A 71,425-nucleotide genomic window follows, 5' to 3' on the forward strand; every position below is an offset into this window, starting at 1 on the left:
GTCTTCACCCTTGATCTCTAGGTTGGACCACTCGGTCTCATTACTAAAGTTCCATGGCAGGTAATCTAAGTATATACCAGTGATATCATGAGAATAAATTAAGACTGCTTATCTAAAATTAAATGGATGAAGTTCTCTTGATGGGATGACGAAATAAATGTGTATGAAATATTTACAGACATATATATTAGTAAAATAAAGCTAGATTTGGCAAGGTAAGAATAGGGCTTCATTTTGGGTTGAGTATAGTCATCGGTGGATTTGTTGCGTCAAAAATTGAAGGACCTAAATTTAAAATTCACTTTACTAAATTTTATCATGGTGGTTCTAAATTCTAGATTTCACAAATTTCTACAATGTAAATGCTCACATTTATCCAAGGTGATGTGGTGAAAAAAAGTTCCAATTTTACCTATGGGAGAGTCATGGCAGTTGAGATGAATTTATTGAATCATTTGGTTGAGTTGAGTAGATTGGACCGCAAGGATAGCATATTTAGGTTAACAATAATCAAGGCGATAAAAATAATAATAATTACTATTTTTCATCACATATAGTAAAGAAGAGAATATTTACATATACACTCCTAGAAATAGGTGGTATTTCATATTTATCCTTCAAAAACTACTCTCTTCTATATATCCCTCGGTCCATCTTATTTTTGCAACGATAGAGCTAACTCTCACTAGATTTTTGGATAACAGTTTTGACAAACATCCATTTTAAATGTAAAATAATTCTATCACCATTTTGCATTAATATTTTTAAAATTTATGCTAAAATAACTCTTTACAATATATATATATTTTTTTAAAGACAATAATGGAAAAAAAAAGTCTTAGAGTTCTTTTCCACTCATAGAGAGATACCATTGTAAAGATAGAATAAACTAATATATATATATATATAGAGAGAGAGAGAGAGAGAGAGTAGAGCCTTTGCCAGTGACGCCAAATTCACAGCTTGATAATTTATTGGCAGCAATACTTTTTCAACTTTTAAAATAATTTATTTTATTATTTCAATCTTCTTTTTTCAAGTTTCTTTGAATAAAACAAAATTCTCCGTTTGCACCTTCCAATTTTGTATATTAATTATAAATCCTTTTACCGCACCAATCACACAAGTTTTGATCTTTAATAAGGTACAATTTATATTTAAAATAAAGTTTTTTTATGTATACCGGATTTAGGTCTTTTACTAGTTAGTCCTGGTAAAGTCCCCATACGGCGTATTTTTTTGAAACGAGGTCCTCGATAACGAGACATAAAGACTCTTCTAAATATATGAAATTGCATAAATACCCTCATCAAATTACTATTTGTATATATATATATTTCTTCTTTTTTGTATATGTACACGTACCATCTAATGCCATTAAAAAATAATCGGCTTAAACTAAAATAACCGAAATACCCTTATGGGTGGATATGCAAAAAAAAAAAAGATATAAGGGTATACACATAAATAGCAACTTTATAGGGTATTCATGCACTTTTTCATATTTAGAAGAGTATAGATTTAAACAATTTATTTAAAAAAATCAATTTTTGGTAAAGTCCTGCTAAGTCTTTTATGATTCAGTTGATCGATAAGTCAAAAAAAAAGATTAAGCCATATTATCAATTTTTTTTTTAAGATCATGACTCGATCAAGTTGGAATATTACATAATTATTTTGGTAATACTATTCTCCCTTTAATTTTGATATAACTATCATTATTGAATATATGACATCTATATATTCTTGATTATTTTTAAAAGATTAAAGCATTTCAAATTTAAATTAATTATAGTTGCTTAGACCAGTAAAATATTTTTTAGTGATTTGTAAATATTGAGTTGTTGTTTATTTTTAAGGCGAGATTTTCGTAAAAGTAACATGATTCATTCTATAATAGTTGATATTAACATGAGATCATGTAATATGATACTATTAATCTTTTTTTGCCACCTTTTTTTTTTAAGAATACTTGAATTATCTTTACTAAATTTTCATCATTTTAATTAGATTTTTTTAAGTATATACCCTTCTAAATATGCATAATTGCATAAATATCTTTGCTAAGTTGCTATTTATATGTGTATCCTTATAAAATTTTTCTTTTGCACGTCTATCTTAAGGGTGTTTCAGTCATTTTAAATTTAAATCATTTATTTTTTAACGATGTTAGATGGTATGCGTGCGCGCGCGTGTGTATATATATATAAGTATTTTATAAGGATATACATGTAAATAATAATTTTACGAAGATATTCATATAATTTTATATATGTTAAAGGGTATACTTGCAACAAAAAAATCTTAAAATAATTATCTTGCATGCACCGCCATCTCAATTTTTTTAATTTTTTCAATATGCACCATGGTCTTAGTGCGCATCGTCAAGACTAATAATTTGCACATGAATCATTCCCATTATTTAATGAGCTTATATGTCTCTAGTGATTGTATATCAAGTATGTCCATTTCAACAAGTATAATGACAAGGAAGACTTTTCAATATGAGTGGTATTATTAGTGAAAGACTCATTTCTAATTCACATTTGCAACTAAAAAAAGTTTAAAAAAATCACTATTTTACAATCAAGTCCATATGGGAGGCAATTATGGAATTTGATATTCTGGGATGGGTTTGGTTGAGCTAAAACCAGAACAACTCAAACTCAGCCCGGTGCAATGTTCCTGAAAAAGAATCACAGCGCGCGAACTGTAAAAAAAGCCCTCTCCCGGACCTTCCACAGATGACAAAAACCTGTTTTGCCTCCATTTTTTTATACTTTTAAACAAATATTGTATTCATTTTTTATAATAAGAATTCACGAGTGTTACAATGGAAAGGGAAAAAAAGGTGTGTTTTTTTACTCCTCTCTCCTCTAATTCGTTGGGCTTTTGTGGATTGAGGCGTCGCCCACCCTGTGGTTTTCCTTCGCTCTCACGATCACATCCCCCCTTCCCACGATTCTCTCTCTCTCGAAAAAGAAAGGAAAAAAAAAGGGAGATACCGAGAGAAAACCAAAACAAAACTCGATTTCTCACCTCCTGTTCCTATCTTTTTTTGGATTTCGATCCGGGAGTTCGTCTCCAGAGCTTCTCCTCAGAAGATCGCTAGCTTTTTCGATTCCATTTGGCCTCCATTTTGATGTAAAAATCATTTTTTTTGGGCTGTGAATGGAAGAAAAGGTACTGGGGAGGAGACGGTGAGCACGGCGGAGAGGCGAGAGGAGGAAGAAGGATGCTATATTTGAAGCAGCCGAGGGGGAATCTGGGGGTCTGGCGGCCGGCGACGGCGTCGTGATCTCGGGGGGATTTGGATGTGCGAGTGATCTGGCCCGAGCCTACGGCTCGGGATCCGGACGGGATGGCAGACGGGGAACGGGCTCGGATTGCCGACAAGCCCGATGCCGGGAGCTGCTATCTCCAGAAATTTAGGCTCTACGAGACTCGATCGGTGAGGACTTTTCCTAAAATGGTCCTCTTTTCCTTCTGTCGTACCTCCACTCTGGTTGCTTTTGATTTTTCCGGCCGTTCAATGTCCTAAAGATGCGGACTCTTTTTTTCCCCTTGCTGCTTGAATGCCCTTCTTTTTTTTTCCAGAAATATTTTAACTCTGTATTCGTCATTGATATGTACATAATCTAGAAAATCTTTTTTTTTTGAAAATTTTGATTTTTGGGGAAAAATTGAGTTTTGTAAATGTCCGGCACATCTGAGTCTGAGCACAATTGAATTTTTATACGAGAGAAATATTGCTAGTATGCTTTTCAAAATCGTTGCAATAAATGTATTATCAGTACCTTATACTTTTAAGGAGAGGTATATATACACCCTACTATCATGCTATTATTTTGTCGTGTCAACAAAATTTTAAAAAATTGCTTCATATATATCAAAGTAGATGTCCGAGATTCTCCAATTTAGTTTCACAAAAAACGGATTTTTAAACAAATCTTTTAAAATACTAAAGGTTTGCTATGAGTTTCTTTAGCGAATTATGAAATGACTTACAAGTCTTATTTTCGGAGTTGTTTATGATAATTATTTGCTGCACTTGAGATTTATGTATATTGCCTTTTGACAGTTGCAGTGTCATTGAAATAATTTCAGAAGTTTGTCATATCGGTAGTCATTTTGTTGTTTATATGTTTATTTGGGAGAAGATTGGTCAGACATGCACTTGTTTGAAAAAAATAGGTTTTTCAAACGAGTGTTCAAAATAGTATAGTTTACTATTAATTGTCATAAATTTTGTTACTGAATCATGAAATGCCCTGAATCATAAATTTTTGATAATTAATTGCTGCCATGGAGATTTACATATATTGCTTTTTGGTGGTCATGGTGCCATTGAGATTTAGTTTTGGAAGTTTGTTATGTGAGTGCTCATTTTGTCATTTATATGTTTACTTCGGAGAAGATTAGACAGACATGCACTTGTTTGAAAAAAAATAGATTTTCCAAATAAGTATTCTAAAATAGTGTGGGTTTACTATTAATTTCATAAATTTCATTACTGCATTTATGAAATGCCTTAAAAACCCTATTTTGGAGGTCCCTTTGATAATTATTTGCTGCATATATGCTTTTTGGTCGTTGCAATGCGGTTGAAATAGTTTCAGGAATCCGTTATGTTAGTAGTTGTTTTGTCTTTTTTATGTTTTTGTTTAGGAGAGGATTAGTCAGACATGTAAGCTATATCTCTACTAACAATGTATCCATCAGATTAAGCTGGACTTGAGATTCTACTGCTATGCTACACTATTGCATTTTGGTTGCTTTAATTAAGGTAGTTCACAAGAAAATTTAATATTTCTTGAGCTGCAACAAATTTCATTTATTATTGTCATTTGTATATACTCGTGAACTAAGGTACGCCGTCTCGGTACCGGGCCCCGTACCAGTGCCACCTTATTACTATGTCAAAATGCTTGGTACAGAGGCCGGTTTGGCGTACTGAGTGTTGGTATGCCCTCCATACCGCATACCGGTACTAAACTGATACGGTACGATACGTCTTATACTGTCTAGTTCGGTATGGTGACTTACCTTGTTATGAACCTTAAGACATATACGTTGTCTAGCAACAAAATTTTTGATGCTAGAGTTATAAAGATAAAGAAGATTTCTAGGAGGTGATTATTCTTTTTGCATTCCCATATTTATTTTGTCGATATCGTATGCTAATTGTTAACCACGTTATATTTGCTTTAAAAAGATTGACTTTATCATTGCTCTCTTATGTCATAGAAATTTTACATGATCGGAAGAGACAAAAGTAGAACATTGTGGAAAGTGTTGAAGATCGATAGATTGGAGTCTTCACAGCTGAACATCCGTGAGGACTCCACCACATACTCGGAAAGTGAATGTCAGGACCTATTGAGGCGAGTACATGAAGGAAACAGAGCCACTGGTGGACTAAGATTTGTCACCAATTGCTATGGCATTGTTGGTTAGTTCCTTATATTTTATCCCTTTACAATGCATGCATGTGTATCTGTGTGTTGTATCTCTTATGATTTTTTTTTGATGAAGCACTTTTTCCTTTTCAGGTTTTATTAAATTCCTAGGGCCATATTACATGTTGCTTATTACCAAAAGAAGGCCAATTGGTGTCATATGTGGCCATACAGTGTATGCTGTCACCAAGAGTGAAATGATTGCACTTCCAAATTCTACTGTACGACCCGATATGGATAATTCTAAGATTGAGAACAGGTCATTTTATCTGTTCTGCATTTATTTCAATGAACAATGTGCTCGATACTTTCTGTGGAGAGTGATCATTGCCATTTTTATACTAAAGCTTGTTGTTTTTCTGTATTTAAAAAGAATAATGTGATGGTAATTTTATTGGTTGATGTTTTTGGTACTAATATAGACTCCAGGAACTTGTTTCTTATTTACTAAGAAATAAGAGACTCCAACCTTTTACTTTCCATTTTAAAACCCTACGTTTATTAATCATCCTTGAGTTATACCCTTCTCTAAATGAGTCAACATTCTTCAAATTTGGCTTGTGTTGTAATAGTGTCCCTTATTGCAATTAAGAATCTGCTGTTGTTATTATGGAAACTTTTCAATGAAATGGTTTATAACAGTTAACATTTCTCCTTCTATCTACATGTTGTTAAAGTAACTTACTTGGGCCTAAAATGCTGGATTGCTCATGGCCATGTATTGAGGCAAGATGTTGGATTAACATGTTTATTTGATACAGGAAATATCAAAGTTATGAAATTCAGGCTTTCTTCTAATTCTTATTGTTGTAGAACCATCATTTTTTCCATTGCAGATGCTTTCCTGTCGTTCTTTTGATTAAATTTTCTTTGTTGACAATCATATTTGTTTTTGTTGATGATGCAGATACAAGAAGCTCCTATCTGCAGTGGATCTCACAAAAGATTTCTTTTTCAGCTACTCATACCATATTATGTGTAGCCTTCAAAAGAACTTATATGATAGTCAGACAGGGCAGATATTATATGAAACAATGTTTGTTTGGAATGAGTTTTTGACACGCGGAATACGATGCCATCTCAAAAATACTCGTTGGACAGTTGCGCTGGTCTATGGGTTCTTTAAGCAAGTAAGATTTGGTGAAATGATTTTACTATGCTTAGAGGAAATATTGAATAACTGATTATTTTCTTTTTGTAAAAGAAAACCTCTTGATGTATCTTATAATGTTCTTCATCAGAACAGGGTAGATGTATAATATGTGTGAACAAAGTCATTCACAGTAGTAACAGATCATGGAATCATTATAATTTTTGAGTCATGCTGAATATATGAAATGATAATATATCGTGCAAAACCATGTTTAGTCACATGAAAATTGAGGAAGCACAAGTTTTTCTATTAATTAACCATGTCAGATGAATGCCGAGCGGTGCCGTTGTTGTGTAGTTAAATAGCTGAAAATAAATACCTGGATTCGAATGGGGCATAAATGCTCTGTTTTACAAATCAAATTAATTTAGGTCAATATATGTGACATATTGATAGTACTATATGTCAACAAATAAATACACATCCAATGTACTGTATTATTCTTGGAGATAAGATGTATGTGAAATTTACATATTACATAAATTTTGACGTTGAAGAGGTAGAAAATACTAGGCAGGGACTTTGAGTTACCTCCAAAACTTCGTAGAGACTGCATGACCTATGAAATGTTCTTGGGAGTTGTGGATTATCGAGAAAAAGAAAAGAAGTGGGGAAACAAATTGAAAAAAGCCTCAAAACAGTGTCAAATAGAAGTTGATTGCTAGCCTTTTCCCTTGTCATTGTCCAGATAAAAATCAACTCAAATTTCCTCCGAAAGATTAAAATAACATGCGTAGTTCTTATGCTTGTCAATGGTTGATATAATGTCATGCATGTTGATTAAAATACCAACAAGGTCTTCTCCAGATATATTAAGGAAATCCTTTTTGTGTTGTAGCTACTTTTTTTATTATGTTAAACTGTCAAGTAGATCCACGTTCAATATTCAACAGGATTTTTGTTTCTTCAATGCAAAACTTGATTAGTCTGTGTTATTTGGGCAATGCATGTTGATGCTGATGGACATCTTTATTGTTCTATATTAAAGATATTTAACTCTCCAGCTAATGTGACCTAGAAATAATTAGATTAAACAAATAAGGGGATATTATATTAAACAAATAAGAGGAAAAGATGCTGAAATCTTAATATGATTGGATGTAAAACCGGGGAACAGGGTCTATCCACAGCCGTTAATCACCTAAAACAACATATAATGTATATATAGCAAGCTTAATTCAAGAACACAGGGATTTGTGTCCTCAACTTATATTGAATGATGAGGGTTGTAGATATCATTAAATGGTGCTGGTTCCACGTGTTAGGCATCATGGACATAACAATGAAATTGTCCGCAATGCATTTTCTGACGCTCTTTCTCGCTTTACTGCTAAAGGTTATCATATGCTCCGAGGCTTTGTGATTTTTATTGATAACAACCGGTACCAAAATAACCATTTGAGATTGTGGATTTTACAATCCTTCTCACCAGTTTGAAATATGAATTGAATTATCATTTTCTAAGGTTATTCTGCCTCCAAATGCATCATTCAAACCCGTATTCTATGGAGATTGGTGTTTAAAAAGATCTGAGGGAGAGAGGGCAAAATAGCTCTTCTCCAATGAAAACATGGATTTTACTAAGTTCAACTGTTACACGCGCGCGCACACACACTGCTAATTGACTAGCCATAAAAAAATGACTAACTAATTGACTATCTGTAAGAAATTCACTAGCTATAAAAAATTAGAAGAAGTTTTCTGTGTTGACTGATGTTTAGTCTTTTAATCCTTTTATAAGAACTGGAAATTGAAACTGTTAGAAAATTAGAGCAACTGGAAGTACTAAAGAAGCATGAGCAAACTACTATTATACTTGATGGGTCTTCTTAAAGATCGTCAATGTTTGATTTCTAAGTAATTGATATCTAGACTCCTAGAGGGAAATAGGATGGATTCATGATAGTAATTCCTGTAATATGAGAGTAAGCGAGCTCGGAAGGCTCTAGAAGCTGTTGTTTTGACCAAGTAGAAACATCTTGCAGTTAAGGTACTCATTTGCATGGATGTAGGAAGCATGTGGGCAAAGCAGATCTTGTATTTTGACGTGACTCAGGGAAAGGATTTGAACTGCTCGACCTTTGTTCTTTGCATGGATTCTTAAAGGAGTTGAAGTAGTTTTCTATAGGATATTATGTCTTTTGGTTATAGTCTTGGGATTTGACACCAAGTTACTTATGGTCAACCTGCAACTTACAAGGGATATGTTCGTAATTTTAAGTATTTTTTGGTTGCACGGTATGCCGAACTGACCCGCACCGGACCGATCCAGTGGCTTACTGGTACGGTTCCGCTATGAAAACTGGTTCGCGCCGGAGTTGGAGAAGAAAAGGAGAAACAGCGAGCGAGCGGGGGGACAGAGGGAGCAACAGCTGCCGCGGCCGCAGAAAAAAATTTGAAAATTTTTAAGTGAAGTCGGCAAATTACTTGCCGATTGTACTTAAAAATTTTCAAATTTTTAAAATTTGAAATTTTTAAATGAAGTCGGCAAATGTTCTGCCGACTTTTATTAAAAAATTTTAAATTTTTTTCCGCGGCTGTGGCCTCGCCTCCGCCGCACCCCTGTGGCCTCCGCCACGCCTCCGCAGCTCTCCGCGGGAGTCTGCGGCCTCTCTTTCTCCCTCCCTCCCCCGCTCGCTTGTTGTTTCTCTTCTCTTTCTTCGGCTTCGACTAGGCTCTCTCGGTACGGGCCCAGTACCGAGATGGTACCAAACATGCTAAACCGGTTTGGTCGCCGACCGGTATGGCTTCCGGTATCGGTTCAGCATATCTTGCCTGGTTGCCTTACTATTTTATGTCAGTCTACTTATTTTGCTTCTATTGTGTTTCTTTAACATAGTTCACAACCTTAGAAGTTTATAAATAAGAGCTCACACATTTTGATTTTTAATTTTCTTTTAATTATTTCCCTGAGGTTCCACTTTTTTACTTTATGCTTATGGGTTCTGCATTGAGCTGACTCATGAGGTATATTCAGCCATTCAGGCCCATTGGAAATTGCTTGGCAGTAGTTCTGCATCAGTAATTCATTTCCTAACCTCTATTCATGAACTCAAGTCTCCTTGTTGAGGTGATGGTCAAAAGATGTTAATAACACCAAGATATTGCATTTTCATGTGTCCATGTGGAATGTGTTTATAAATATGTGTCACTATATCCATATTCCTTATATTACAGAGTTAAATTTTTGAGGCTTTTGCTTTAGTTCTTGGTCAACTTGTTATGTTTTACTATTAGATCTTATTTTGCTAGAGAATATTGACAGCTTTGTCTTGTAAATTCAGGCCAAACTCTCAATATCTGGAAAGAATTTCAGGTTGACACTCATTGCTAGGCGTTCACGACATTATGCTGGCACCAGGTTATTATCTGCTATGTGTTCAGATTAGTTTTGTCATTTGTTCAATTTCTGACATGGGCCTGGTTAAGTTGACTCAAGTGTTTATATGAGGCCGGTTTATTATCACATACTCTAAGTACTATTTTCATTGTTATCCATAGATCCACAGTCTTTGTTAACCATCTAACATTTATGTTCCATTTGACCAGGTACCTCAAGCGTGGTGTTAATGAGAAAGGTAGAGTGGCAAATGATGTTGAGACAGAACAAATAGTGTTTGAAGACACTCCTGGAGGAATTCCAACTGAAATCTGTTCTGTTGTCCAGAATAGGGGTTCCATACCCCTTTTTTGGTCCCAGGAAACCTCGCGACTGAACCTTAAGCCTGATATTATCTGTAAGTTTTGAATATGCTGCAGTAAGGTGTCCAAGATAAGATTATGATATCCTATCTGATTTGTTCTTACCTTTTTTTAGTGCACAAAAAGGACAAAAATTATGAAGCTACTCGGCTTCATTTCGAGAATTTGGTAAAAAGATATGGAAACCCAATCATTATTTTGAACCTGATCAAGGTAGGCCTCAAGCTAAATGTTTGTAATAATTTCTTACTTTGTAAGATACATGCATTTCAATATGGACCTAATTGTCAAACCCTTATGCCCCCCCGCACCCCCACCCCCACCCGGCAACAAAAAAGAAGAAACTCAATGGTTCTTTCTTTTTTCTTTCGTCACAGTCATGCGAGAAGAGACCTCGAGAATCTATACTTCGAGCAGAATTTGCTAATGCAATTGATGCTATAAATAAAGATCTTGCAGAGGAAAATCGTTTGAGATTCTTACATTGGGATCTTCATAAACATTCTCGGAGGTATCTGTCATCTTCCATTTATCATTTTGTTTAAGATTATAACATAGAACTGGATTCGTTTAAAGAAAATGACTATTTTAAAGATATTGTTTTAACCTAGATTTTTTTTTTAGCAGCAAAGCTACAAATGTGCTTGTGTTGTTGGGAAAAGTGGCAGCTTATGCCTTGAATTTAACAGGCTTCTTTTGCTGTCAAGTGACACCAGCTTTAAGGCTTGAGGGTGCTCTAAAATTGCCTATACCTTTGTGAGTATTTTATTCTTATATGTTTTCTCTTTTTCCGTGATACCTTCTGTCATGCACTATATATATATATATATAACATCTTTCTTTTCAATGAAATTCCGATAATGACTTTGGTTCTTGTTACGTAAAAAGTAGATATGTTATCTATGGTTTAAATTTTTCAATTGAATTTATTCTAATAATAAGCCCTAAATCACACATTGTCCATATTTGAAGAAAAAGAATATCTGTGGACCATAAAGTTTCTCCTTAGATCCCTTAAAACCCTACTTCTCCAGTTTCGTCACCAAAATCAAGGCCAAATTTTGAAATTGCAATCATTTTTCTTGATCCACACTCATTCTCTAATGCCACATTTGGATCTTGGAATAAAGGCTGGGTGGAAAACAAATTCTGTCTTTGGCCCCAATCCTGCATTTGGTTTGTGCATCAAGTAATGGAATTACATGTCGAAATCGCCATTTAGTTACATAAATGAGATGTAATTACACTCTTAGATTGGAAGAATATTCATCTCCATTCCTATATTGTTCATGAAATTTTTGGTATGAATTAGTTAGCAGCATCTGTGGTACAAGTTGGGAATCACAGATATCTTGGGTTTGAATTGATTAGCAACAATTATGGTAAAAACTTGAAAGAACAATTTGATTAAGATTTGGATTTAAGAAAAGATATTAAATTTTGATTCCATTCCTTGGTCATTATAAAATACATCTGGCCAAATCAGATATTAGAATGGAATGACTGTTCTTTTCCTGTGGTTTCTCCTTCATTTTGTGCCCAGATAATGGAATAGGAATGCCAATTCCAATTCCTCATTTTCCATGCCAATTCCATTTTGATTAACTAATGATAGGACTCGGACACAACTAACAGGCATCTTCAATTCCTAATAGGCATCTTCTGAAAACGGATCGGATACGGATTGGATATTGATGTATCATATTTGTATCCATATTTTTCAATAAATATGGATACGGATTTTGATATTAAACGGATATCAAAATTAATATCTATTTTTGTTCTAAACGGATACGGATACGAATCCGATGTTAAACATATGCATAGTTGTTATAAATGGATATGGATACGAATCGGATAGTAAACATATCCATATTTTTTATCTGAATATGGATATAAATTGGATACTTTTTTGGATATTAATTAGATTTGAGCAAAATTCAATGATGAAAACTAGCGATGAAGACATGGTCATAAAAGAAAGATTCAATAAAAAAATAATTTTGGTAAACATCTATCCATAATATAAACTAACAATTTCTTGAAAGATATACCCTCCAAAGTTGTTCGTCACCGAAGTAGACATGATCTATGGTGCCTCCAAAGCGTCTCACGATTGTCGCTGTTTTGCAATCGTTGGGTGAAAACTAGAAAGTAGATGGGATCTTCAAGACCCAAGTTGCTTGAAGACGACGAAGAGGAAAGAGGGGACGAAACGGATGAATGAGAGGTTTGAGCCTTTCAGGCATGTGGGGTGATTTGAAGGATTTTATTCGAATCGAGTATTCTATATTTGGATTACTATCTTAAGTGACGGTTATTCAATATATGAGTTTTTTTTAGTTTAGGTTTGGTTAACTACTTAATTGGTTCCCTGATTTAACTTAACTTAAACTTCTTCTTTCACTTACTCTTGTTATATGGATATCCAAATTCGAAAAATTAGGTGTATTCGCGTCCGTATCTGTATTCGAGAGATTTTTGAATTGGCTATCCGGATCTGTATCCGAATTCGATCGGACCAAAAATACGGTATCCGAATCCGACCCGAGTCGGATACGGAAACGGATACGGTCGGATATAATCCGATCCACTTTCAGCCCTAATTCCTATCACATACATTGCTCTGATTGTCCACATGGTTACTTTCAACTTCAACAAAATGTGCAACCCCTTTTCCCAACCAAAGTCAACTTGGACAACAATTCTGCACCAATTTAGAGGGTTAATGTCAAGTTTAAAGCTGGTCGTGAAATCTTTCTAAACATTGTGAATTATTATTTGATTCGTAAAACCAACTTCATAAGATAAGATAGGGCTTGTTAATTAGGGATAAGTTTTAGCCAGCTCACTAATGAAGAGAATTTTTTCTCCATTTGTGATACACTTTTAGATGTTCTTCCCTTAAAATTATTTTGGTGTCGTATACATAAAGACATGCTGGCATGCTCTTATGGATATTGATCGATAATTTGAACTTAGTAGTCAATGTGGACATGCATCACTTCGAAAAATTATAAACAGTGCAGGGTGTATCTTTCGTACATGTTTACTTGTTTGATCATTTGTTATTTTTTATGGTCAATTCTCATGTTTTACAGGAAGGATGATATTGGTCACTGCTCATGTAATAACCACGATAGCAGCAGCAACAACAACAACAAAAACCATAACAGCAATGGTGCTGGTATCTCGGGAGGTGTATCCCAGGAAATTAATGCCTGTTGCTTTGATACCTCGGGACATTCAACAGCAGAGGATAGAGTTGGAAGTAGTGAAAACTGCTTGGTTAAGCGACCTATGTTTCAAAAAGGTGTCCTACGAACAAATTGCATAGACTGCTTGGATCGCACTAATGTTGCACAATATGCCTGTGGTTTAGCTGCTCTCGGGCATCAACTTCATGCCTTGGGCTTTATAGATGTTCCCAAAATTGATCTAGATGCTCCTCTGGCTGATGATTTAATGAACTTTTATGAGACAATGGGAGACACACTTGCTCTACAATATGGTGGTTCTGCTGCTCACCACAAGGTATAGTTGTAGAATGTTATTTATGGTTGCTTATTCTGTTACTCCTTCAAAAAGCTGTTCATGTCATTGGTTCCAGCTGGATGGTGGATACATGATAGTCTCAAAGGGAATGTTTCTAACCATATATTACATAGACATATATACATACATGTGTTGCATGTTCTCTCCCCTCTTTCTTTTTCTTTGGATATTTAAGTTACGAATTTTATTCAGAGGTTTGAGGGGAAGATATGACCTTGGATTTCTAGGTCACCAGTGCAATGATTTAGTGCTTTAGTGCTGGGATACGGAGATCTTTTTCCTTATTTTCAAATCTAACTGTATAAGAATATTAAGTTATATTCATTAAACCTGTTCAGGATTTATTTCTTGAGAAGTTGAGTGTATATCCTTTGGAAATGTGAAGATATTTAGATTCCCCATTTTTCAGTATGGGAAGTGATTATGAAAATTATGCAGAAATGAATCTTTGCAAGTTGATATTTGTCAGATGTTTACTCTGAATGATTTAGATTCTGGGCATACAAAAGATATATTGAACAAATCTATATTTTGTAATTTTCGTATTGCATAAGAGGGTCACAATTTTGATTTGAGTTTGAAAGATTTTGGAATCATAGATTGGTTGAGCCAGAGTGCCAGACAATGTTTTTAATGCAAGCAAAAGATCATTTATCTATGCTTCAAATAATCTGTCTGGCACAACTTTTTTCATCATTTTTATTTTCATCTTTTAATCACTCAAAGTTTCGAACTGTTAGCAATTGTACCTCATGTCATATGGTTGATGTCGGGCTTATGTTTTACCTATAGAAGCCAAAATTGTTGCAGAAATGGAGATTTACTTGAAAAGCAACTATTGATCGTCCGGAAATTTTTTGTGTGACCAAATGTATTAGCAAAACAATTAATACCTGAAAATGGAGCTTCTGTGAAGGTTGCTCCAGATGTCCTTTACATTGTGTTACAACACAGAATAATGCTTTATTGTTAAACTGAACAAAACACTTGAGTCTCTTCTAGCACACTAAATAGATGAGCAATCTTGTCTTGGAAGTGCTTGGGACTGGCTGCTTATGTATTATTTTTATTTTCCACAAGACTTTTTATATATGGATTTTATCCTGTTTGAAGAATTTTATTGATGTTTTGTTACCCAAATATATATATTGAAATAGCAATCTTACTTGTGCAACATTTAACTTATTTTTGACGGAAACACTAGTCCCAGATGCTGGAACAGGCCATTAGTGCCTTGACAGGATATCATGGTTCCAAGTTGAGCCTCCTTTTGGTTGCAACAATGCTAGAAATTGCATAGACTGCAGTATAACCTGATATTTCTTTTAAATATTGCAGTTTCTCAGAAAAAAAAATAATGTTGCTTCTGTTGTTGTGGTTTTCTTCGCATGACTCACTAAACTGGCCATATGCCAACAGGCTGAAAAATGTTGACTGGAGTGGTGTGTACCTTCTATAAGTTACTGAGAAAAAAATGATGTTGCCTTTATTGATGTGGTGTTCTTTGCATGACTCACTAAACCAGCCATATGCCAAAAGACTGAAAAATGTTGACAGGCAAGCGCTGTGTAGCTCCTATAAGTTCTCATCTTTGTCATAGGATTGTTGAAGTGGATCATTGGACCTGATGTTTAGATTAATGATTGGTCTTTGATGCCCTTCCAGATCTCAAAAGGTGTAAAAAGAACCAATTACTGCAGCTGTTGGAAAGTAGCTGGTGCTTTAATTTCTTGATTGTTTAGGAACATAATCAAACCGTTTCAGCTTGGTCCTTAAAAGACCTGTTATTGCTGTTTGTGCTTTTTACCATTAATAAAATCAAAGTTGACTATGTTTTGCCTTAGGTATACTGGTCCCTTTGCTTGTGATGCACTTTATCTCTTATTCTTTTGACAGGTAAGTCCTTAAAAAAGAAAATGCACCACCATTCAATTGCCCTCTACTGATTGCATTTGGTAATGCTTTCTAGATATTCTCTGAGAGAAGAGGTCAATGGAAGGCAGCAACTCAGTCTCAAGAGTTCTTTAGAACACTTCAAAGATATTACAGCAATGCCTATATGGATGCTGAAAAACAAGATGCAATAAACTTGTAGGTTCATGACAAAACTTTGTGCATTTGCCTTAATCTCATGGCTTTTTATTGCTTCGGCAATGAAATTTCGTTTCTCTGTGGACTGCAGTACATATAGTTGATTTGCTATCTAATGATGCAGATTCTTGGGCCACTTCCAACCTCAACAGGGTAAACCAGCACTGTGGGAGCTGGACTCTGATCAGCATTGCAATGTAGGGAAACATAGTTATGCTTTTGCTGAGGAAAATGGAAGGTACTGTTAATAATACAATTCTCATGATTTGGTGCATGATACAGAAATTATCTTGTTGCTTCTGTCAATTTACTATGAGAAAAAAAATCTTCCTTCTCTTTTTTTTTGTTTTGCTTTTTAATGGTGGCATCCAAAGGTTACAGAGTTATTAGTTAACTCCAGTGAGTGTTTTTTCTCTTCTAATTTTGATTTTTTTTGATGTGCTAGCATCTTCATAAGTCCAAAAATTCAATTAGATATTTTTCTTGCCTTTAAAGGCATACATTTGACAATCTTCCTGTGGTCAGAATGATGTTAACTTTGCTATAGTCATGGTCGGCGGAATCGTTCCGAACCGGACGGTTCCGTCCGTTTCGAGCCGTACCGGTGGCTCACCGGTACGGTTCGGACTGTAAAAATGGCACGCTGCTGGTGCGGGAGAAAGAGAAGAGAGAGAGAGAGAGCGGGGGTGGGAAGGAGAAGGAGAGGCGGCAGACGCTGGGGGAGGTGCAGCGGAGGCCGTGACAGCTGAGGCTATGATCAGACCTTTATTTTGTTCGAAACAGGGAAACCGGCCTCGGCTGCTACGACCTCCACTGGCGTCCGCCGCTTCTCCTTCTCCCTCCCTCCCCCGCTCGCTCTCTCTCTCTCTGGCTCCGGCAGCATGCTCTCCCTCTCGGTATGGGCTCGGCACGGCCCGTACCGAGTTGTCCCGCCGGAGAACCAGTACAGTGCCCGGTACCGGTTCCTCCGACCTTGGCTATAGTATAAAAATATTCATCTGATGGTCTGGGATGAAATAAACATGGGCTTGGAGATTGATGAGGCTGTTTGATATACAATCTAAGAAACATCTGAAATAATCCTTCGTAATCAAGCTTCTTCATAACTTAGTTAATTGACAATAGTGTTTTGTTGTCTTGAGTCATGAGTTGTAATCAAGCTTATCTATCAAAGTTGTGACACCAACACAACATAATTTTTATCTGCTACCTATATGCCTTGTGTCTTCAAAGTTTGAACCTTCTTGATGATTTTCTACTTTGTTGATAACATTCGCATATTGGATTAGAACTTCTATACTTCCATTGAATGCCAATTGCTCCCTGCAGCTACAGTTGTTTTTTTGAGAATATGGTGGTTATGCAGTTACAGTTTTTCCAGTATGAAAAAACCAATCTCAGGCTTGTATGTTCTTTTAGCTGATGTTTTGCATAGTGCTTGGTCTCTTTCATTCATGTTTATAGCTGACCTTTATATCTCTATTGAATTCATTTTTGAGGTAAGAAATTGCATATATTTTCTTAGCTGACATTCATATTTTCTTCCGTAGGTCATTTTTCAAACGATCCCTATCAGATGGCAACATTCTGCATGAAAGCAATGCACCCCTCAGCTGTAATGTAGGTAGGAACAAGCTCCCTAACTCAGCTTTGTCTGACAGAAACCATCGACTAGGAGATGCCAAGGATCTGTCTGATTCAACACCAGAAATTTCAACCTCTGAAAGCGATGTATCATATTCCAGGTCAGCTGCCATAGTTTTTGATATTTATTACATTGAGAAGCTCTTGCATTTCATTTAATTTTTGATGTCAGGGGGCATATTTTAACCAAACATGGTAGCAAATAAAACAGATGACATTTTGAGATCCTTTTTATTTCAAAAAAGAGAAAATATGAACAAGGACAACCTGTACAACTACTGTTATTGACACTAAACACATTAAAAATCGAGTTGATGCATATCTAAATATATAAGTGATTTATCCTTGTGTTGCTTTTCGTTGCTAAAAGAAACTACTCATCTCTAGAATGCCTAAATTTATTACACTGGTCTATGGCCTATAGATAAGGATAGATGTTATCCTTTTCTTTTCTTTTTCTTTTTTCGCGTCATTGTATGACTTCATCTCCAACATCATTGGGTGTATATATTGATAGTTTGTTCATTTATAGTTGGCAGACTAAATATTCTTCCCTATTTGCTGCAGGCACACTCCTACAATGTCTCGCAGACAGCTTTTTGCAGATAGTGAGCATAGTTATTTCTATGAAAATGGGGATTCAAATTTCCTGGACCTTGATTGGCTTTCATCTTCTGGGAATTCATGCGAGGAAGAAATTTATGAAAGGTGATCTTCTAGCTAGAATTTATCAAGTATGTGGTTGTAATTTCAATTTAGATATTATCTCTTGCAAACTTGTTGGGGGTATATCTGAGCTTCTTATAAATTTACTTTGTGCAAAAGCATGGATTGTTTGCTGCGCTTTTGTGGTACAGTATGAAGTAGAAGAGTTTATACAAACTATATATGTAATTTTTGATTTATGAACTCCTTCGTTTTAATTGATACTGTTTTATATTCTTTTGTAGGATTTTATGCTTGCTTAACTGCCGTTAAATATGTATTTTGTCTCTAGGTCTTCATTGTTTCATTCATTCCCCCAGCTTCCCAGATGTGTATTGTATATATGAGACAAGTTAAATTTCTCTTCATCCAACATATGCGTTCTTATGAGCTGTTTGTCCTATTGAACCTTTTTTCTTGTTACAGAAACTTCTGAAATTTGTTAACAGTGCTTTTATGTCCTTACAGGTCCACAGTGATGAACTTTTCAACTGAAAATCTTTCCACTGAAAATGTCATCAATGGCATAGCTTCTGAGACAACACTGCCTTTAAGTGAGTACGGGTCGGGCATAAAGGTCAGTGGTCCTATCCCACAGTTCTTCAATTTCATTTGTTCGCCTTCTGAACAAATGCACTTTGAGGCTTGCATGACTTAACCCAATGATCGAAGGCAAAAATAAATGATTACCGATAGAACTAACTACAGGTCCTGTTTGGATGGCCTTACACTTCATCCTCTGGATGCAGCCTACATGGAGTTTTAAGATGAGAAGGGGCAAGGCATGGGTAGATAGATAGATAGAGAGAGAGAGAGAGAGAGAACAGTGTTTGATCAGAAGCCTCTGGAGCTCACGATCCCAGTAAAATCAGGATGATATGTTTCTTCCAATAGGTGATTTAGGAAATCCATTTTTTTTGGGTGGGGGGATTATGCTCTCTGATGAATTACCATACTCTAGGTTCTTCTGTTGTTGCTTCCTTCTCACCACAAAACCAATGCATTCTTTATCCGACAACAAAAATTGGACCGGCCAAAGTGTCTTCCTATTTTTTTGTGTGTGTGTTTGGGGGGGGGTGGCTGCCCAACAAGAGAGAAGCCCGTCACAACAGCGCAAATCCATGACAACCGGTATCAGCATGGACCAGTGAAATTACATGTCATGAAGGTGTCTTTTAAGGTACCAAAATAAGTCAATTGTTACTACTTGTAGACCGCCTTTCACTTGTTCAGATGGTTGGCAGCCACTGGGCAGATAATATTGTGCATGGGGCCCTGCAACGATTTTCTTTTTCCTTCTTGGAAGTTGTGATTACATAAACCACGAGCCGGTGAGATTGGAGTGGCCATAATTTATATAGATCACAATTTCAGTGAATTAATTAGTCTACAACCAATGTGATGAATCTTAAGCATGAAAGTTTTTCTGACATTTGTTTATGTGAATATAAATATATGATTATTTCAAGCATGGCACAAGTTCTCAAGCATAAATAGTTTGACTTCATGTTTGAAACTTCTGAATTAGATGATTTCCGTGTTATTTGAAATTTGGGAACTTTTAGGAACTCTTGTGCAGTATCATCATAAATTCCTTTAGAATATGCATATTCTTTTTTTTCAAACAGAAGCAGATTTTTTTCTTTAAAAAAAAAAGCAGATTCAAGATTTCATTTAATTGTTTTTGTAGGATATTTAATTTTTCTTAAGAAAATGTGTAATTCGTTTCTGTAAGATATGGCAATTCAGCTAATTCTGGTATTATTACTTCTATCTAATGATCATTTGCTTTTTTTGCAGCGAAAGCAGACAACCGAGATGCAAATGGCATATGAAGCTGGCCAAAATTCTGATATTCTCAGTGAGTTTTCTGAGAGCTTCGTGCAGTGGGTTATTCATGGAGAGGCTCTATGTCATTGATGCAGAAAATTTTAGATAATTCATCGATGCCCCGTCTGACCTCAGGTCCAGGGATGTCGGTCCCCTCAAAATTTAACATCATTGAGAAAGAGGAGAAAAATTACATAATGGTGGGGACAGACATTCATTTGTAACATACCCCCTTCCCTAATACACCCCCCTTCTGCGCCTTGTACAATTGTGTTGATTTGGTTAAAGTGCTATCCTCGGTCATAGTCTGGTAGAAGTATGAGTAGTACATAGATATAATTCTTTTGAATCTCTGTTTCATTTGTTTTAACCTTAAGTTGCCATCATGTAAATATTCACTTACATTTGGCTCCCTTGAGCTCAACATTTACAGCAGCAATTTTTTCCTGTTCTCAATTTTTGTGTTGGTTGATGATTAGTGCAAAGTACCCTCTATTATACATAATAGCAGGTTTGATGCAAAAATAATGTTCTACTGGCGTGCTTTCCCCCTTCTGAAACCCAAGTCAATTACATTTTCCAACAATTGAGAGAATGAACTGAAGGCAGAGTCTGGAGTTCTAGGTTTCATAATTATGATGTAATGTTTACGTTTTGCTCTCATATCTGAGTGGAGATTAATTCACAATCCCTCCCCCCTCCAAAAAAAATAAAAATAAATCTGGACATGGGTCATCAAAATTGGGTCTATTCGCTCAACACAAAAACAATGTTCAACTCATTTAACCCGTTTATTTACGTAATGCCTCTTACCATGGCACCTAGCGTTTAATTTGATGTTCACACTTGATACCAGTCGACTCAGCACTTTAGCAAGGGAAAAAGAATAATTATAGAGCCTTTAGATCCCATCCGCCTTTAAATTTGAAGAAGCCATGGGAATGCTGAAACGTTCATCGCTGGAAACATCATTTCCCATGCCAACCATTTGCCTATGCTGCTAAACCATGTTAAAAAGCAAGCTTCTTGCTTCCCAATCTGCATTAGAAATGCATCGATTGAAGATAACCGTTGAAATAGACAAGCATCATTTTTTCTTGATTGTAAGCAAAAGAATAACACAATAAAACCTAACTTCTTTCTAAACCTTCGACGACATTTAATTCCAAAGAACAGTTTAACATAAAAGCAAAAATTAAGCCCCAGTCATAATGCCCATGAAGAACTCTTAGTCCACAGTCTGCAATAGAACTCATAGCAGCAACTCAAAATTAAACAAAAAAAAAGTCATGATCAATAATTTCTCTCTTCTTTTTCTGAGAAAAGATATGTATTCCATTTGAATCCTAGCTCTCCCATCCCGAGGGAGCAGCTGGAGGCTGGCCATCCCAACCAGTAGGGGCAGAAACAGGAGGAACATCCACAACAGGAGGAACATCCACAGTCGGAGGAGCAGCAGCAGCATCCCATCCATCACCAGCTACAGCACCTAAGCATAACAAGAGAACTTCATCAATACATATACACATTCGAACCATCACAAGAAGAATATAGCATTACCACCATCAAATATGTAACAAGAACAAAAGTTTTGAACCAAAATCTCCCTCCTTTGGTCTGTGGGAGGATTGTTAGTGGTACAAATAAATAGAAGAGCCTTTGATGAAAAGAAGGGTATCTGGTAACTAGTAATAATAAGTAGGTTGTTGTGGGAGGGGTCAGGTCCACTTAATGTCATGCCTCAAAGGTGTTTCCCCTGTTAGATATATGCAAGGGTGGACTTGGCATACCAGTGCAATAAATTTAATAACAATGGACCAACAAGTTTAACCTATCTCGCTAAAAGTATGATTGGGGATAAAATTTTCAGTTAAAATCATAAAAGCCAGGTTGATGTTCATGATCATTAGTGTTAATCCATCTAATCTTGATAGCACAGTCAGAAATAAAAGCTGGTGGATCGACAGCTAACAATGCTGGAAAGTAGATTCGCTATTTTACAGGAAAAGCAAACAACTAAAACAGGATAAAGAACCCTCTAATGAAACTGTCATCCAAAAATTAACTGATAAACCTTAAAAGATTAAGAAAAGGAACTAGATTCTGACCTTGAGTAGCAGTCCATTCAACTCCAGGCACTGGAGGAACAACAGGAGGTACAGCTCCTGTATCAGGAACCCACTGTTCAGTAGGCCATTGGTCACTTGGTACCATACCTGTATACTCAGCAACTGCACCATATTCAGGAGCCACAGGAGCCTCCTCTTCCTGCTCCTTGGCCTCCTCAGGATCCCTGTAGAAAAACAGGTCTACCTGCAAGCGTCATGGCATAGAATGTTACTTAATGGAGGCACATAATTGATAGAAGTACGAAGATGACTCTTCATTAGTTCACCAAAGACTGAATGAGAATAGCATCTATAATACAGAGAAAAATAAGGTCTTTCATAAAACCATGGAGCCAAAATGGCTAATGTTGGTCAAGGACTCAAGGAAGAGAGCTAAGTAAACAGGCAAACAATAATTAGTACAATACAGAACAAGAAGTGGGTTTAAGATAAAATTCACTGTATCCTACCATTACTTCCCATTTGTGCCCAGGAGCAATAGTACCACGCATTTGCAGAACCATCCTAGCCAGCAACCAGTAGAGGCAACCGATACTGAGCTTCCCCTTGTTATTAGCCGGAATTCCAATGTCAACATATCGCATCGGTGAATCCGTGTCACAGAAAGCAATAGTAGGAATGTTTCCGAGAGCAGATTCCTTAATTGGCTGCAAATTTTTTTTCAAAGCACAGATATATAAGAACAAATAACATTCACCCTTTTGTAGCTCACCTATGCTAATGATTGATTCACCTGGTGATCAGTTCTAGGATCAGTGAGAATGAGGAGACGGGGTTCGCTAAAGGATGTTTGAAGCTGATTGGTGAAAGTTCCAGGTGTGTGCCTTCCAGCAATAGCATGAGCACCAGTGTATTGTGCAAATTTCAGGACAGCTCTCTGTCCATAAGGTCTAGCAGATTGAACAATGATGTCTTGGGGGTTTTCAATGGCAACAATAACCCTAGCTGCTAGCTGAAGCTTTTCCCAAGTTTTACCAAGGTTGATGATGAAGATACCTGAACAACAAATGTAAATATAGGAAAAAAGACAAAGTTAGATAGCTTATGTTTTCCATGTATTGCTTATAGTATTAGAGAAAATTTTCTGCACTGTTAGTCATGAGGGGCAAAGTAAAAATCCACCAACATATAAACACCAAGTACAAAGGAAAAAAAGAGAGAGAAAAAAGGGAAATCATTAATTAGGAGGAATACCACTGCCATGCTATACAGGCACATTGTGCCAATAGCGGCAATCTGTAAAAAGTCATTATGGGTATCCCTGTTCACAAACAGGTTTACCCCAAAGTCAGCTTTAAGTGTCCAGAGATATCTACTGATTGTTTCAATTTCTATAATATTTAGTTGATTATTTGAAAGGATAATACTTTTCTTTTATTTTGCAAGCTAACCCATTCAACAGACCAGGACACATTTAATCAAAAGCTTGCAGGCTATGATCATGATGCCCATCTTGTCAGCATGGGTCAAAATTGTCAGATCTTAGACTAATATATAGTATATAGGATGAAAGGAAGGTACTGATATCTAGTGGTGTAACCACCAATTATGATTATATTCTTAATAATTTTTGTGAAATAAGCCAATAACATTTGTATTATATATGCTTGGCTTCTATCAAGTTTTGACAATACAAATCCTTCCACAAACAGGTTGCAATGTTCATACTCATCATCGTAGTTTATCCTGAGCTTCTTTTGATCGCACCCAGTTGGAACCTAAGGCTTCATCTCTAGGCGTACAAATAGCATTATTCATCCTTTCATAGCATTTCATTACAAAATTCCAATTTCTTAAGATTGTATATCTTGAAGCCAGAAATTTAGGCAACAAATAGGGGCAGAGGCTGTGATAAGTGTAGTTTGTAATATTGATTATATACATGTGCTGGAATAGAACAGACACTAAGAAGTTGAGGCAGCCTGATAATAATATATTCAAAAAATGATAAATACAAAGAGAACCTTAAAGAATAGTTATAACCTACCAAGTGCATCATTATAAGTCAAATAAAATGCAACAGTCAATGAGAGTATCAACTAGCCAACAAGATGCTAAACCATAAATCAGTCTCATTCTCCATATTAGGTATGACAAACCGAAAAGGAGAGTGCCCATCTTTTAAAACATGGAGACTAGTGGAATAGATCTGCACAACTTTTTCCAAACATTAACTCCTTATCAACAGAATTGAACATCCTTGATCAGCAGGCTATGGGGAATCAAAATCTCATGAAAGCAGGATAGCTCAACCTGCAGATTGACCATGTTCTACAGCAGTCACCTAAACTATCAATTTTCGCTTACAGATCAACATGTACATAGAAACAAGAGTTCCATCCCTTAAAGGGTATCAGAAGCATGTGCAAGTGTTGTAAATGCAACACACCGTTCAAAACATTATTAATTGGAAAATTTATATAAGACAACATGTTGATGATGGTCACCATTACATAACTTTGAACTTGCGGTGAAATTATTATTTCATCGAAAATGGATACACAGACCGCATCTCATGCATCTACTTTTTTTCACCTAATTGAATGCGGCAGCCTGATGATCGACAAAAAGTGGGTAGCGATCACCATACATCCACATGCAACTATTTTGGATATGAATACCATTCGTTATGGACTAGCATGCTTCAATGTGTAATTGGAGCATATATGAAGATGCTACATTTATTTTTTTTTCATGATGGGATCAGAGGACACTTTAAAGGAGCAGCGTAGGTTATTAATGAAATTACGAGAAACCATGCGACAGCATATGCACACATTCAACAGTCATTATCATCAAACCGGCGAAGTTTTCGAATCTGGAAAAAGATAATTCCAAAGTTTCATAAAGATTACAACCAAGGACTTGATTTACAATTCATGGATCATCTAAATAAAGGCCCAACAATTCGCACTGTTGTTTTGTGAGGTTTTACCAACGCATGCGCGATAACCAAAAAAGAGAACCAACCTCATCAAAAATCTTTCCTTTTACATAATCAACTTATCAAAATCATTACTTTCTACAAATTTAAGGCGATTCAAACCGACTGCTATCCAGAAAAATCATAAAAAAATTTAAAACTGCAAAAGAAAATTACGTAGATGACTGCTTGTTTCTTCGAATTAACAGTAAGATCCACAGATCTAATGCAACACTAGATGAAGAGAAAAAGCAAAGCAATCTCGGTCAGGTGGAGGGCTCCGTTACCGTCAGATCTTCTCTTAAAGACGTAACGCTCCATTTGGAAATCGCAGTTCTTGGTGCCTAGGTGCACGTCGGCAGCGAGCAACATCTGGATGTCCTGCTCCTTCTGCGAGAGAGCCCTCGTCGCCATGGCTTCAACTCCAGTGGCCTTGAGATCTAGGGGCTAGGGTTTCGGTTTGAGGAGGGGCCGAGAGGAAGCCGGGGTTGGGGTTTTTGTACTGCCGTGCCGCAAAACCCTAATGCCTATTTGGTGTAAAATGACCAAAAAGGATCCGGTCCACCCGGATCCGAACTCGATCTCCGTTTTGTTTGTTTTTTTTTTTTAATTTTTATTTACAGGCATACCCTACAAAATATACAAAATTATATGAATTTTTTTAAAATTATTATTTGTATATATACCTTCATAAAATATTATATATATATATATATATATATATATATATATGTACCTATATCATCTAATACTGTTAATAAATAAATAATTTTAAATTTAAGATAACAAAAATATTCTTACGGGTAGAAGCGTGAATATAGATTCGATAAAAAAATAATGAAAAATAGCAACTTTGCAAGAGTATTTGTGCAATTATGCATATTTAGGAGGGTATATACTTAAAAATAATAAAAAATAATCAAAATTTAGTAAAGAAAATTTAGTTGTTCTTAATAAAAGTAAGATGACGAAAAAAGATTAATAATATCATGTAATATAATCTCATATTAATATTAACTTTTATAGAATAAATTATGTTGCTTTTACAAAACTTTGGTCTAAAAAACAGACAACAACTCAACATTTACAATTTACTAAAAAATATTTTACTAATTTAAGCATCTATAATTAATTTAAATTCAATATGCTTTAATCTTTTAAAAATAATGAAGAATATATTGATGTCAAAGATTGAATAATAATAATTATATCAAAATCAAATGAAAAATAGTATTACCAAAATGGTTAGTTAATATTTCGACTTGACCGAGTTAAGATCCTGAAAAAAAAATGACAATGTGGCTCGATCTTTTTTTTTTACTCGTCAATCCAACTGAATCATAAAATACGCAGCAAGTTTCAGCTGAGTTTTGTTTTATTTTAAGAGAATTTTTTTGAATATATACTCTTCTAAATATTAAAAATTGTATGAATATCCTCGTAAAGTTGTTATTGCATATCTACTCATAAGGGTATTTTAGTCATTTAAATTTTAAGTCGTTTAATTTTTAATGACATTATATGTATACAGGTACATATAAAAAAATAAAAAAGGGGTACATGCAAATCATAATTTTATGAAGATATTCATATAATTTTGTATATGTAGAGAGGTATACATGCAAAAAAAAAAAAATCTTTTTTTCTTTTTTTTCTACATCAGATCAGGACATAGGCAGTTGGTTCAAACTACTTCTAATGTAAATGGCCGAGTTTGGTCCAATTATGGTGGGCTCAATCAAGCTCGAATTGGAAGTCAATTAGGTCTAGCTTGCAAGTTGAAACTAAAAATGCTTGCTAGGTGGTCTATGGCTCATGTTCGTCGCATCAGCTTCGACTAAGTATATCCAAGATAGATGAAGTTAAATTTTTGTATAAAAAAAAAGAGTAGATTCTTAAACAAGCTATGTAGTAAGAGGTAGCCCTCCTCCAAATAAAAAATAAATGGGGCATTCCGAGAATTGAACTCGGGACCTCTCGCACCCTAAGCGAGAATCATACCACTAGACCAAATGCCCGCGGCTGCAACGGCAGTCTCCTTATCATCTTTTCGACCTTAGTACCACTAGACCAAATTCCAGTAGTCTCCTTATTCTGGTATCTCCTTGACATGGACCACCTTTGCATGTGAATCATATTTTCATTAGAGCTTTCCAACTACGAAGAAACCTGGCTTCTGCCCGGGCAAGCCTCTCTAGGCGAGCTCAAGCTTCTGCTTAGTTTTTGTGAGGATCCGTGTGGACGTGTGTTTAGTCCCACATCCGTTATTCGCTGGGTAGATCTTGGATACTTATACAGAATCAAGGACCCAAATAATACCTTCTGGCTAGCCATTTTGGATGAGGTCCTAGGTTGTTACAAATGGTATCAGAGCGGACCCGGCCCATAACCTATGTGGATTAGAAGACATTGCAGCATGGATCTATTGGGGCTGACCACGGGCCAATTGTGGTATTTGTGATTAGATTTGAATAGATATGAATCCTTAGCCTGACGAGGACGTCAGGGCTTGAACGGAGGGAGTATGTGAGGATCCGTGCAAGCGTGTGTTTAGTCCCACATCGGTTATTCGCTGGGGAGATCTTGGATACTTATATAGGATCGAGGAACCCAAATAATATCTTCTGGCTAGCCATTTTGGATGAGATCCTGGGTTGCTACAGTTTTGCAAGCTAGAGTGCTTGGGCTTGGCCAGTTTCTGAGTTGAGCATTAAAATGGGGCTTGAGCTTAGCTTGTTTCCCAATCAGATGAGCTCAAAGAAGCCTGTTGTTAAGCTGAGACTAAGCTGTTTGTGAAGGGCTTGGTTCACTTACGGCCCTATTAATCCTCAAGATAACATATAGAGTGCACGATTTTAATAGCTTCAAGGTTTGAAGGAGAAGAGAATGAGTTTTGAAAGATTGGTGGTCTACTTGCATTCTTTTGGACTGTTTCTTCTTTCCTATATCATTGCCAAGGCAGGGATCACCTAAGATCATTGGGATAGAAGAAAGGAGGAGGGATCTGATAAATTTAAAACGTAAGATAGCAATGGCAGTGGTTAAATTCATTTAACATTTATTCACCTTCACTGGTCATAGCATAACAAGATACCAAGGTTATAAAAGCTTCTCTGCAAAGTCCTAAATCGTTGTGTCTAATGGTTCCTCACTTATGGCTAACCCAAAACTTTCTTTTCTTTTTTGGATTGAAAGGGAGGAGCTCAAACATCTATTTGACACCGAGATCATCCTCTAAATGTTGGAAATATCATCAAGTATAAATGATTTAAAATTAGTTTCAGAAACATTTCATAAAACATGTTTTATTTGAGGAGAGGAAAGATGACATTTTGACATAACGGGGGGATTGGATTTTAAAAATGCCAGTGCTTCTCTCGAGTTGAATCTGGTTCAATCCATATGAATTTCTTCACCTCTTTAAGCTTTAATGGAAAACAACATTCTTTTTTCAAAGACTTGTAGGATGTAACTTCTTTTTTGCCCTTTTTTTGGGCTAAATTTCCAGCTAACAACTACTAACAGAAACAAAATAATCAGACAAAGAAATAAAACTAGAAGTCCAGGAGATGAAGAAATGGAGGGATTCTACCTTCTATTTGGCTCCCTCTGTTAAAATATTTGCATAAGAGAAAAAAAAAGAAAAAAAATTATTTCTATGTTCTAGTATATTTGGTTACATAATCTATATAAGAAAAATAATATAGGCTGATTTAGAATAATGCTAATAAATAAAAATAGTTGTGATATTTAAAATTTCTCTAATAAAATAATACTAACGAGAAAAAAAAACTGGCCGATCATGCTAACAGAAAAAATATTATGGTTTGATATACATTGTTATATGATTCCTAAAATTATTCCAACATCCACCAACGGTTGCATCAAGCTATCACTAGTCTTTTTATTGTCGACTCTTTTACCAGCATTAGCCTTCAAAAACACCAAAATCGCACCCCTGAGGAGAGAATTCCTACGATTGGATGAATAAAAATTCCTCCCCGCTCCAGCATCGAACACATATAAAACAAGAAATTTGGATTCAAATCCATCACATTCCTTCAATTATTCCCAAATATATATAGGGCTCGTTTGGTTCGCAGGAAAAGGAGAGGGAAAAGTGTGGTCAACAGGAAAGTAATGAAATGCCTCTTGTTTGGTTGGAGTTTTCAAAGGAGAGAGATGGGAAAGTTGTATTCCCATGGGAATATGATTCCCACATTTCATGGGAAAGTCTTTCCCATGAGAAACATGGGAAAGTTACTTTCCCATGAGATGGGAATCACTCCTTTTTTATTTTTTCCCAAAAAGACCCTTCAGCATTAAAGAAGCATTAAAGAGGCATTAAAGACCTAATTTTTATTAAGAGCATAATAGGAATTATACTTAACTTTCCTAGGAAAGTGGATGGTCAACCAAACATAAGCACTTTGGAAATTTATCACTTTCCCATGGTTAACTAAACATGCCAAAAGTACTTTCCTAGGTATCCTCTTCGAATCATATTCTTAGGAGGGAAAATACTTCCCGCGAACCAAACGAGCCCATAGAGAGAGAGAGAGAGACTTACCCGGCGGCGGAGCGCGGAAAAGTCGGGCGGGTTCGTTTTCGGATCGAGTCGAAATTAGAGAATCGGGTCCGGTGAGCGTAACAACGGGTTTCTCTTAAACCTACCAGATCCGATGTAGAGGTCTATCTGGAATTCTTGTTTGCCGTGTCTTTTTGGGGTTCCTTCCCTCCGTCGATAAGAACCAAAAACCTCTCCTTTTCTCTCCATCCGTCCCTTGGACCTTCATCCAATATTGAATCTTTTGGAATTCGTTGATCATTTTTGGGCTTCCGAAGCATAAAAAAGGTTAGATTTTCGTAAAAATTCTTCCTTTCCTTTTTCTTTTTCTTTTTTTTCAAATGTAGTGTTGTCTCGATTATATATCTCTCTTTATCATGGATCCCCCCTCTAGTGTTTTAGGGGTTTCATGAATCCTAGGGCTATGTAGAGCTTGAATTTATATGTTATATATTGATACTCTTCATGTTTGGTTAGAGATCGTAAAAAACGAACAAGAAATTATGAAAGCTTGGAGCCTTTTTTGTGTTTTAGATTAGGGTCCTTTCCTCTGATAAAGGGGGGAAGCTGTTAGATGTATTAAAATTGCGTACTTTGTTGCAATTTTGATGTTTGGCTAGTTCTGCCTTATCTACGGGCTATTCTTATTATTTGGATTAATAGTTTTAATCTTCAGAAAACTGAGGATTGGGAAGATTTGGCATAGATGAAATATGTTATTTTGATGGGGGGTGGATGGGAAATGATTGTTGATGGAACTGAAATATGTTAGGAGAGAGAGAACCATGTAATTTAAATGTGTGACGATCCATGGTTAGCAGAGTTGACCATATACTTGAACTCCTGACATCATGGGATCCTTTAGATCTTGAAGTCACTTCTTTTCTGCCACAAGCATGTTCATATCGGACTAAAATAAATAACATTAAAATGACAAGTAATTATTTTATTTTAAGCTCAAATCTTTTTAGATAATATTTAGGAATAACTTAGTGCAGCGGTATAATATTACAAAGGCAAAATAAGTGAAAGAACTATGGGGAAATAATATTTCTTAAAAAATAAAAATGATACGTAAAAATAAAATTTAGTTATTATAATTTTTTTAAAAATCTCTTTTCTAGGTGATGATCAAGTGATTCCAAGCCTCTTAATAATATAGAAGACAACTGTGGTGCATTGATGCAGCTCTCTGTGCCTCATATCTAAGGTTTTTGATAGCAGCCAAGATCTCTCTGGTACTGTATGTAAAATATATCAGTCCTTTTCATCTTGGCCGATATAAACCAACATACCTCAAGAAATCAAGATATACAACATCAATATATCCACTGAGGCTTTCCCATTTTTTTACAGCATTAAAATATTTAAATATTAAAATTAAATCCAATGCCTTAAAATAGTAATCAATTTCGTTTTAAAATATCAACTGATATTCTGATATGTCACTTCTCATGCCTCAGTGAGATCTCGGAATATAAGGGAGCATCGATGGGTTTAATTATGTAAGAAAATTATCAGCTTTAGGGAAAAAAGAAGGGAGAGAAGCAGTATTCAGGGGTTTGGAAGAGTGGAGGCATGAGTGTTACAATTCAGAAAAGGAGAGGTGGGATTTGAACCTTTTTTTTTTGTTTCGGGAGGGGAGGGGGGGGAGGGGGGTGCGCGCGGTGGGGGGAGATGGTAAAAGATAATCAGGAGTGGGTTACATACTACAGAGGTAGTACCCCAAAATTCTGCTATCTCTTAACTTAGCACCAACTAAATATGTGGTGGCTTCAAGTTGACACCTGTCTGCTAAAATTTACAAAAATATGATACGAGGAATAATTTGAGGGGCATCTGTTATCTACTGGAGCCTTCTCACTCCAAAATGAATGCAGTTCATGGGGGGCTAGCATCATGATGGCGCTACCTTGGTATCATGTAAACCTTACCCAATATAATCATGGGATTAGATGATATTTCCATATTCAGCAGATGTTATTTTTTCTTATTGGTGGCCATAATAGGGTACCTTGGGACCAAAAATTGATAGAAGGAATATTCCTAAAGTCCAAACGTTTTTTTTAAAAGTATAAGTTTAACTTCACTTTTCTCTTTTTTCAGCATTTTATTATGATTTTGTCTGTGGACACTTAAAATTGCACATTGTTGAGTTGGATGCGACGGTTACATATCTCAGTATTGAAATAAAAATACTTCCATTTTCTTGGGTAAAAGTCACTGAATCTTGTATTGTTTTCCTATTATTTTATCACAAGAAAGTTTTGGTGATAGATTCTTGCGTATTTTTTCAAACCTTGAATTACCTATGCACTTCTTTCTACTTATTCTATTGAATTATCATAATTTGGTTGAAGAATCTTCATCTTAACTGAATCTGTACTCCAGTAATTCTTTTGATTTTCATTCTCGACTTCTGGAAGCATATTATGTCAGTATGTTGCAGCATAACTGTTTCTGGTGCTTAATATGTTTGGTGCTGCTTAGAAGTTTGTGAATTTTTTTACATTCACTGGCTGCTATAAGTTTTTTCCTTCCTTGTAATGGCATTTATTCTTTCAGTCCATATAGGTGTTCATTTTAATTATTTGATAAAAATGAATTGTTTTCTGTGAAGGATCAAAAGTGATAGATACACCAATAAGGACATTTATTCTGGCCGGGGTTTTGTTGTTTAAAACTTGTGCAGTATCATGTCATATTGTCATTCTTCACTGAGCTTAGACCAAATAAGGGGACTCTTGAGTCCTAGTCTATCTTCGCATACTTGCATTAATGAATAAATATTATGGTATAACCTGTAGGAGGAGATCAGTCTGTTGAAACTTGAAAGCCTTAAAGTATCAAATAGATGGATGGCAGCATCTAAAGAAATACTTTCATATCCTTCATTCGCTAAGCTTGATAAAAAAAGCCATTATGAGGAAGACTTCCAATCTGATTTCTGGAGTGCCCCCGAGAAAAAGGCTTGCTCATCAGGGCAAAGATCCTTAAGACAAGGAGCTCGTTATCAGTTAAGGGATGAGAATGACTTTCTCGATGGATATGAGTCAGGTGAAGAGTCTTGCATTTCTCCACTGCCCAAAGCACACCCTGAAGTGAACTTGAAAAATGTCTTGAGTGGGATAGTTGCAATTATCACTGGCAGGATCAAAGGACTTGGCATTGTTCAACCACATCAAATTTCTAGTCCAACATTTTTGGGATCTGAAAGCAATGGAGACAGTTTCTTACATCCGTCAGTGTACATACCGAGTGCACCACCATTGCTTGAGGCAGAAGCCATCAACTATAGTGCTTATAGGGAGGTACTAGAAGCAGAACCTCCAGAGTGGCTTCCAGATAGTTATACTACAGTGTGCATGCAGTGCACTTCTCCTTTCACTGCCCTTACCCGTGGAAGGCATCACTGCCGATTTTGTGGGGGTGTTTTCTGTAGAGCATGCACGAAAGGGAGATGTTTGTTACCTGTCAAGTTCCGAGAGCGAGATCCTCAGAGAGTGTGTGATGCCTGTTATGATAGGTTGGATCCCTTGCAAGGAATATTGATTAACTCTAATAGTAATGCCATGCAATCAGCAAAACACGATGTTATGGATTGGACATCCACGAGAGGGTGGTTAAATTTGCCTGTGGGTTTATCAATGGAACATGAGATATATAAAGCAGCAAACACTTTGAGGAGTTATAGCCAGGTACATTTTTCTGCTTCCATTCTTTCTTTTATCATTTTATTTAGGTTTACAAAGGGAACTGATCTTTGGTTAAATCTCAATCTGGATATCATCATTTTGATATCTGCCTGACGGAATTTTGAAGTACAGGTTGCCAGATTGAATCCTGAGAAGTCTATTCCTCTGGCTGTCCTAAAAGGAGCAAAAGGACTTGCTATGCTGACAGTTGCCAAGGCTGGTGCGCTTCTTACTTACAAATTAGGTACAGGTCTAGTAGTTGCTCGAAGGTCTGATGGGTCATGGTCTGCACCATCTGCCATACTCTCTGTTGGTCTAGGATGGGGTGCGCAGGTAGGCATGGGATAAGATATACTTGTTATCTTTCTTCCACTTCTCTTTTCCAGTATATTATTCTCAATGGTGTTTATGATCTGCTTCCATATCAATGCATATTGCTGATAAGGTTGTCACAAGATAAAATAGTGGTTAATTTTTTTTAATTAATAAAGCTTCATTTTAGGAAGTTCTGAAAGAAGCAAGAGTGTAAAATTTGATTGGAATCTAAATGAGCAAACAAGCAGATGAAAGAAGCTGTGTCTTTATACATAAATCAAGAATATTGCTCCCTTACCTAACCAAACATGTAGCTACCTCATAGTCTTCTACATAAGGTTCTATAGTAGATTGACACATTACATATACATGCTTGAAAGACCTTATTATGTGCTACAAACACTTTCAAAAGTTAATTGACATGTTAAACATAATTGCTTTGCATTATAGCTTCTATATCTGATTTCATATAGACAGATGTGAGAGTTGGAGCATTATCCATGAAAGGTAAAATATTAGAAAACTTTTATTAAGCTAACTTCTGCACTAGGAAACTTTCATGCCTTGAGGCCTTCTACCATCTATATGGGATTGGCATTATTAATGAAACCACTCTCAATGGTTTGTGAGTTGGAATTGATTTGATGGCCACGTAACATCTCCGGCCAAGAGAGTGCCCTGCTACGAAACCTAGATGACTAGTTGGTGGAAAAGGAAATATAAATTACTGATTTTTCTGTTTTATGCTTATGGAACTGAAAGCAAGCCCTGTGGTTAATTTTTTTTGGAAAAAAAAATTAATGCAGAATTTGGCTAGCAAGTTTTGATGTTGAGAATTGCTTTCATGTTTGAGGGACAATTTAAATACAATACCAAATGTTTAACAAGTACAGACCCTCTCTAGACCCTGCAATGACAGGATCCTCGTGCACTGGGCTGCTTTTTTTTTTCAGCTCATATATAGTTCTCTTCCTTTATGTATATTTAAGGCAAGAGATGTAAACAGTTTGATCTACGGAGAGTCAAAGTTGCTCGTGAAGTTCCAAATTCATTAGCATGATAGAAGACCTTAGCTTTTTAACATCTATTAAAAGCATGCAAATTGTAAGTTGTTAAGCATATCAGATGACAAGTTTGATTTTGTGGGTGACTGTAAAAAGAACACTACTTGAAGTAATTAATATGATGAAGACGACACTTGGGTCCTTGATGATGGCAATATTTCAGGTTTCTGTGCTTGGAACTTGGCTATCCAAGAGGGAAATCTGAATTCAAGTTTTTGGACTGTTGCTGTGGCTTTAAGATCATACATCTTTTCTTTTTTTTTTTTGGTCTACTCTGTTTTACTGTACAGATTGGGGGAGAACTTGTGGACTTCATCATTGTTCTACATGGTTCTAAAGCTGTCAAGACATTTACTAGCCGCATGCATTTTTCCCTTGGAGGAGGTTTGAGTGCAGCAGCAGGACCAGTTGGGAGAGTCTTTGAAGCAGATCTCCGAGCTGGAGACAAAGGATCTGGAATGTGTTACACTTATAGTTGTAGCAAAGGTATTATTTTCAGAAAAAACCTACAGATGTCTGGATGTTCAGTAAGCCAGTGCATTTTCTTCTATATTTTCCCAAACATGTGGTGCACCAACATTTTTCCTTCCGATGATCAGTTCACTCTACGCTCCTCTAACCCATCATGTACTTTTATACTCATCATTGACAACTGCTCCCTTTGCTCCTCAAGGATCGCGAAGTCTCTGTGTCTATACCTTGTGCACTTGCTACTCCATAGTCATGCTTCCCAAGAGATTACTTTATAAGCAACATTCTTCATAACATGACATGATTTCCATTTACTTCTGTTTCTTGCTTCTTCTGACTCATTTTTGTGATAAGTACACATTAAAGAACCTGAGAACATCACCCATGTTTAGATCATCCAACATGCACCAAGTAGGGTGTCAATCGGGTTGGGTCAGATATGGATTAGGTTGGATGTTGGTTGGCTCAAATATATATTAATGCGAGCCCAACCCCTTTATAAATGGTTAAAAATCCAAACCAGAACACAACTTTTTTATTAAACTGCAGCCTAACCTAATTTGCATAACCCATTTAATAAATGGGCCAAATGAGGTAAAATGGGTCATAAGCAGGTTAAACATGTCTTAATCGAGTCAGGTCATGACCTAACCCAACTCTTAAATGAGTCAAAATGGGTTAGTGGTTTAGGACAATAAACCTGAACTTGACCCATTTAATAAACAAGTAGGTCGAGTTGAACCCATATATGACCTTGACCCGTTCATGCCAAACCTGAGCATGCTTAAAGCAGGTCGGTTACAGGTCAGGTTAACAAGTCAGGTTGTAAATTGCCACCTTGCATCCAAAAGATTTTGATATGCTTTCTCGTGGAAGATGATTTTAGAAGCGGATGCATGACCTTGATATTGTGCTATGGGATTTACTGGATTTGGATTTTTGCACGGAAATTGCACCTATGCTTATATATATAATATATATTTGGATTTTGTGGCTACCTGTAAGTTGTATTTTATAACTTGGTTGGCATATGCCAGAGGCTGACTTGAAAGTAGGACTTGTTTTAAACAAAAGAAACTTGAGTCTAGTGCTAGGCTGATTCTGTGACTTTTGAAAAAAAGTATTTAGTTGTTTAATCAAAGGGTTTGACTTCATCTGCAAATGAGGAAATTGTTGTAAAAATTAAGATACTTGGCTTTTCTTGAAATAACCTTCAATTTTCTTGTTTTAATGGTCATGTGGAATTATTTGCTGATGAGGAAAAGAAACAATTTAATACATTTACTCTCTTTTCTTTTCTTACATGATGTGGCTCTTGATCTTTTCTTATTGTTCCTGTTGGAGTTGTTAGTATATAATCTTTGCCAAAATCCCATGGTTCATAGGGCTACAGATGAACCAAGCTATTGACCAGCTGCTTGAGCTCAGCTTGATAAATGGCATGTTTGACTTGGTTTGATGAGGAAACAAGCCAAGGAGGCTCCACGTGAGGCTCACTCATAAATGAAGCAAGACCAAAATAACTGGAAGCTTGGGCTTAGCTCCATAAGAGGCTGCTTCAATCTTGCTTATTAGGCTATTGACCAAGTTTGAACATTTGTAGTTAAGCTTGCATTGAACTAGCTGCAATATCAAATACCCTTTTCATTTAACAAAGGCAAAACCTGAGCAGCCCAAATGCGATATTACAGTTTAACGTAGTTAACATGTTTATATTGTTTTTAACATTTAGTAAATGTGCATGTAGCTGATTGGTACTAGAGTTTCAGTGATTTTTGTCCTTAGATTAGAGAATATCTATAACTTTGCTTTTCCATGTTTAAAGTACTTGTGTAACGGAATGCTTGTACTCTTATTGTTAGTTCAGATTGTAGGAACACTTTTCTGGCCAAGGTATGTTTAACACCACTTAGTAATATGTGATGCATGTTTGCCCTTTGAAATGCTTCGGTTGACTGTTGCAGCTAGAATCAATAAATTGGACAGTTCTTGCTGAGCAGGCGATTGTTCTGTTGTGCTTGACATGTTTTCTTATCCACGCATGTGTATACACGAGTATGACAAGCAGTTTGGAAGATCGTAAAAGAATTCATTTTGGTGTTGAAAGTTTGAAAATGGAAGTTGCTTATATATTTAAAAACTATAATAAGAGTTGCTGGCTCCTGCAATATTCCACTCCTCGCTACGTCTCCATTTCAAGTATCAGTTGTAAGACATATTCATGCCTTCTGCATATCATGAGAGTAAGTATGATGTCTATGTTTCTATTTGATATGATATCAGGTGCTTTTGTTGGAGTCTCACTGGAAGGTAACCTTGTTGCGACGCGGATGGATGCTAATCTGCGCTTCTATGGTGATCCTTATCTGACAACAACTGACATTCTTCTGGGAACAGTAGAGAGACCTAAAGCTGCTGTGCCATTATATTCTGCTCTGAATGAACTCTACTGGAGGCTGATATGTTAAACTTTCAATATGGGGTCTCTTGTAAATATTTCCCAGGGTTTCCATTGTCAATGCTCTGCTTTTTTAGCCATCAAAGAGGACAATTAAAACAACAAAATGATGGTTTCAATCACGACCCGGAAAACAGAAGTGGCACTGTTGGGCGATCACCGAGCTTGAAAAATATCATAAATATGCAGTCCTTGTTCTGCATTTTTACATTATTGGAATTCCCAAAGACCCTGTATATTTATATCAAAATATTTGATGCAAATACACTTGAACGTTCTTCAATTATTTTTGGTTATGTTGGTGTCTTTTGTGGGCATCAATTGTATACTATCATTATACTGGAGGCCTTGCTGTGTTTAAGCTTGAAAATTCCTGTTCTATTTGGAAGACTCCATTAATCTTTATATTACTTTGTTCCTCCAAATTCAGAAGGCAAGTTTTTCTTGATGATAAATAATGAACAACTAATATGCAATATATACTTTCATTGAGGAAGAAGAAAGCAAAAGAAGTAAAAAGAAATTAAAGAGGACATGCTTGCTTAAAATTTCAGAGTTCTCATCAAGCAACTCAGGTTGGTATTTTCAGACTATTTCTTGGTTATATACAAAGAACCAAGGAACACTTCTGAGAGAGGTGAGGGAAGTCGGAATGGACGAGAGCCTGCAAGAGATCAGGTAGCTCAACTTCAAGAGATTATTGTCATAGCCAATGTTCTTTGTATGGGGAATAGCACCGGGGTGGTTTTTCCAACCCCATTTTGCAATCGAGGTATTGTTAAACTCAAAACTTTTTTTTATTGCAAGTCCTTCCTTCCTCTTAAAGCCTTGCAAACGTTATCCTACTTAAGGAAGCCCTTGTGATCCAACCAATAGATTTGATAACCTATAGCCCATGTTTAGTTGACAGGAATTTTAAGGTTTGGATGGGTATCAGTTTCACATCCAGCAGGAGAGGTGATTTTTATGGAGATTTAAGTTCATTAGATTTTATGGTAAGATTAGAATAAAATATAGTATAATGCAATTAAAATTGTTTATTTTGACACTTGATGATTTCTTTTTTTTTTTTCTTTTTATAGTGTGGAGCATGTTAAACGGTTTGGATCTTGAATTTAGATAGTTTATCATGGACTTTGAATAGTTAACTTCTTTTCTGTAAGAGTTAATCCAGATCAGATTATCAGACTGACAAAATATTGGCCCAAACCAAACCTAATTCTAAGTTGAGCTAGATTTATAATCAAGCTCATCCAATTCATAAATATATTAGCCCAATCCACTTGTTGTGTGGCCTTTGGTTGGCCTAAGCTCAATGTACATTCCCTAAATAGAAAGAGCAAGTAGTAATGGGTCAGTAGAAACCATTATCTATTCAATTATATAATTCTCTTCTACATGGCAGTTTTTACATTTTTACAACTCTTCCCATCAAACATTTATTTCTTTTTTCATCTCTATCTCTATTTTTTTTAATATCTTTTCATCTCTATCTCTCCATGTTATTTAACCTCTCGAATTGTAATTTCACCCTTAAAACCACTCTAGTCTTCTTTTTTTTTTTTTTTTACGTTCTTAGTTGTATAAATTTTTAGTACTTAGTTGTATAAATTTTTAGAGATACATCATCTAAGACTTTGAATCAGAATTCTCAACTATTTCGTGTTTCTTTTCTTCTTTTCTTCTTTTTTTTTTCAATTTGTAATAGCAATTTTTCTTTTGTTTTCATTAGATACATTCTACCCTGGATAAAACGTTCATATGTCACAAGCAATGCAAATTCAAGATTTTAGTGCAAATAACTAGAACTCCATCTTTCTTCGACCTTACTCCAATGCCTCTTGCTTTTCTTATATTAGTAACCAAGATTTTCAAATGCTTGTTCCTCAAGCAACAACTAGAACCCGTGCGAGCAACATCATACAAAACTTGAATATTTGAGAATGAACAACGCCATTTTCATGCTTCCATCTTACAACTTGCTCACCTAGAGCACATACCACAGCCTAATTACTAATAAAATGAAGAAGCTAACTATGATGTTTCAATTAATTTTATCTAAAAAGTTTTAATAAGAAAACTATTTTCCTATAAAATTTACCAATCCATCTTACTTAAGATAAAAGCAAAGTTCATGAAAACATATCTATTCATTCCACCTATTTCCGTAACTCCCCTTCTCACTGCATAAATGTATAAATATTTTTCTTTAAAACAAAAAAATTGATGTCCTGGACACTAATTTTTTACATATTTTATTTATTAAAATGTAGTTTTTTAATGAAAAATCCAGCTCAGCAAAACGGCTAGTTTCTTTCCCCCGGCAAGCACGCATCCACGCGCCCATAGGTTGGGCAAAAGCTTAGGCAGGAAAATGCGGTGGTTGCGTAAGCCACCCAATAACGACAACACACGTGTACAGCACTTCAAGTTTTATTGTGATCCTCGACCTCATCGTACGCTGTTCGGTACCTCTCGGCGTCAAGCTGGGTCACAAATTGCCCTAGATACCCATCTTTATTTACGACAGTACCTTCATGGGATCACTCAACTGCCATTTAACTCACCACGTTGCCGCATTTAACACAAATTGCCCTTCGCCTTTCTTTCAGAAAAAAAATTATAATTAATCCTAGTTTTTAGAGATAGCAAATATTTCTATAACATGATTTATCTTATTCCTAAAAGTTAGAAATAAGTTGCTTCTCTAATCGCATAATTTTTAGTCTAACTAGATCCATTGCTGAATTGGTAGACTAGCATGGCTGTTGTTTTCTTTTTTCTGTGCATATTGCTTTGCGGTTGGACTGATGGTAGATCTGATCCGAATAAGAACCACTTCCTTCAATCATTCTTATTTTTTTACCATATTTTTAAGAGAAACACCCTGCCGGAAAATTTTATTGGAACCGTAAAATCTTCCACCATTTAATCGCACCTTGAATCAATGTATGTATAACATGAGAATTGCAGGATGACTAAAAAAACTATATTCATAATCTAATGGCATAGAAATATATAATCGAAAATTGTTGAGTAATCTTGTAACACTAATTGATCAGAAAAATAATCTCGAAACATTTCTATTGAGACATTGATATGCAAACACATGTATATGTTGTTCTATGTGATGGAGGAGCTGGACTTGTTGGAGCTGGAGGGCAGCAGGAGTGGTAGCTCCTTGCTTACATAATATGCAAGGACTTACTTTTTGATGAAATAAATTTGACCTAGTCATCATCATCTTCATAGAATTTGTTAATTCTCAAAATTTGAACATTAGAATTACCAAGTTGGGGGTCATGGGTTATTGCGTTTTCTAAGTAATTCTCCTCAGCTAATGTTGACGGGTTAGGTCTAAGGTTTGACCAAGCGAACCTTAGGCTAGAAAGATAGATGAATAGAGCATCTAGTGGAAGGTGCCACCCCTTTGCATTCCACCTTCCCTTTTATCAAAAAGTAGAAGGTGCCAAGTCAAGCTATTGGTTGGCAAAATCTTTTGACGGTTTTATTAGATATTTAACATTACATCCCATCTAACACTAAAAAAGTTTTGATATAAAAATTATGTAAAATGCTTGTTATGTTTTTAATAAAGAAAAAGATCTTATCCTATTCCATCTAAAAGCTTAAGAGTATTTTTGAAAAAAAAAATCTTAATTTTCAGCTGGTGCAAATTGGACTTTAGTGTGTTCAATATGGAATCTTCCTTCTCTCTCTTCCCACAAACCAAACGAATCCAGAGTCTAATAAACAACTTGTATAGAATACTTGGATCACCATGGGCACACTCCACCAACCAAGAAAAATGAAATCCAAAGCAAGCAGTAGTGTCACCATGGGCACACTCCACCAACCAAGAAAAATGAAATCCAAGGCAAGCAGTAGTGTATATAATAAACAAGTTGTACAGAAAACTTGGATCACCATCACTCCACCAACCAAGAAAAATGAAATCCAAGGAAGCAACAGTGTATGCAATAAACAAAGCTCGGTAGCTTGACCTCAGATTGAGATAAGGATGGAAGGCCAAGTTGGTCGTAAAAATGTGACATGAATCACAGTAAACACCATTGATGGCTCCTCGATAACCTCCAAATGAAGTGGGTACACTGCAACTGGAATCGCCAAGTCTCATGGTCACAACAAACCAATAGTCACGGGCTCATTTGGAATCACAGTAAAAGATAGATTCATCCCCTCACCATAGCTTGAGGGAACTGCTTCAGTATTACGTTCACCAGTTTTTTTTTTTATTATTCCCCAGCTTCCTTTCTTTCTTTCTTTCAAGAGGGAGGATAACCCTTTCACTTTTGAAGAAATAGATCAATTTCATCGACTAGGTATACAGAAAAAATTTATAAAAGCACAACTGGGGAAGATAGGATGATTCTATCATCAACACCAAAATATCCTCGCACTCTATTTTAAATTTTATAGTATATAAGGACAAAAATGATAATTAATACAAATGAAAGAAAAACACCTATTCCGTAGTATAAATCTATTCCACCAAACTTGTGCTTTGGCCATAAGCCCCCAATTCTTTGGTGTTCAGCAAGAATTTACAGGGATATTCCCCACTCGTTCCACAACCAAACACCATCTAAACACATGATCCTGCCATGAATAAGTGCCCAGAATATCCAACCTTAGATATGGTCACAGATTCCATCTTTTATCATTCATTCCACAAACTAGGTAAACAACCTAGCCAACTCATCCTAAATTGACTCATCGATTTGGAACATAGATTATCATCAATCATTAAATTTTCAAAACAATGGTACAGTGCTGACAACCGGTCAAATAGCCAATTCCTTTGATATATTAACCTTCTATATGAGAACCAGTCTTAGTCAAGCTGGTTGTCATCCCTTGCTGCTTCAGAGAGATTCAGGGTTCAAACCCTAGCGGCGATACTTCTACTATATTTGTTAAAAAGCCTTCAACAAAAACTACAAACAACAAAAATATTAAAAATGCATATAAAGATGCGATATTGCAACCAGAAGAAGAAAATATTTCTAGCTATCAGCTACTTTACAATCTCAAACTAACAACAGTTTAGAAAACCCTAGAACAGTGTTTCACATGTTTAAGTTCTTGTGTTGGTGGTTTATTCTAAAACAGAATGCCAACTGATAAAGGTTTTACATAAATCAAATTATGATATTTGAATGGTGGATCATGAGATTCCAATGATTCCACGACCAAGTATTTCCAGAATTCTTTTGGAATAGCTGAAGACTATTTATCAAAAAGGCAAACAAAAAAATCATGATAGGATTCAAGCAAAAGAAGAGAAACACTATGCTCGCACCAAATCCATCACCTTTGATCTGACATAGGTTCGGAATGCCAATATACCTAATAAGATTGCAGCTAATTAGCTCTTCATAATAAACCAGCATAAGGAAATAACCAACGAGAGGAACCAAGCAGACAAAGGTGTTTTCTCCAGTAAAAACATGTCCACAAGCATCTTCCGCAGCAACAACAGACATACAGACATACAATCAAAGCAGAAATTTGATAGGTCTCAACATTATCCCTCATGTCATCAACACAAAAGATCCAAGTCCAGTACTCAAACAGAAACAGTTTGCACGACAACAGAATTAAAACCATCAATTAAGTACCTACAGAGGATAGCATAAACCAAAGTTCCATTAACATTCATCAGCCGACATGTCTGGTTCATCATGTCCTCCATCATGATTGATTCCTGAAACAACAATAAAGGAAGAAGGGAGAGCTCCTTTTTCAAGAAGAGAAAAATGAGAAACATGCTAATGAACAGAACAAACCCATCAGTGCGGATGCTTACACTTATTTCTTTATTTACAAAATGCCAGTTGCCAGAACCCGAGATCCCTCAGTAAACGCTGCCTTCCACAGCTGGAAGGTCATCAAAGCTCCAGAGGTCCACATCACTCATATCCTGAGTCATGTCGCTGCTCAGCAGGCAGTCGATCGACTCATCCGAGCTATCCTCAAGGTAAGGTACCTGCAGAAACTGCAGGAACGAATCAAAAGCAGACAGATCTTCAGAGAGTTTCACCGCAGCATCCTCCTCCAAAGGCGGCACCGCCTCGCCAGCATTGTTCTTCAGTTTCTTCTGTGGGCCACCATCTTCCAGGAATGCAGATTGCTCACCTTCAATGATGGTGGGAATGGGAGCAAGAACTGATGTGATCTCAGGAGTCTTTGCCTCATGTTCCCAACCAAAGTCTGAGCAACCAAAAGAGTTACTTCCCTGATCAGAGTATAAATTCATCCCGGGTCCCTCAGCAGGAGGAGCAGGGTTTCTTGCAGGGAATGCAGGGAAAGCGCTGAGGTTCTCAGCTTGCTTGATGGGCTGCTTCTCCTCAATGAAGTCGAAGCTGGAGTATAAATCTTGATGTGGTTCATCCAGGTAACTTAAGGGCTGGTTGAACTTAAGAATCCCAGGTTGGTTTGGTTCGGGTGCTTTTGGAGCAGCTGCTTTCTGGCTGCGCTTTTGAGCGCTGGGGCGTACCTCATCAGGGAAGTTCACCTTGGCTTTCTTGCCACGGATCTTACGGGCTTCTGCATCGTAGGCCCTTGCAGCTTCTTCAGCAGTATTAAACGTTCCAAGCCAAACACGAACCCCTTTACGAGGATCTCTGATTTCAGCTGCCCACTTACCCCAAGGACGTTGACGGATTCCCCTGTACTGATTCTTTCTCTTTCTTTTAGCTGACTTAGCCACAGGTCCATCATACTCCTCATGCTTCAGAATAGTTGATCCATCTGCATTCCAAATAGAATAAATGTAGCACACGAACAAGAGACTTGGAGGAAGAAACAAATTACTTTCTAGTACCCGAATATCTTCTTTACCGCGGTAAAAATTAAGAGAAGAAGCCTTCAAAACCTCATTGAGTGCAATAATATGAAATTAAAAAAAATTCAGCAATAGTCATACAACTCACCCATTGTACAATTTTCTGTATTAGAAACTGAGAATCAAAATATCTGACCCCAGAGAACAAAAATCTCTCTTTTTTATCAGCACAATTATGTCGTGACAGCTCTCCTGTTTAACAATTAATTAAAAAGTCGAAAAGGCAGAACTACATGGTGATGGAGCAAAAATGTCCGCATTTATAGAGGATGGTTGTTTTCCTTCTTATCTTACCAAAAAATGTTTAAATTTTTTTAAAAATAGAGAAAGAAGCACCCTAATGCTACTACTACCAAAAAATAAATTAAACAAAGAAACACCATTGTAAACTTTTCTTTCACTAAAACATCATCTTCATCATCTTGGGCCTTGTCCCATCGAAACAAGATCAGCTGTGAAGCACAAATCTGAATTGAAAGAGCTACATGGAAGAACTGAGCAATGTTTAACAACCAGCTGTCAGTGAGACATTATTTTTTGGTAAGAAACAGTTGCAAAAAGTTTACTTAAAATGGAACCATGGACTGACTCTCTGAGGTTACCCTGCAGTTGCAAAAAGTCTACTTAAAATGGAAGATTTGACATTGAGAACTGCACATATTGTTAAGTTAGAAGTTATGAAACAATTATTGACACTAAGAAACAGTTGCCCACACCTTTACTGTCACCATAACAGCGAAAAGGATATTGGACTAAATTCATCAATGTTAATCGATGCATATCTCTTTTAAGTTTGTTCTCCTCATCACTAAGAATTCATTGGCTACACATTCAATCTAAAAGTCTAAATAGATCAAAGAAAAAAAAAAGATGACCATCAATCTACAATAAGAATTGCACTTCTTCTCCATTAACACTTGCCATTTTTTAATGTGGACAACTTGCAAATCTCGAAAAATTTTTCTGAATACCATTTCTATGGTCTTAAGATCAACAATATATGGATTGTTTGCATTGATTTATTCTATTGATTCAGCATCATCAACAAATTGGTAGGAGTCCTAAGGTCTTCACAGAACCCTATAACCCATACACTAGACCATCTCACAGTGGACCTAAATTTCCATCTCATGACTCTTCCAAATTTACATTGTCCAAATCTAAGACAATAATTTATGAACAGAAACTGCAACATCATAATGTTGAAAAGGAAAATGGCTTACAAGAACCTACACAATAACAAAAAGCTCAAGGAAACAAAAATTTGTCTAGAAGATGCATCGGATTAGGGCTAAACTTGGATCGGATACTAGAATATCCATATCCATATTTATTTTGTTTCACGAATATAGATATAGATACGGATGTTAGTTGAATATAAAAATTCATATCTATATTTGTTTTAAATGGATACGGATACAAATCGAATACCAAAAGTATGGATATAATTATAGATATAAATCGGATAATTAAACTTTATGACTATAGAATCAAAGATATTACTAAGTGGATGATAAATTAAATTAATAGCATGTCAATGTGGTCATTTATTTTTCTTAAAAGTTCATGAATGCCATATAAAATTAAATAGGATTACAAATAGAATCGGATATTCGGATACAGATTAGATAGTTGTCTATCTATATCCATATTCATTTTTCTTTGACGGATATAGATACGAATACGGATATTAGTCGGATGCTCAAATTTCTATCCATATCCGGATATATTCGGATACAAAAATGGATCCGAACAGATATTATCCGATCCACTTTCACCCCTAAATGCATCATCAGATTTGAGATAATGATCATCAAAATGGAGCACTCAAGAGGTAGGATCTTAAGCCACATCTAAGAAGGAGAAAGGTGAAGAAAAGAACAAAGGGAAATTGTAGAACCAGACAATTGTATGTCTGAGAACAATAAAACATAACTAATACAAATGCATCACAGAAAGTTAACATGGTAAATTAAATATTGTTCAGATTTGAAAAGAACAATATCTCAATAATGGAGCAATTGCAAATTCCAGCTATAGCCTAAAAAAATCACTTAATGGAAAAGGAAGAATCATGAAAGCCCTTTGAATATTGTGGAAGATCTGAGAAGAACAAAGTCTAATTATGGCCTTAAATGTTAATTTATTAAATAAATTCTTAAAAGAAATAGCGTGTCACAGAATAAAAATCCTATGTTTATTGAGAGAAGGGGGCAAAACACTTCCCTGCAATTCTTGATGAAGTGTCAAGGGAGAAAGAGTTCCAGAAATCATTTATACGATTGCAAATAAACATGAACAAAAACAGATGTTTCTAGATCTCTATGAAGAAAATCCATCCGAGGGACTTTTATGGGCAAGTTTCCCCACATGACAGATGAAGGAGTGAGGAAATTTGAGAGGGAATTACAGGAAAAGATGCAGCAAAATAGAGGTAACTATTTAATTAAAAAGCAAAAAGGGATGGAAAAAAACTAATTACAGAGAGAGCAGAACACGACACTTTTTTCTTTTCTTCTTTTTGGCTTTGAAATGAGACCAGAAGAAAATCCTATTAGTAGAATTCACATTTCGCCAATCATGTGGTGTAGAGAAGAAGATGATGATGAAACATAAGAAAATGACTCGAATTCTAAACAGATACCATCTTCTTCTCTAATTTTCATCTTTAATATTTAGAATCCGTGAAAAAGATGGCATCTTTTTTGGAAAAGAAAAATAAAAAACCTATCTTTTTTCATCCGGATGCCTCCGGTGGAAGAGAATTAGCTAATCTTTTTTATTCTAATCAACCTCGGCAATAACTCGCACCCAATAACAAAGCCCAAATGGAAGATCTCGCATCACCGACCAAGTAAAACAGCAGAAAGTTAGACAGAAAAGACGAATCCAAACCGAAGAAAAATAAACTGGTCATTTGCATTATAAAAATTTTCAGGACTCAATCTCTTAAAATCTCGAGAAAAAAAATCACACTTTCGAAGAAAGGAATAGTAAAAATCCGATATTTTTCGTGTAGGTGCCTCGGGTGGAAGAGATTATTTGATCTGTTCCTTCTGATTAACGCAAGAAATACCCCATCCCAAATAACAAAACCTGATCAGTAGAAATCGCATTCATCAACCAAATAAAGCAGAACAGATTAAATCAAAAGAAAACAAACGATTCAAACGCTACGAAAATAAGCCGATCACCTCCATCTTCGAAACTTCGAGCACTCAATGTGTCAAAATCCATGAAAAAAATCACAGCTTTCGGAGAAAGCAGTGGTAAAAGTCCGATCTTTTTGATCTGGATACCTCGGGAGAAGGGGGTTTTAGGTGGGCAGGCGAAAGGCTTGACGTCGACGAGCTCCGGCTCATCGTCCCCCTCGGACTCCGATGACTCGTCGTGGAACTCCTGGAAGTCAGCTTCGAAGTCGTCGTCCTGGAACTCCTGACGCTTCCCCTTGCTCTTCTTTGCCGCACCGCCCTTCTTCAGATCCGGCCAGAGGTAGTCGGCGGTCACCCGCTGGGACCTCGCCGTCGGTATGTAGTCGGAGATGATCGCTCCTCCACACATCGCCAAGCGCTCGCAATAATCCTCTCTGGAAACGGTATGAGAAAAATGGAGAGCAGACTCAGTTTACAGAGTTTTTGGTAGCCGAGGCTTTTGACAAAGAGAAGGGACAAGGGAAGGGCAGGTGGGGTTTTATAATGATGGGTTTTAGGATTAGGGGATGGGGTGGGGACTTGCTTTTAATGGATATTTGGTGCAAACCTCATGAAATAAATGAGCCTAAATATAGGCGTATCTTGTGGAGATATAGGTAAAAAATTTTGGTGAAAAGTCATTTGGTGCTAGGGTTAGGTCATGGTTGAAACTTCGGATCCTTGTTTCTAGCTATCATATCATCCATCTTCGAGATTGGTAACTCTCATTCGTTCTTGAAATACAGTAAGGCATCGTTAATGTTATATATGGTGCATCGTGGTGACGAAGGAGATCCATCTATCTCCAAAATAAATAACGTGATGGCTATCTATGATGATACTGTATTCTGTAGTGCAAAAGTAGCATTGCAGAGAATCTTGTTTCTAGAGTTAAGATTTACAAATACCCGACCATATATTACTCTTTTAATATTTTAATTTTTTATGTAAATTATCGTATCTTAGAAACTACGACTATCGAGAATCATAATATTGGCGGATGCTATGATTTGGGGATCCTACAATTGTTGTTGGGTCTAATCAATTGGTCATGTGGAGAGAAAATGGCTATACAAGGTGCAAATGGTGGGACAACCTCCATGACTAGAACTTGGGATGATGGGACTAGGTGTTGAAGGTTAGGTCTAAGTGAGGACTTTCATGTTTTAGATTGTATTGTCATCAACACCTGCTGCCACATAGCCTTTGATCTTTAGAATTATCTCACCTAACTCAATTGACCATCAGGTAGGCTTTGTCTATAACACCCTTTAGGCTACAGAAATTTCAGGTTCATAATATTTTCAAAGTTGATGCATAGATTCTCATGAAGTGCCAAAGAAGTTATGGTGTTAAAATACTATCACTTTAAACATGATTGCTGAGGTATATTTCCAAATACTAAATGACATACGTGAACTAATCGATGTAAAAGTGGTATAGTACTCTCGATGCATGATTTATAGCATCATACGTGTGTGCATTTCAGAATTTTTTCTTTCATGTTTCTTCCTTTGTACAACTAGAATTAATTAAAGATTGATCATTATTTTCACATAAAAAAATAATATTTACAATGCTAATCAACTCATCGAGATTTGTACATCTCCCTATCAATTATGTCATGGTCGGAGTCCCACTCACAGTGATTTGGTCGAATTGGGAGAAACCGTAAGTATTATTGCGGACAATCAATTGAGGAACCAGAGGCTCAACTTTATACTTTCAACTATACTATGACACTTGGGGTGGCAACCAATAGTGCATACCATAAAGAAGAACTAGCTAGAGCAACACTTGTCACAAACGACCATTTCTCCATTGTTTTTCATTTGTTCTTTGCAATTCGTCCCATCAAAACGCTGCATTATAGATCTTAATATATCTTTTATTCAATCATGTATGACAATAAAATATCCTACACTTGTATTGGAAAAGAGACTCAATGTTTTCATTAGAGAAGCAATTATGAGATGGAATCTCTTGCAACTTGCAGAGACCACTTTATATTTCAAATCTTCCACCACAATCATTGACATAACATATGGTTAATCTACATCTAAAAGAAAGATGGAGGTAACTCTTGGATGCCGAGATTTGTCTTAGATAGCTTAAGAATTCGTTTGGTTCATGAGAAAATTTTTTTAAAAAAATTTAATATCTAAGTATATGATGTTTGAAAATATATATATATATATATATATATATATATATATATATATTTAATTAATTACGTGAGAGAAAAAAGAGGACGAGTGAGGGAAAAAAAAAATAGGAATTGCAGGTAAAAAGGAGGTTCATGCATCTAAAAAAGGAGGAGGAGAGCAAGGAGACAGAAGGACTGGGCCCTCCATCAGTTGTCGACAGGTAAGCCAACTTGCTTCCGTGCCCCAAAACCATAGCTTTGCAAAGATCGATGGGCGGCACGAATATCCTGCAACTGGTGACGTGCCATTGGCTAAATATTTAGTTTAATATTCAATGCATGAAGTTACAATAATACCACTATTTAAATTCGTGTACTTACCAACTTTGCCGTTATAATGATGTTGTGGAGTGATATCAATGAACCAAATCCGGTGTGATTCGCCCACTAACCAGACCCAAACACATTTGAGCTCAAACTCATTGGTTAGGCTCGGGCTGAAGAAGATGAAACTTGAACCGTTTTGGGTAGGGCCGAGTTTAAAATTCACAATAAATACAACAAAGGTTAATTTTGTGAGCGGTATGTTTTTGTAACTAGTTTTAGTTTGGATTCGATTTAGGGTTTTGATGCATGTCGGCGTGGACTTGAACTAGGCTCGAGTAGGACATTGGCCTCGATTTTGTGACCATTCACTTCAAGCATACGAGAGCATATGAGATGGGTGGCCACATTCAAGATAAGATTGGTTGAAATGGTGACATGGGGGCATGTAATTGTGAGGATCGATGTATGACAAATTTTCGCATCTAAGGTACAATCAAATGCTATTTTATTTTGATATGTGCCGAACACGCTTCTTATTTATTGATATAACCGTTGTTTCTATCTAAACCACTACCAAGGGACTATAGAAGTCCAAAAAAATCAGCAACATTGTAAAGCTAGTTGCTTCTAGAGACAAAAAGATGGCAATTGGTCTCTTTCCATTATTATGTAATCGGAGGGAAGAGCATTATAGGGTAGGATCAACTCCATTGGAACTTGAGTATGTGGATGGATTAGATACTTAGATTAGATTAATCAGCTTGGATAAAATTCTATAGGTAGTTTAAGACTAAAAACTTTTTAGGTTAGCATTTGGATTTATCGGAATATTATCTAGGTGCCTTCAGACAACTCTAAAACTTAATAGGATTGTATAAGAATTTCATGTGAATCATAAATAAAGGTTTATTTGTTCAGCAGGTTGAATTATATCGGATCAAGTTCAGACTCGATTCGAATTTATTATCAAGTTGGGTGATACTACCGGAGGAAATCGTTCGGCGGTGTGATATTATTACCATGGTCCATATGAAAAATTTAGGGAACACATTGTCAGTGTTGAAGTCAATTTTCTGTACATATTGATAGCTCATGCTAACTTCTAATCTCCAACACTTGTATGTACTTGGAGACGAAAAGTTCAAGTTAGACCCTTGACCTAACATACCTATTTTGCTTTCTAAAAAATCTTTGTTGTGACATTGGACAAAATTCTCAGATGAAAGGGGGTGAAGTTGGTCTTCTAAGACTCCCATCCGTCTTTATCTCAACTTAGGAGCCAACATTTGTGAAAGGGGAAGGAGTGATCCACAAGTTATGGAATAGTCTTGTAGTCAACAAAATGGTAGATTCCGGGAAATGCAAGAGCTCAAGAACTTTTTGTCATGGTCAGGGTTATGGCGTGCTGCCAAGGAGACTTCTTTCTGCATTCAACGCACATGACATCACCCTTTAGAAAGATTATATTCATGAGAAACACAGATTCTAGAGATCGTGGATGAACCGGCATACTAGATCGATCAGGTCGATCAATGAAACGTAAATGATCGACTAAATAGAATCGATACCTGCGAATGATAAAGGATGGAAAATACAATGATGCAAAAAGAAAAAAAAAGTAAGATTAACTTAAAAATAATTAAAAATATAGGGGTCAATTATCTTGAACGGTTGGTGCGGACACTAGTGCTAGGTCAGCCATCACTCGAGTCGATGGCCGCTACAGATTTCAGCCAGTTTAGCCAGTCCAACCAGTTTGATTTTATTTTGTATTGATTTTATGTTATTTTATTTTATGTCGATTGAGGTTACTTGCATATTGTCATTTTTAGAGCTTTTATGGGATTATTTTATTTGTAGGGGTCTTTTTATTATTTTGTGATCCCATATGTATATGGTCCGTATATTGTTTAGGGTTATATTATGATGAATGAAAATTGATTCTCTTCTTTGAGCTTTGGCATGTGAGACTCTGAGCAGGGCTAGGTGCGAAGTCTAGTCTTCTTCCTCCTCCTCCCTCTTCTCTCCTTCTTTCCTATTTCTTCTCTCTCCCTTTTCTCTCCTCCTTTTCTCCCTGCTGTCCTGCATTAACGGTGCATGATGTCAATCCATGGAACCACTTGATAATTGTTTTGAATCGTTTTGAACTGATACAAACTGCTCTTAGGATATCATTGTAAAGAACCATTTTTAACTACTTCACCCGACACCGATATCATACTTAGTCAAATTGCCATGTCACAGTTGATATGGAAGAAAATTAATTTTTGAGGTAAATATAGAGAACTCAAAAAAAAAAAAAAAGTTGAGTATCCCAGAGGACCTATGTAGCTAGTATGATCACCAATAAGCATAATAAAAGATGGATATATTGCTCAATTATGCCTGGGGTCTACTGTTTGGGAGGGCTATCCATGTCGAGGAACCTATGTAAGCCGGAGCAAATGATAACATTAAAGAAAAAAAAGATGAGAGAGCTTCACAAAATTTAGCCGAAGTGACTGATCTAGTGTTGAAATCTACACCTTTCCATTTGAAGGCACTGCATCTTGCCGTCATTTCTATAAGCTATTGCCTAGGTGTACATAAACATCCTAAAAATGAATTCTAGTCTTTAGTATAATTAGGGTTACAAATCGGTGGGTCGGAGTGGGGTATGCTTGATCCTAAACCAATCTGATTTCATATTCAGATCAGCCCGATACCCAATCCATTAGTTGATCAGGTCGATTCGGGTCAGATCTATGGAAAGAATTATAGATCTAGGATCAAATATGACCGGAGCCTAAGCCGAAATATTTGGTTTTCAGTTCGGGACCAGCTCGGATCAGGTTTGCATTTCAAATCAAACATCTAGCTATTCTTTTATAGTTAAAACACAAAACCTGATTTGGGAATGAAAAAATATAAAATCATTAAAAATTTAAATGAAATCAAAAAAGGGCCGCATTCAACTTTGAATTTCATTCAAAAACTTTTAATTTCAATCATAAACCTTGAGGCAAGATATATTAAGTTCTCGGTTGGAAACAAAGAAAATTATGCTACACAATATTATGTTACACTAAATTACCCTTGTCCAAGTGATGAATTTTAAGCACCTAATATCTCGGGCAGCTGATACTTTGCTGCACTCACCAAGGAGGTGCAATTAATTTTCTCAGAACATGCAGATAATGTCCTGATTAATTTCTATGTGCTCTGCGGTGCTGCCAACGATCTCTGCTACCTGACATCGTATATGGATCCACATCTCAGACATGATAAAATGAATCATTGATGCTTTCAGTCATCCCTTTGTTTCTTGAAAAAATCTGGATTGATGTGGTTGTTGATGGTAAGAATTTTCATCATGCATGGATATTTCTTCAATCTATTGCCGCCGCAGTTATTGAATTCTGGTGACATAGTTCAGCTATTGTCTGCTAACGTATGCATCTGAGATAGAGTGCAAAGCATGCAGAAACCATGCAAATTAAATGCATGGTAAATTTGAGCATAGAATGTGCTAATTAATCAAGACGTAGATTTCATTTTCTCCTATTAGTGGAATCTACCTTACAAAGAAAAACGACACTAAGAGAGAGAGAGAAAGAGAGAGAGAGAGAGAGTGAATTAATGAGGCACCCATTGGTGGGAGCAGTGTATACTTCATACATGACCTTTGATCATGCAAATATTTAACTGATTGACCAGTAAACTCTTTCACTTTTGTTTAGGTATCACTTCTTCGAGGCATGTTTCTGTCTGGATTCTTGTCATCTTTTGGTCCTTCAGCCACAATGATTTCCAAATGGTGATGCAATGCTTCAGTTTGCTATCTGGAGGTTGTCATCAGCCATTTAAACACTCTCCATTACGTAGTAGTGGTTATAAATATAAAATAGGCTTAGCAAAGGGATTTTTTTCCCATCAGCCGGCATCTTGCTCTTTTCTCAACTCTTTTAGTTTAGCATGCTACAGCAGTCTCTAACTTAAAATTAACTGCTTGTTTTTGTCTACGCCACTTTACAGCTTAAACATAGATGTTCTAATCACATAGTTCAGAAGGTTGCAGACTCATTACATGATGGATCTGTCTGTCCTTTCACATCTGTCATTAGGTATTACTTCAGATATTTCATTTTAACATTTGAGCTCAGCTTATGTTATTACTTAGCTTGAATTGCTTATATTTTTTTAATCTGTATATCTAACAGGAAAGAATAATCCCACATCTGGAAATGCAATGGTTAGTCTACTTTACAAACTTTCATCTTTAACCTGTGAAACATCTAAGTTTGTTATCAAAATTTTTAAAATGGCTGTCCACCTGATAATTCCTGAATGTTTCGCAAATGGGAACGCATGAACAAAATTTTTGCTCGTAGATTTTCAGAACAAAGCCTGACTGGTGTAAGAATAACAGAAGACCATGCTTGCTAGCCTTAATTTGCCAACTTGTTCAATCCTCAAGTCTGTCAGGACTGTTTCTTGGGCAAATATATATGCGAACTGTGAGCGAACTTTCTTTGCATAGCCTGCGATCTCTGAGATTACTATTTACCTTTAAGAATCAAACTGATTTACCTATTTATATGAACTTATATATTGCATGTATTGCAGGATGGGGCTGCAAGGTTAACTGAGGCATTATCCGGTGGGCGTCAAGAGTTGGTGAAGTTAGGCCTAACGTATTGCAGGATGACATCTCATGATTTTGCAAAATTATGTGCAAATTTTGCTGTATTTGGTGGTATACCTGAACCAAACCTTCGAGGAAATTTCACTGGGCAACGGGTTCATCATTCTATCCTTTCTTGAAAAGTAACATGAGAATATGTAACAGATACTTGTTACAACCTTGCTCTTGCATGGATGGCTATGTATAACATGAGAATATTTCATCCAAGAGTTTTGAGAAAATGATCAGTTGGTTATTCGATGTGCAATTTGGTTCTCACTGCTTGAGCCGGTTAGTGTTTTGGCCTGCCTTAATTGTTGATGATTACAGGGTCGAATGAAAATTTTGGCCTCAGCCGCATTAATCCGTTTGATATTTTGCTGCTTTGCGAAGACAATTATAAGTTTGACAAAAACTAACTAGATCAATCCAGTGGCAGATCTTTTGCTAATGTTGATATTTCACAACCAAAAAAAAAAAAAGGAAACTTTCAATATTTCAATTTCCTTCGCAGTAAGACTCATTAGGTTTAGTCATGTTGGAATGAACTCCACTAGCATAGTGTTATGAGTTCAAAACCATGGTTGCAGATATCTCTGAACACTGATGACATATTGCATACTTTCGACATGTTAAACTATGGAGTACTTAATTCTGAGCTTGCAGTTTCTTGTTAGGGTAACTATATGGCTGATGCTCCATTTTTTTAAGTGGATATCCAATCCGAAATCTCATGATATGATGAACAAGGCTTATATAGCATTAGCTTGCCATCTTAGACCAATCTAGTACAATCACTGATGCGAGAGAATATGGATTTATTAATTTTTGTAATTGAAGTTTTGATTATTTCTCCTTTCACCCTATTCATGGAAGCAGGGCTGTGATGCTCTGGGATCAATTCTTGTGGATCCAGCGTGCAGCCTTAAAAGTCCTCTTCCAGAGAAGTGCCATCCTGGGTTGGCAGGAATTATTCAAATAATTCAGGCACTAGCAGGTTATGAAAACCTCTGAACCTGTTCCTTCTGAAGCACCAATTATCATCGATTTCCTCGCATTATTTTGTTAACTTGGCTGAGAATTCTGAGGTGGACAGGGAAAGAACCTTGAAGCATGATTCATTGATGTAAAGGAGCTCAACTCCTGCATGCCAAAAGACCAACATTGCTGAAATAGCCAATGCAGTAGGTGCTGTGAGTGTTGGGTGCAAGGAGCTCAAACTTGCTGATGGTGAAGATGAAATGGTCAAGGAGGAGCTTCAGAAGGAACCTGTATGGTGGTTGTCAGCTGATTCAAGAGCTATCTGAGGTTATTGCTTGGGCAAGGCAATTGCTGCTGCTCAATCTCTCAGTCAAAATGGATTCTCAGAAGCAGCTGCAGAGTCATTATTTGCTTCATGGTCAAGTTCTAGATGTGGCCATGACTTTCAAGCATGTTAGTAAAGTGTTGATCCCCACTTTTTTTTTAAAATTTCCTCTTGATTCTTCCATTATGGATGGGTGAGTGGGAGCTATGTAAATTTAAGCATATGTATTTAGCATTCTTGCAACAACTAAAGCAGAAAATAAAAATAAAATCATCTTATTACAGCATTTTCAGTAATTTCCATCCTGGTGCTTTAGGTGAACTATTTCATCTAGAAAATAATTATATGATTTGTTAATTTGCTATCAAAGTTCTGCATTGATGTTAAAGAACCAGTTTGCAGGAAGACTCAGTTTTCCATGGAGGTCTATTAAAATTAATTTTAACATAGCATCATGTCTCAGGCTCCTCATCTAGGGCTGTTAGCAGGTTAAGTTGGACCCGAGCTAAATTTGGGTTGACCACCTAGATTGTTACACCCAGTTCCAGGCCTTTGTCAAAATCCTAAGTCTGACCCTCTCTGAAACTTACTTGAGCTTCAACTTTGTCCTCCTTTTTTTGACCTGGGTCTGGATATCAATGTCTGCATATCTATTCCTTCTTTTTCGTTCCAAGTCTCCCATAAACTCAAGGATTCATCTGAATCCCCCGCCTATTAACATTAATTTTATCAGAATTCTTCGTAAAAGAGATTTAAACTTTAGAACGGTGTGAATAAAAGACTCATGAAATTGAAAGATACACCACCTCAATGTGCCGGGGGTGGGGGTGAAATCGAAATAAATTATATGAAAATTCGAACGGTCATACTCTCCGATGCATTTGGTTCGCGACTAAAATCAGAATCAGAAACAATATAGGATTTGAGTACCAGATAAAATTCCTCCGAATTAAAGTTTGGAATATTAGGGCATCTCGTTCCCGACTGGAATCGAAATGGGAATAACACTTTCCCCAACTAAAGAACAAGAACAAGAGCGGCTAATTCTCATCCTCATTTCAGAACCCAACTCCTCCCGACCAAACATATCCCAAAATAATCCTGCTACCAATTCAAGTAGCAGACACAACCAGCCTGTAGCATGTGGTAGCGGCCAAAATCATCACTCAAATTTTCAGCCCCAGGCTCTCTCTCCACATCAAAACAAGCAACCAAACACAATCCTTTGCAGTCACCAGGCATATGGCTCTAGCTCTCTCAGATGCATCCAAAGCAAGATAAAATACAAAGACACTGTGATAAATAAAACAAATACATGGCACCAAGAAACATAACACCCCACAACCCATCCTCTTTCCCTCTGTCTCTTCTCAAACGCTTGCTTGCTGCATCATTCCCTTCAATGTTTAAACATCCACAGTGCTCTCATGCTCTCTTCCAAGCCAGAAGCCACAGCTCTCAATATTATTAGTACATATACATACTAAATAACCTTTTTAAAGCCCTTCATCTCAACCTCAGCACCAAGGGCATAGGAGGAGGAAGGAACAAAAAAACCTCTAGTTCTTAGAACTTTTCTAAATCCCTGAGCTAGGGGTTTCAACAAAGTTGTGTGCTGCTCTTTGCTTCCGGTGCCATCACATAGGTGCCTGCATTGTGATCACAATTGGGCTCCTAACGACGTGCCTCCCGTCGCTCCATGTCAGCGCGCCGGTCCTCACACTTGAGCTCCCCGGCGGCAGCCTCTCCATCGCCGCTGCCTTCACCCTCAGCACGAAGCTCAGCTTCTGCCCTGTCCTCCGAAAAGCGAGCTCCTCCGGCTCCACCGCCACCGTGCTCCCCTCCGGCCCCCTCACCGATGCCCGATACACCGCCCTGCCATTCCCGACGTTCGTCAGCGTTCTTATGAAGTGCGTCGACCTCCTCTTCCCACTTCCGTCATCGACGAACACCGCCGCGAATGATGGGTAGTTCAAATTCCCGGGATGCCCGGCCTTCCTTGCGCGGCTGCAGTCCGCCGCCCGCCTCGTGACCGCCCTGATGTTCTGTCGGGTATAATTCAAGTTACAGAGGAAATTCACGTAATCCATTGTGGAGATGTCGTAGACTAGCCCCGGGTCCAGTGCTCGCTGGGGGTCGACATGGCCGGAACCGAAGTCGAACACATCGGATGAATTCCCGGTGGACTCGTCCAGCATTGTCATCTTCTTGTTATCCTTGGTGTAGGCAGTGGTCATCAACGCTGATTTGATCGCCGCCGGGCTCCACTCCGGGTGCGCCGCCTTGAGCAGCGCGGCGAGACCGGACACGTGGGGGCACGCCATGGACGTACCGGACAGGATGTTGAACTCCGTCCGCCGACGGTCCGATGGGATCCCCGCGGGGCCCACGCTGTCCGGCCACGCTGCCAGGATGTTGAGCCCCGGGGCTATGAGGTCCGGCTTCAGGATCTCGGGCGACTGGGGGTTGGGCCCGCGGGCAGAGAAGGAAGCCACCACCGGCGCCGGCCGGACACCGAGGCGGGTCCCGCGGAAGAGGATGGTCGCGGTGGGCGGCGAGTGGGGGGTTGCGGCGGCGATGTACTTGCGGATCTCGTCGCCGGCGGCGGCGCCGACGGCCGTGGCGGGGAGGACGTGGCAGTCGGCGACGAGGCCCTCGCCATCGAAGACGCCATTGGCGAGGATCATTCCGACGCCGCCGGCCTTGCGGACGACCTCGCCTTTGGCGGCGCGGGAGTTGATGCCACGGTCGCAGACGACGATCTTGCCGCGGACGGCGTTGGGGTCAAGCGAGCCCTCGAGGCAGAGGGAGGAGGAGTACCCGTCTCCGGCTCCCCCTCCGGCGCTGCCGAGAGCGGCGGATGCGTAGATCAGCGGGTAGAGGCGGCCGGGGGCAAGGGCGGGGCCGCCGTAGACGCTGACGCCGGGGAGGATCCGGCCGTTGCCGAGCTTGACGTCGGCGGGGAAGTCGCGGTCCATGGAACCGGCGCCGACGGTGGTGACCCAAGGGGCGACATTGGTGACAGTGAGCCCCCCGGGGCCGCCGTTGCCGGCGGAGGCGGATACGAAGATCCCGGCCTCGGCGGCTGCGAAGGCACCGACGGCGATGGCGTCGAGGTAGTAGGGCACAACCACGCCTCCGACGGAGAGGGACACGACGTCGACGCCGTCGGCGACGGCGGCGTCGAAGGCGGCGAGGATGTCGGAGTCGAAGCAGCCGGCGGCCCAGCAGACCTTGTAGGCGGCGAGTCGGGCCTTGGGCGCCATGCCGGCTGCGACGCCGCGGGCGTAGCCGAGGGTGGAGGCCGGGAAGACGTAGCGGCCGGCGGCGATGGAGGCGGTGTGGGTGCCGTGGCCGTCGGTGTCGCGCGGGGAGCGGAGCTCGGCGGACTCATTCATGTGGCCACTGGTGGCCTCATAGCCGCCGGAGAAGTAGCGCGCACCGACAAGCTTGCGGTTGCAGGCAGTGGCAGGGAAGGCGGCGCCGGCGACGCAGGCGCCCTTCCACTTGGGGGGGACGGGGCCGAGGCCGTGGTCGGAGAAGCTCCGACGCTCGGGCCAGATGCCCGTATCTATCACGCCGACGACGAGGTCGGAGCCGAAGTCGGTCTCGGCGAGGAGGCCGGAGCGGTCTGAGGAGAGGAGGCCAAGGAAGCGAGGGGAGCGGGTGGTGAGGGGGCGGCGGACTTGTTCCGGGAGTACGGCGACGACGCCGCGGATGGAGGAGAGGGAGGTGGCGGCGGCAGGGGAGAGGCGGGCGGAGAAGCCGTGGAAAACGGAGGAGTAGGTGTGGATGATAGGGCCGCCGGGGGTCCAGTCGGCAGCGGCGCCGTCTGCGGAGGCGGAGACGGCGTCGACGGTGGTCTCATACCAGTGGGCGTGGGTGGGGAAGATGGACGGCTTGGCGTCGCGGTCCACGCGGACGATGTACGTCCGCTTGCCGCCGTTGCTGTCGTTGAAATCGACGGCCGAGATGGAAGGAAGGAGGAGACAGAGGAGGAGGGGAAGGAATGGAGATTGGAGCTTTATTTCCATTTTGTTTTGGGTCCTCCACTCGGAAATCTTACAAAGAGGAAGGTAGACGTAAAGGAAGGAGAAGGATGAAGGAGAGTGGAGTTGGGGTGGGAGAGTACGAGCGAGCCCGTGGGTTTATACGTGGAAAGCAGTGCCGTGTCTCGGTGGGACCGAGCTGGTGTCCTTAGTTCGGTTAGTTTATTATTGTTTTAGCCACTGAATTCGAGAAATACTCATATATCTCAGGTCCCACAAATAAGGCAACGTGCAACCTTAAGCAGGCTCAAGTGCATATTGCCCTTGAGAAACCCAAGTTTAACACTGCTATAAACATCTACATTCTAATCTTAAAAATTAGATGAGAGTACTAGATCAGGATCTTCTCCCCTTTGGAATTGGATTAGAGAGTCTTCCAATCTTTCAATCTTTCAATGGTGGTGGTGGTACGAGATTAAAGTCGAAAGATTAGTAGTGGCATTCGAATCTTTTGATGGTGATGGAATATAAGAAGCTTAGAGCATGCATTTTTGCATCAAATGAGACCAGTTTAAGTTGATTATAGTTTGGAGTTTGGACTTAGACGTCATTCAGCATTTGCATATTTGTTTCCAAGGCATACGAAATCCTGTAAGAGTTTAACCAAGTCTAATTTGGAAATCGGTTATGCGTTTTGAATCAACTATGAAATGCGATTTTGATTTTTGCCAATGTTAGAATAAATTAAATCAACACTAGATTTTCAAGACTCATCTATACTACCTTATATAGATATATACATGCATACACACACATATAAAAACTCTTTTTTTCGAGATGAAAAATGAACTCTGCTGCCTGCAATCACTAAGAAAGGATTCTATCAGCAAGGAAAGCTGGGACCATCTCTAACTGCTTTGTTTAACTCTAAATATAAATGCTAGACATTTTCATGAGCAAATTCTGTTGAGCCCAACTTATCTTTTGTTTTTTTCTCTCTTCAAATCTTAATTGAAACAATAATAGCCTACAATGTGGCTGACTGAGTGGCCTCATTTACGGCTCACCATTCTGGATGCTTCATATGTGGTGACTATGTGTTGGTGTTTCATTCTCTATGTTATTTTTTTTTAATTTTATTGGCTGCATCCATATACAGTAGGTCTGTAGTGTTGTTATACTAAAATAATAATAATAATAATAATAATAATAATAATAATAATAATAATAATAATAATAATAATAATAGTGTTGTTATACTAAAATAATAATAATAATAATAATAATAATAATAATAATAATAAGCAAGTCCTCCCCAAGACCATCCTCCACTATGGAATGGTTGTCGATCAACTTTCCTGCCCGGTGGGAGAGTACTGGAGAGTACAAGAACAGCTTGCACTCGTGATTTCAGAGATCAGGTGCATCGCATTAACGGATGGTCTAAGATGCATCCAGATGTGTTGCATGTCGGGCGGGGATCACGCGTTTGCTTCCTGGGTCGGGAGTTTGGAACGACAAAAGTAGCAGTAGCCTTCCGCGTGGTCCCCCCACGTGCGCCTCGCCCGTGACTCCCGTCGACGCGTTCCGTTTCTGTGCATGCCAGCCGTCCGTTCCCCATCATTTGATTTCCAGATTTTGATTGGATATGCAATAGATCAGGACCGTTTACAGGTGGGCTCGTCAATGGTGATTCGGTTTGGTCTCATTTAAATCAGGATCCTGGAAGGCTGTGCCAAAAATTCCATGGAACCGTGTCCAAAAGTTGTCTTTATTGGGTTCTCTGCTCTTTTGACCGTACAAACTTTTGGATGATGTCCCATAGCAATGGCCATGATTGATGTTTTTTTTTTGTTTTGTTTTAATTTTTTCACGAAATAAAAGTACTTAAGAAGCGTTTAAGTTTTACTGTAAACAAGATTTCTGTGTAAAACAACCATTTTTCAAATAAATCATTTTTAAGATTTATGATTTGTTAGTTTTCTCAAAAAAAAAAAACTTTAAAAGAAACAACCAAGTAAATGCTTATTAAGAACTTGTTATTTTGTGCAAACATGTTTCGGCTAAATTTAACGGCTTGGAAAATATCGTAATTTTAAGCTTTCTGTATATTGAGCATTTTTTGCAATCTAATTCTCGAAAATAAAAATTACGAAAGTATCGTGCTAGTAAATTACATGCAAGGAGTTTTTTTTTTAATATATATATTTGGTTAACATCAGACAAGCTATTAGATAGCTCCACTTCAATGATACTTTTCTATAAAGCAAACAACAAACATTATGATGGCTGTTGGATTTTGAAATGGTGACACGAAGAGTAAAACTAATAAAGAAGAGGAGGGAAAACTACTTGAAAATAAGATCTACAAGAAATCTAATTTTCTTAATGTCTCGCTATCTAGAGGAAGAAAAAGCTAGGAATGATCTCTATTAAGATGGAAGGATTTAATTCTCCATTCCTTCTCTTGTTTGCACTGATGGTGCCGACACCTATTAATGATGTTAATCCTATATTGTTCCACTCATTATAATAGGCTTTGAAATGAGGGAGATATAGGAGCATCGATGGCTAAGAATTGCCCTTGTTATGTTAATTTGTGCATATGTTCACCCTAAATTATGCATGGCTAAGTTGGCTGTTGCAACGTGGAGTATGTTATCGTCCTAGTTCAGTTATGGTTGATATTTTCTTATTAGTCTTAATACATTTGATATATATTCCTTATTAGCCATATTGTTAGGCTCTATATTGATGTACATATTGCTCTAATGGTGAATATAATATACAGAGATTTCAGCTTTTTCCCTTGTTTTAACATAGCATATGAAACATGATACATAAAGAAGATGCACATATGCTAAGATGCAAGAAGTTGAGAGGCGTCTCATGGTTCGATCGAATTTGCCATTAATCAGCATTTGAATGGATGCAGCATCTATGGACAAAAGATGACAATGGATATCTATCTATCTGGTTTTCTTTGACATCTCAATCCCTTTATGGGCACCATAGAGATGCAAACTGTTTTCTTAGTTTAGGTATCTCTCAAGGGTCAATAATTTGTCATGCTTCTAGGATTTAGCTTAGATGAGCTCTCAATAAGTTTGTAACAAAGATACTGCAGCCCTCAACCACTCGAGTTTTGCCAATGGAGTGTGTGGAGTTTGTGTCGACCAATTTTGCTAGTTCACAAGTGTCTTGATTTCGATCAAAAGATTGTGTCCGTCACCAATTTGCATGCATTCTTCGGCTCGAAAAAGCTATATATCTCTTACGTGTTTCTTTTATTTTGCTTTTCTATTATGTCCCCTTTAAATTGCTTCCTTTGTGCTTTCACCTAAATTGCAAAGTCTTCTTCTTTAAAGCATCAAATCCATGTCACTTAAGCATGATCTACCTACAAGTTACTCTATTGACTTCCACAGACTTTACAGCTTAATAGATAAAATAAAAATTATTCAAATAAATCTTCCTATATCACTTTTTTTTCTTTTAGGGACCTTAGCAAGCCCAAGAGATATCAGGCTTCTTTCTAGGAGGGACCACTGTACATCTGCCAAACTATAGAGCCCACTTGCATCATTCTTTATGAGCATGTTCAAAGCCATATTAATTAAACTTCATATACAAGCAATTTCAATTGCATGACCATGCATTAGGTTCAACCCTGGAGAGACTTTTTTGACTCCTCACTTGTTCTATTCTGAAAGGTGTCCAAGTAGAAGGATACTAAAGAGAAGATGCCCAAGGTGTGGACAAGATAGGTTTTCCAAAAAAAAGAAGAACAAGAGAGAGGAAAAGCAGAGCACAGGCATGGGTGATGGGCCAGTACTTTACTTCGGTAGAGATGAAACATAGAGAGTGAGGGGTAGGTGTATGCTGCATGCAATTATTAGAACTCCCTTTAATAGAATAATAGCAGGGATGAGTCATAGCTGTGCAAAAGGTTTCATGTTGAAGAATCCACTTAGTTTCCTATCTGTTCTCCCTATTGCACTCTAACCATGGAATCTTTCAAGAGATTGCAGAAACTTTGGTTTTCATTGTGATTTCAGTGAATTCTCAAATCAGAACTGTATTTTAAGAACTTACCATTGGTTTTTGTGTACTGCAACATGGTACTTTTTTTTTCAAAAAAAAAAGTGGTTTGAGTCCATTAAGTTTTTATTTCACAATGAACAAGATATTTTTTAATATCATGAAAAAATTTAAAAAATTTGTAGTGACTCATTACCATGATTGACATGTATGCACTTTGGTACATGAACATTAAAAAAACAAAAAGGAAGCAGACCCTCTGCTTTTCTAGTGAGAGGGGCAGTGAAGCAAATGGGCAGGGAGAAGATTAGGGGATTCAAATGAAGTGGCGGATGGTAGCTATTAGAAAGTTGAATACATGACTGAAGTTAACAGATCAGGTGGAAAAGGACTGAAGGTGAATTTTTGAAAGTAAAACCTTTTCCTTCTGTTTGTTGTTCATCAACAACTAGCTTTGTCAGACAAACAAACAAACGCTACAATTTGCACCTGTGTGAAGACAAAAGGAGCATTCAGAACCTACTGACTATAAAGCCTAAAAAGTGTCACTCTATGTGATGGGAAGAGGTAATGGGAAAAATAAAAGAAGTCACACTCATGAGTCATCTCTTCTGTAATATATTGGCATCAAGTTGTGAGCCACTTTTTCAGTTAAAACTTTCTTTGATTGTCTGGTTGAACCTATCTCAAGAATGAATTGTGCATACATTCTTCACTATGGATATAAGAACCTTATCGCGCGCGCGCAAATCACTTAGAATCATGACTAGTCAAGCAACAAATGACCGGTTGTTTATGTGCATTAGCATGCGTAGAACGGATAAGAATGCAAATGAGCCCAGCAGCTCGCAAGCTACTTAAAGCTCGAGTTAAGTCCAAACTCGACTCGATTAGATTATTATTGAGTTCGAGTCGAGTTCAAATAAGTAAAATAGTTTTTCAAAGTTGAGCTCGAGTAACAAAATACTCGACTCGAAGGCTCCAAACCTTATCCAGTATATATTGTTAATTTAATATTGTAAAATATAGTATTTAACTTTTTTTTTAAAATCTGACTTAACTTTGAATTTTTTAACTATATTTTTTTAGTTATGACAGAGGCTCAAATTTGAGCTTGTGTACGGTTTGGTCGATATTTAAGTCGGGTCAAGCTGATTTCAAACTTGGATATTAATGCGCGATCAATTTTGAGTCGGGTTTCAAGTTTGAATATTTTGAATCAAATCGCGCTCCAACATTTACCTGCTCAAGGAGCTAGGAATGAATGAAACCGAGCTAAGAGGCCCCACGTTGCCCTTTAAGAGGACTGCTTCTTCCCACTCCCAATTAATAATAATTTCTCTGCCAGGCAGTGTGTGTCCCCTACCTCATCTTTCTCTCAAAATAACAAATCTAGGCTGCTTTCAGAGCCCTGACAATAGTAATAGTGTCCACCTATCTTCACATTTAAGCAGGACCCATATGCCCATACTCAAGCAGACTGGTACATGGAGTTGGTGACAGAGCATGGTGTCATCTTTGAATACCATATTAGACACATTCCTTTTCTTGTTTAATTCCCTCTGAGAACACTCCTTTGAGACATCTTTCTTTAGAATACATGGTGATCTCTGTGCTGATAAAGTTGAAAACAGACCCACAGTACTGCAACTCAATCATCATTGGATTCTTTAAGTGAGCAAGAACATTATGAATAATGTTTTGACAGCTAGGTTTCTCATAGAATAACTCCACTTTAATCTAGAGCCCTTTAGGAAGCTTCTCCCTGTGGGGCTTGAAACATTCATAGAAGGGAATGCAATGTTTTCTGAGTCATCACTAAAAGCATCACAAATGCTTTTGTAATTGGATAGGAAACTCATGATTAAGGGATTAGTCATGGGAAACAACCAACCTATTTGATTATCACTTAGAAATGCTTTATGAAAACAAGTTCATGATTGAGAATATTCTCAAATTATGTAGTTAAAGAGTCCACTTAAAAACTTTATGTTGACCTCGGGCAGACCATTTTCTGTGCAAGCCCTTCTCCAAATTGAGGCTTTATTCCCTTAGTACACCCAACATCCCCTAACAATTATTCTTCTATGGTAGTGGAACCCAAAGCTAGACACAAGTCACACAACCATCCCTCGCCGACCTTTTACAACATCACAAATAACCACTTCCTTTTAGAACAAGAACAAATCTCCATGCCATCTAAGAATTTGATGCAACCAAAGAAAAAGTAATCATTACGAAAAAGAGCAAGTCCCACATTTAAACTTTATGTCATCAAAGAAGCACAACTCACATCCAGTGTGATAAATAAAAGCCAATTCAGTCATGCAACTTATGACAATTTGCATTCCATCAAAAAGGGTCTCTAGCCCTGGCTGCAGTGTCGAAGGCAATGGAGTTGAATAATGACAGCACTCGACCTGTTGGAGAAGAAAGTAACAGTACAAGCATCAGCTTGGATTATCAAAGAAAGTTTTGACTGTTCAGGGCAAAAGAAGTCTAATAATTATATCTTTTGATCGAATGGTCACTCAAAGCAGAGAAAGCCATGACACATTTTACTGAATGATATTTGTAGGCTGAACATTACAGGTTTATGATATCTATCTTGCAAATTTAGCCAAAAGAAAATGTCGGCGAGTGCAAACACAAGCAAGATGAGATGATCAGTGCAAGTAAATCTGAGAAATATGGAATAAGGTTTCTCCTGGGACTTTCTCCAATGGGGCAAAAGAATCCCAACGTGCTGAGCTGATATCAGAGTAGTTTGTGGGAGAGAAGACAATGGAAGCGTTAATACCAATTCTTTTACAGGCGATTGATGACAGCTTCGACCTCAGAAGGAGAATAGAGGTGATAAGTCGGAGCCACCTTTGCAATGTCAACATTGTTTGGTGTTACCTGAATAAAGAGCAAAATCCTATATCAGCATTATTTTGATGGTCCAGAAAACGAAATGAAACAAACTAACAAGATAAATGGTCCTGCCTTTTCTTCCACCACTTGTTTCAGGATTGAGAGTGCTATCGTTTCAGCTTCCTGAAGGGATATATCCTGCACAAAAACTTTGAAACATCACCCAGTATATTTCTGAGGCTAACATCATTCAAGAGTGAGTTTCGATGGCTTTGAGTATTTGAAAGAAGCCCGGAGGTAGATGACTAGATCGAAATAAATAATAATAAATATAAGACAGTATAATTGACCAAGCAAAAGCATACCCTGTTATACTGCTCTTGCAAGGAGCTGTCAGCTCCTTCTGAACCAGATCCTATTGCTTTTGCATCGCACTGCCAAAATGTGCCAGATGGGTCTGTGTAGTATCTGCATATTGCATGTGAGAAAAGTAAATAAACTGCAGAAGGAAACTATATTTATGTAAGCATGTGCAAAAAGCTATTCAACTTGGATGTGTAAAAGGCAATAGAGTTTATTCCTGTAAATGATAAAACAAAAATGAAAATGAACTATTCAATTTACTTGGATTTCTGTCATCCTGCCAAATGCCAAAAAGATTATGGATCATTGTAGATCATCAGTCCTTGCAATGGGTATGTAGTGTTTCTGAATAGGTTTAATGTACAGGAGCAACCCTTTCAGTGTACAGACTAATGGATGACTCTCAAGCTTATTTTCATTGATTTAAGGACATAGATTTTTTTACATGGTTTGGCCTCCTCCAACAGAACTTGTATAACAGTATAAGTTTTTTATCGTGAATGCAATAATCAGTCCGTAATTAATTTTGTATCTGCATAATTCATTAAGCTGTAATATTTATTACAAGCATCCCGATAATTTATATTCATGGTCTTCCAGCTGATTGGTGAACATGGATGGCATTACAGGCACTGTGAAACATTCTGATGAATTTCCTACGACAAATGACATCCTTTGGTAAATGTGAGGACAGGTAGCTGAAGACTTTTTTTTTTTATACCCATCCATCACCAAATTTGATAACTAATTCACCTGTGAAGGGACTTAGATTTTTGCTTTGTGCCATAACGATATAAGGTTGAGAGCCAGGAGACATTAGAATTTTGGGAACTAAAGATTCAAGGGTAACGGTACATCTCTTTATGGTATACTCAACCAAAAATGACCAACTCACTGAGTGGGTGTAAAGAGAAGCTGGCATATTTGGTTTTGACAAAGAATACCAGTTGGATAATATTAAAAACAGCAATGGTGGATCTTTATAGTTGAGACCAAGGGAGCAAAATAGATTTCAATTGATCAACCTCTGATCAGGATGAAAAGCACAAGTTAGTGATTTGACTAGCATTCTAGACCACAAAGGCAATAAAGAGGATGATGAGAATGACAAGATTGATGGTGGTGATGGTAATGTGCTCCTGATTACTGCAGCCTAGTATTGCCTGCACTCTTATAACATGAACAAATTCTTACACTGTAAACACTACCTGCTACCTAGTTGATGTCCGTAATAGTGAGATGCTTCATTTTGCATGTAAACTTAAAAGAGTTAGGTATATGGAACATCATGGTTATGGCTGCAGCTGCAAACATTCACAGACATCATACAGGGGAAGCTTATATTCTTTTGGTGGTTGGCACTTAATTGCTGTGGCAGCTGCTCTAAGGCATGCGCTAGTGAGGATGATTGATCAGCACCTATAGGTAAAGGACCCCCAGCCAACTTACCTCCCTTGCAAATGAATTCATATCCATCTATGTCTTAAGATACACAAATGTAGCACACTTCCATCCACATCTTTTTGCAACTCAAATGATGCAGCAAATGTTACAAGAATGGAAACTTTCAAATGGGTGTGTTTAAGATGTAGCCAAGAATTTCTTCTGTCATCAATTATAAGTTCAAACCATCTCCATAGCTGATATTTTTTACTAAGTTGCAATTTATGTTGCAACCTGAATTCTTCATATGAAAACAAAAGCCTTTGTTTTAATGTACAATCACCATCGCAAACTGTCTTCAACAAACAAACAAAAAACATACATTTATAATGTGACAGTCAAATGTGCCTCACTTTTCTAATTTTTTCTGGAAAATGTTGATCTGAAGTAAACTATAGCTATTTTTTTTAATTCTTTCTTTCAAAATTTCCATGGCCTAATGGGTGCCAACTGGCCAAGTTGGTAAAGTCTCTTGTATTGATACAAAGGCCTGAGTTTGATCCTGCCTCACTCCGACTTTTGGCTAGGCCTTCATGCATCCAAGCTATCAAAAAAAAAAAAAAAATCATGGCAGACATTTTCCTCCCATACTATTTCCTCCCACACTATATGATACATTTATAATTGGTGCTAGTAGATTAGATGAAAGAAAATTCGCTAATAAGTATTAATTCATATCTCCAAATAGATTGTAAAGTTTAAATCCACTAGATATGTACTATATGCCTGAAGTTGTATTCCTAAACCGAATCCCAATTGATCCTTCACCTCAGTACAATAATAATGACAAAAATACGGTATAGCTCCTTTTCCTCTTCCAATATATAATAGATCTCTTATAACGAGAAATTAGTTTGACATATGCAAATGAAGTTGCTTAATATATGAAAATGGACTCATATTGTACAAAACAGCAATTTGGTAAATTTTTTGGATGTTAACAACCTTGATGAACATGTTTCAGAAACATATCTTTAACCTTTAGTACATGATTCGAGAACCCTTAGTACACATTTTCAAAGTTAACAGTACTTGCTGCTACTAGATATAACTTTACTCCAAGGAATCAGTATGTTAGGCAAACACATAGATTTCCAAGAAGCTGCTCAATGCCGTTCATACACAAGTGAAGAAATTTGGCTGTATTGGTAGGAGAATCATTAAAATATCTCATTTCATATTATCATATCCTATGTAAGTCTTTCCACATTATGTCTAGTGATTTTTGATACTTCTAGTATTAGAGTTGAGGTTTACATTGTTATAAATAGTCACCAGGCAATTGTTTTGTATGGAATTACAGCTTATTGCTTTATTACGAAGTCATAATTTTATGCAATTAAATGGTGTCCTGGATACGCACCATCTTTCTTACTAAACATCTAATGCATTCAAAACAAAAAGATGACTGAAGCTGTACTACTAGAATACGAAGAGATCAACTCGAGTCTATCAAACAGATGAATACATAGAAAGAATACTACCAATACCAAATATACCAAATTGTAAAGCATCAAAACTTTGAAAATCAAGATATCAAGATACTAGGTACTTACAAGCTAGGCCCATTCTCATCATGTCCTGCAATTAGGAGAGACACCCCAAAAGGACGTGACTGTATAAACGAACATTATATGATATAAGAAGATCTATTTTTTCATGACATTATTTTTCTAAACGGAGAAGATATTTGTCTAAAGAAAGAAAAACGAGCAAATATCAGAATAGGTCAAAAAAAAAATTGTATTTTCCTTTTAAACTTGAGTTGAAGATTCAATGGCACCATATCTTGGGTTAATGCCTTAGACGCTTCATCATACTTCTTCAAGAAAATGAAAGCAAGGATCACATAGAATAGCAACGAAGATAGGACAAAAAGTCTTAAACAATGTGATGGCACAAAGTGAGAAAAGCAAAGTGTTTCAAAGAGACACCAATTAACTGGGACTAAATTTGCTTGAGAAGGAAAAGGAATTAAGAATCTGGAGTTCTGAACTATGTTTTTGTCAAACATGTTTGGCATGCTATGGGTCCCATCAGCTGCAAAAATACTGACAGGCAGAGGAAATGCATCATCTAATATATCTTGGCCCCACAACCCATATCTTATTCAGGTACAATCTGAATCAACATACTTATTTCAGATGTGCAGATATATTATAGTCAGGTTCAAAATAATTAGCACCAGTTACCATAGATTCTTCATCGCCTTCACCAAATCTAAGGGCCAGATCGCAGAGAGCTTGTGTGGTAGACTCGACTGACATTGGCTCACCATATGAGAAACTGTGATTCTGACAGCCAGGCAATAGATTGAGTTACTTATAAATACTATAGCACCTACGCCACTTTGGAGTGCAATTCAAGATGAAACAACACCTGGGTTTCAACTCGTGCATGTTCAACAAGAGTGCGTGCATCAGCAATTAATCCACTCATAGCACAACCTATGTGTTCATCAATCTCCATGA

General features: G+C 37.4%; 6 protein-coding genes and 1 non-coding gene across 9 annotated transcripts in view; 2 read left to right on the plus strand and 5 right to left on the minus strand.

Annotated features, from left to right (window-relative positions):
- Nucleotides 1–2,897: 2,897 nt before the first annotated feature.
- On the plus strand, nt 2,898–20,595 carry LOC103703322 (phosphoinositide phosphatase SAC2-like). Of its 2 annotated transcripts, none has more exons than XM_017841862.3 (16): nt 2,898–3,451; nt 5,248–5,452; nt 5,553–5,718; nt 6,367–6,589; nt 9,897–9,973; nt 10,162–10,349; nt 10,430–10,527; nt 10,692–10,825; nt 10,942–11,070; nt 13,416–13,848; nt 15,839–15,960; nt 16,085–16,198; nt 17,511–17,705; nt 18,172–18,312; nt 18,778–18,886; nt 20,110–20,595. In XM_017841862.3, the coding sequence occupies exons 1-16, from the start codon at nt 3,362–3,364 to the stop codon at nt 20,227–20,229; spliced, it is 2,544 nt and encodes an 847-aa protein (XP_017697351.2). In that variant the 5' UTR covers nt 2,898–3,361; the 3' UTR covers nt 20,230–20,595. The 2 variants fall into 2 exon arrangements, with proteins under 2 accessions (XP_017697351.2, XP_008784359.2); XM_008786137.4 differs by having other exon boundaries at nt 2,900–3,451; nt 10,939–11,070.
- Nucleotides 20,596–21,210: 615 nt separating this feature from the next.
- LOC103703323 (40S ribosomal protein SA-like) lies at nt 21,211–25,683 on the minus strand. Its single transcript, XM_008786138.3, has 5 exons — nt 25,479–25,683; nt 23,002–23,264; nt 22,718–22,915; nt 22,248–22,452; nt 21,211–21,628 (listed from the first exon to the last, which is right to left on the minus strand). The coding sequence occupies exons 1-5, from the start codon at nt 25,603–25,605 to the stop codon at nt 21,486–21,488; spliced, it is 936 nt and encodes a 311-aa protein (XP_008784360.2). The 5' UTR covers nt 25,606–25,683; the 3' UTR covers nt 21,211–21,485.
- A 1,454-nt stretch (nt 25,684–27,137) lies between these two features.
- Nucleotides 27,138–27,209, minus strand: TRNAP-AGG. Its single transcript has one exon. It is a non-coding gene; the product is annotated as a tRNA-Pro (tRNA).
- A 2,679-nt stretch (nt 27,210–29,888) lies between these two features.
- Nucleotides 29,889–38,166, plus strand: LOC103703324. Its single transcript, XM_008786139.4, has 5 exons — nt 29,889–30,046; nt 32,566–33,456; nt 33,586–33,786; nt 35,123–35,318; nt 37,587–38,166. Exons 2-5 carry the CDS (start codon nt 32,617–32,619, stop codon nt 37,769–37,771), a joined length of 1,422 nt encoding a protein of 473 aa, XP_008784361.1. The 5' UTR covers nt 29,889–30,046; nt 32,566–32,616; the 3' UTR covers nt 37,772–38,166.
- A 5,028-nt stretch (nt 38,167–43,194) lies between these two features.
- On the minus strand, nt 43,195–48,371 carry LOC103703325 (ethylene-responsive transcription factor 1-like). The gene is made up of 3 exons (XM_008786141.4): nt 47,929–48,371; nt 43,592–44,535; nt 43,195–43,489 (listed from the first exon to the last, which is right to left on the minus strand). The coding sequence occupies exons 1-2, from the start codon at nt 48,188–48,190 to the stop codon at nt 43,640–43,642; spliced, it is 1,158 nt and encodes a 385-aa protein (XP_008784363.2). The 5' UTR covers nt 48,191–48,371; the 3' UTR covers nt 43,195–43,489; nt 43,592–43,639.
- A 9,153-nt stretch (nt 48,372–57,524) lies between these two features.
- Nucleotides 57,525–60,399, minus strand: LOC103703326 (subtilisin-like protease SBT1.5). The gene has a single exon (XM_008786142.3). The coding sequence runs from the start codon at nt 60,294–60,296 to the stop codon at nt 57,900–57,902; it is 2,397 nt and encodes a 798-aa protein (XP_008784364.2). The 5' UTR covers nt 60,297–60,399; the 3' UTR covers nt 57,525–57,899.
- A 6,099-nt stretch (nt 60,400–66,498) lies between these two features.
- The window catches only part of LOC103703413 (proteasome subunit alpha type-5-like), a 7,615-nt gene continuing 2,688 nt past the window's right edge, over nt 66,499–71,425 (minus strand). For both annotated transcript variants that reach the window (XM_039131541.1, XM_039131540.1), the window contains 7 exons: nt 71,334–71,425; nt 71,147–71,248; nt 70,511–70,569; nt 67,514–67,616; nt 67,281–67,346; nt 67,093–67,193; nt 66,499–66,712 (listed from right to left, as the gene is read on the minus strand). The exon at nt 71,334–71,425 is cut by the window's right edge and continues 22 nt beyond it. In XM_039131541.1, the coding sequence (XP_038987469.1) occupies nt 67,101–67,193; nt 67,281–67,346; nt 67,514–67,616; nt 70,511–70,569; nt 71,147–71,248; nt 71,334–71,425 (515 nt within the window). In that variant the 3' untranslated portion in view covers nt 66,499–66,712; nt 67,093–67,100. The remainder of the gene's footprint in view (nt 66,713–67,092; nt 67,194–67,280; nt 67,347–67,513; nt 67,617–70,510; nt 70,570–71,146; nt 71,249–71,333) is intronic.

The sequence above is a fragment of the Phoenix dactylifera genome, chromosome 11 (assembly GCF_009389715.1).
Source record: "Phoenix dactylifera cultivar Barhee BC4 chromosome 11, palm_55x_up_171113_PBpolish2nd_filt_p, whole genome shotgun sequence".
NCBI classification, from domain to species: Eukaryota; Viridiplantae; Streptophyta; class Magnoliopsida; order Arecales; family Arecaceae; genus Phoenix; species Phoenix dactylifera.

Coding starts and splice junctions, on each gene's coding strand:
- LOC103703322 (XM_008786137.4), top strand. CDS start 3,362: ATGGCAGACGGGGAACGGGCTCGGATTGCCGACAAGCCCGATGCCGGG. Junction 5,453..5,552: donor CAATTGCTATGGCATTGTTG/GTTAGTTCCTTA, acceptor TTTCCTTTTCAG/GTTTTATTAAATTCCTAGGG. Junction 18,887..20,109: donor AGTACGGGTCGGGCATAAAG/GTCAGTGGTCCT, acceptor CTTTTTTTGCAG/CGAAAGCAGACAACCGAGAT.
- LOC103703323 (XM_008786138.3), bottom strand. CDS start 25,605: ATGGCGACGAGGGCTCTCTCGCAGAAGGAGCAGGACATCCAGATGTTG. Junction 22,916..23,001: donor ATCCTAGAACTGATCACCAG/GTGAATCAATCA, acceptor AAAAATTTGCAG/CCAATTAAGGAATCTGCTCT. Junction 22,453..22,717: donor GGCACAAATGGGAAGTAATG/GTAGGATACAGT, acceptor TGACGCTTGCAG/GTAGACCTGTTTTTCTACAG.
- LOC103703324 (XM_008786139.4), top strand. CDS start 32,617: ATGGCAGCATCTAAAGAAATACTTTCATATCCTTCATTCGCTAAGCTT. Junction 33,457..33,585: donor CTTTGAGGAGTTATAGCCAG/GTACATTTTTCT, acceptor TTTGAAGTACAG/GTTGCCAGATTGAATCCTGA. Junction 35,319..37,586: donor CACTTATAGTTGTAGCAAAG/GTATTATTTTCA, acceptor ATATGATATCAG/GTGCTTTTGTTGGAGTCTCA.
- LOC103703325 (XM_008786141.4), bottom strand. CDS start 48,190: ATGTGTGGAGGAGCGATCATCTCCGACTACATACCGACGGCGAGGTCC. Junction 44,536..47,928: donor TAAAACCCCCTTCTCCCGAG/GTATCCAGATCA, acceptor TTTGGAATGCAG/ATGGATCAACTATTCTGAAG.
- LOC103703326 (XM_008786142.3), bottom strand. CDS start 60,296: ATGGAAATAAAGCTCCAATCTCCATTCCTTCCCCTCCTCCTCTGTCTC.